Source organism: Schistocerca nitens, chromosome 4 (assembly GCF_023898315.1).
Source record: "Schistocerca nitens isolate TAMUIC-IGC-003100 chromosome 4, iqSchNite1.1, whole genome shotgun sequence".
In the NCBI taxonomy this organism is placed as follows: Eukaryota; Metazoa; Arthropoda; class Insecta; order Orthoptera; family Acrididae; genus Schistocerca; species Schistocerca nitens.
Window position 1 is genome coordinate 77,165,719 of NC_064617.1, and position 72,089 is coordinate 77,237,807.

The window sequence follows — 72,089 nt, forward strand, 5'->3', positions numbered from 1 at the left end:
TGCAATATACACTTTCATTGCTTCTGTTACAGAAGAAATGTTACAGCTTGTGTTTGGAAACATGTTTAGACGAAGTGAATTGCGTATTCAACAAAAGGGGGGACACTTTCAATATTTAATGTGAAAATTTGTAAGTAAAAATGAATATTCAATAAATTAATAACTTGTATTTCACGGAATTTCATTTTGGTAAATCACTGCGGCATACGGCACGCACGGCTAACAATCATACGGCACTGCGGAGAGACTTTTTGAACACCCCGTATTTTACAGCACAGCTGAATTTGTCTGAGGTTCTCTCGTGTGGTCTTAGCCTTAGTTAAACTGTGTTGTTTGTTCTGAATATTATTGGGATCCCTTGTTTTTTAATATGTTCCAATTCTACGTGCTATTTTATTATTGCATCCTAGTGTGTACCATCTACTTCTTTTTCCTGATGTGGTGTGGTCTGCTGTGTTACCTGAGTGACCTGCTTCTGGGTTTCCAGATACTTTGTATGTGCTCTTGAGTGGGTGGCCACGATCTTTAAGTTTCTTTTTTACCTTGTTGATGAGTTTGTTTATGGTGTCTGTTTTGTAGCCATTTTTAGTAACAACATTTGTTTGATTGTTTTTAATTCATGTGTGTAGTTTTAAGGGTTTAATAGGTGTTCTGATTATCCTGTCGTGCAAGTGTGTGAAACTGGGATATTTATACACTATCGGGTGTTTGGATGAGTTATGGATAACAGTACTTGTGGCTATGGCTTTTTTCTGTAGATGTAAAATTCATTTTGGTTGTTGTTTTTTGTGATTGTAAGACCCATGAAATGTATTTTCTAGTTTCTTTTTTCTATTTCCGTTGTGAAGTAGATTTGTGGTTGTACTGTACTGATGTTACTGTGTAGCTCTTCTATCCTATTTTGTGTTTCATCTACGAGACAGACTGTCATCAACATATTGGTACCCACATATTATTTTGTATCCTTCTTTTTTTACAATGTTGTTGAATACTGTGTTCTCTATATGATTCAAGAAAATGTTGGCTAAAGTTCCACTTATCGGGAACCCCATGGGTGGACCCTCTTGTTGCAAATAAAAGTTGTTGTTGACAGTGAAGTAATTTTGTTCTATTATTAGCACAAGAATGGATGAGATTCCATTTATTTGTAAGTCTGCGAATTTATCGCTTTTTAACGATTGTTACATAATGTTTGTAGTTTCTTCTGTGGGTATATACGTGGACGTAACGGCAAAAGATAACAGTTTTGCTGTTGAGGGATTGTTGTTGTTCTTAATTTTCTCTGTTGTCTCCTGTGTTTCTGAGGTTCCGTTGTTTGTGTATCTGTATGTTTTCTGTGTGCGTGTGCCTCCCTAGTAAATAAGAGGAGGCTTTTCTGAAGTCCAGCACTGATCTGACTGGAATAAGAGGTATGTGAATCTTTGGAAGGCTTGTTAAGAGTGGAGCTTTAAGATATTTTGTGTCATCCTTTTTTTGTGATTCTGTGTGACAGCGTGCGTGATGCTTTTGAATAGTCTTCGGGTTACTTTGGTACCTTTTTGTAGGGTCAATGGTTAGCTTGGTTATTTTGTTCTCTTCCATGAATGTTTTTGTTTTCTCGATGTATTCTGCCTCCATTATTAAGACTCCAGTTCCCTTTGTCTGCTTTGGTGATGATACTGTTTTAGTTTTTTGTGTACACTGTTTATTGTTTTCTCGTCACATGTCTTTCTATCTGTATTTATGGATGGTTTGTCCTTTCTGATCATTTGTTTCATTTCCTCTGTTACTAGTTCTCTTGTTAGACCTGGGTTGAAATCTGGTGTGTTAGTTTTTTCATGTCGCCCTATGGTGTACTCAGTCTCAGTAATACGATTTTCTATGGTCCTATGTGTTGTGTGGGTGTTCAAAGTGTATTTGGAGCGTTTCTCAAGTAACTGCTGTTCTTGTTTTGTGACTTATATCAGTAAAATTAATGAAGCGTTCATGGAATGTGTGTTGCGTGTGTGTCTTAGCTCCAGAGATGTTTTCGTTCATAAGTTTAATTTCTGTTCGTGTTTCTGCTATTTATTTCGCAATATCGACTTGTGTGGCGTGTGGTCATACAGTATTGAGGAGCTGGTGATTTGCTTTGCTAGTTCATAGTGTAATTTGTACAGCCTGACATTCAGTTCTTGTTTTTTTGAGTATAGGAAGCAAATTTCATATTTAAACCAAGCTCTTTCAGCTGTTCTTTTAGAATGTTGTGTTACAACTGACATGTTGTTTACATTAACTTTAATATAATTAGGAATGATGTTGAACGAGCAGATTTTGATGTACTTGAGTTTCCTGTATCGGGAGATGAAGAAGCTTGCACAGGATAGAGTAGCATGGAGAGCTGCATCAAACCAGTCTCAGGACTGAAGACCACAACAACAACAACAACAACAACAACAACGAGGTTCATGTCTTTTTAATGTAGTTTCAATGTCGTTTTCTTAAGATTGTTGAAAAGCTTTACCGGGAATGCCTGGTATGGCATAAAAACAATAATTTTATTTTGAAACTCTTCCATTGGTCCGTGTCAGCACAAAAACAAGAATATGGGGTTGTATGTCCGCCTTGATACAAAACGCCTTTGTTATTTATCTGTTTATTCCCAAACTAGTTTCAACTTTCAGCGACAATATCTCCATCGTCAGTGGGTTCTTTCATTCTTAAACACGTAACTTATAAAGTAAATAAGGCATTATGAAACTATCCACAGAAAACAGTATTTGTACCCAAGCAGTACATATGTAACAATATATTACAATGTTTATAAGCACGCTATTTTTGCATGTTTTATAATCATAGAACCCACTGATGATGGTGATACTCTAGCTGAAACTAGTTGGGAATAAATAAATAAATAAATTAAGTGTTTTGCGTCAAGGTGGACGCACAATCCCATATTGTTAAGTTACTTCGAAAAAACAGAATATCTGATTTTGATAATCACTAAAAGCCGAACGTGTCCAAATGGTTCATGCGAATGAGAACACATTCACATTTATAAGTACTTTCCAAAGGAATATTTTCACTGTAAACTTGATTTACAGATATGAACTGCCTTTTGCTACAAAATTGAATGTGGTTGTATTGCAAATATGAAGTCCGAAACATGTTTTATGTTAATTCTGGAAACTGCATTAAGCAGACGTGTTCGTCTTTGCATGTCATCTACTCAAATGGTCTAATAATTATCAGCATATGTGATCTGGGTAACATAATGCTATCTCCACTACAGTAATTTGTTTATTTTTGTATATTTCACGTGTTACTGTCTGTTCGTTGTTCTTCTTATGTCTGCATGGAACATAGGTGTTTAAAGCCACCCAAAACAAAATGGACGTTAGAACTCAACTACTCATATTTGTGGATGAATTGCAGACTTTAATTCTCTGTACATCCAAACCCCCACTATGGCGCTCGCCATTTTGTTCCCCCCGAGCAGCTCAATTCACCAGGGTGAGAAGAGCATTACGACGCCTCGAACTATGCTGGAGATTTTTGAGGCGGCCAGCTTAGGTGACTCAGCCTGCATAGCCGGGGGCCGGCCGGCTGCAGCGGTGGACCGCAGCCCGGAGCCCGCCGCCGCCGCCGCCCCCACCGCCGCACCCGCCGCTGACGCCAGCAGGTGTCTGGGGCCTGGCGCAGGAATGCGGCGCGGCCTTGCCTGGCGCCAGCTGCGCCTCCGCTCGTGGGAATTGTGGCCAGGTGAGCCGCCGCGGGCAGTCCGGCCTCCGCTCTGCACCAGGAATGCGGCCCTTGGACCCTTCTCCCTGCTCCCTCCGACGCCGAAAGCTTACAGGTGGCCCCCGTCTGGTTTGAGGTGCGCTGTCCTCGCACAACTATCCAGGGCTGCCAGAACGGATCTCCGGAGGTTCGTATGAGCAGTTGCCAGCGGGCTCGTGCGCATGCGCAGAGCTGAATTCGCGTATGAGCAGCACCTTCCTCCCGCTTCTGGCTACTTGGAGCGTGGCTGTTTGGTGTACGAGCAGTAGCAGCAAGTAGCCAGAAGCTACCCGGAAAAATTTTCCTGGCGCGCCCAAGCTGCCAGATTCGCGCATGCGCAGAGCAAGCTGAGTTATAGTGGGGGGGGGGTCCTTCCTCACGTGACCCGTGGCCGTGTCTTCGTTTACAGCTCCCACGTCACATGAAAACAAAACACATTTCTGTGGCCGGGAGCCATCAAGTGAATTAATATACATTCTCATAACCATGAAAGACCAAAATAAGTTAGTAGTTTCAATTTTCTGATTTTATATTATTTCCAGGTTATTAGTAATAAACCATTGATGTCTTAATGAAGCTATTTCTGTCTGTTTTATAGAGAAATTTGCTTCAGTTAATTTTTTTTCCGCTGAGGCAGTTAGTTTATTTGAAACGAAACGAAGTGTTTCATTCCGCGCTATTGGCTACTTTCAACCTCGTTCAATTTAAAGTGCAAATTTTCATTTTCTGGGACGAATGACGTTATACCATAATAAAGAACCAAATATGAGAATACAGTACTGGACCTCTAAGAAAATTTGTATCACGAGAACCACATGAAAAGCTGAATATCAGGAACTTCCGCGTGCATCTGGACATAGAAATGTGCAATTAGAGCGGAATGAAGCATTTAGTATGGTTTATGGAATTCCGATGCTGCTGGAGTAGTCTCTGATGTCCTGTTCCTTATATGACACTGTAAGATCTCTTAATGCTATATACGTACGAACATACGTAAACATTGACTTGAAGCTAAGTAGGCAAATTTGGTCAGTGGTTTTGAACTAAATATTTTGTTTCAAATATAATGACAGCTGTTGCAGAATTTTATAGATCTGCCTTCTGTGAAAGCGTTTTTCGATCACAAGGCACTTGTCTCGGACTTCCTCTGGGCCTGAAGTTATTTCTTAATTTGTGTTTACGTCTTAAATTTATAGAATGCCATTCCATGCTAAATTTTAGACTGGCAGCATACCATGTTTTATCGTTTTAACTCCCCACATGGCTTCATATTTATTCCTAGAGTAGAATATAAACTGTCAGTTGTACAGTTTCTTTGCCTCATAGACAACCATGTTAATTTTTTCACATTTTGAAATAGTCATGAAATTTATTGTCCTTCATTCCGGTGTAAGCTACACAAGAAACTCTCTTTTTTGTTGCAAGTAATTTGTATTCCATCCTAGTAGCTTTTTGCAGTGATGTGTATATGTAAATGTGTTGGAAATGCTACATAACATTGCAGAGCATGAATTTAAAAAAAATCTGTCAAAAATTTTATGGTACTTCGAGCTGTGGAGTCTAATTTTGAAATGACTCAAAAGCCAAGAACTGCTTCCTTATTTGCATCCTTTATCTGTGTGGGATATGATAAAACAATTGCTGTAAGTACAATTCAGTATATCCTCTCAACAACATGCCGCACGGGCTGCACGCCTACACATGGGTCACGTGATGCCCCACCAGAAATACGACGAAAAGCGTATGAGCAGAGCAAGCACGGGCTGTCTACGTCATCGTAGCTGCGCATGCGCAATACAGCCTGTTGTCTGGCGCATTCTGGTAACTGCTCAAACGAGCCTCTTGTCTGGAGGGCGAGCTGTTGTGGCATCACTGGTGCTTCAGGGTGCCCCACACAGTAGATGTCAGACCATTTTTTTGTAATCAACAGAACGCGGAAATACTACGTATTGCCGACAAAGGCAATGACACAACTTGAATAGAAGAAACTGAAGCCTCCACCCATAATGACTGCTCAAACGAGCCTCTTGTCTGGAGGGCGAGCTGTTGTGGCATCACTGGTGCTTCAGGGTGCCCCACACAGTAGATGTCAGACCATTTTTTTGTAATCAACAGAACGCGGAAATACTACGTATTGCCGACAAAGGCAATGACACAACTTGAATAGAAGAAACTGAAGCCTCCACCCATAATGACTGTGGTGTCACCTCCAGACACCACACTTGCTAGGTGGTAGCCTTTAAATCGGCCGCGGTCCGTTAGTATACGTCGGACCCACGTGTCGCCACTATCAGTGATTGCAGACCGAGCGCCGCCACACGGCAGGTCTAGTCTAGAGAGACTCCCTAGCACTCGCCCCAGTTGGACAGCCGACTTTGCTAGCGATGGTTCACTGTCTACATACGCTCTCATTTGTAGAGACGACAGTTTAGCATAGCCTTCAGCTACGTCATTTGCTACGACCTAGCAAGGCGCCATATTCAGTTACTTCAAGAATGTATTCTGAACAGATAATATTGTGAATCTTGTACCGTCAAGAGCGACGTTCATCATTAATGGATTAAAGTTAAGTATCAAACTAATTACATCCGCTTTCTGAATTCTAATTCCTTGTCATGTTCCAGACCTCACGTCAGTATAGTTCTTCCCTCCTCACGCCAGCCTGCGTGAGCTAAAACGCGTGCATTTCGGCCTCTACTCGTAACTCGGTTCAAATGGCTCTGAGCACTTTGGGACTTAACAGCTATGGTCATCAGTCCCCTAGAACTGAGAACTACTTAAACCTAACTAACCTAAGGACGTCACACAAAACCCAACCATCACGAGGCAGAGAAAATCCCTGACCCCGCCGGGAATCGAACCCGGGAACCCGGGCGTGGGAAGCGAGAACGCTACCGCACGACCACGAGATGCGGGCCTCGTAACTCGGTGTTGGCTCTTCTGCCAACACCACAATGACTAAGGCAGCAGCTGTGTTTGTTAGTCCCGTATGCGTTACTATGCTATTTATATAATTGCGATGAAACTTTGGTGAATGCTCGTGTGCACGCACACGAAGGCCTTCGAATTAGTAACATGATACGAGAGTGGTTTGATAAGTCTGGTAAATTGCCATGAAAGAATGGAACATTTCCGCTGCACCTTCGTGTTTGGTGAGTCTGATTATTCCAAGGACCATATAAAGAATTTTAACAATCTACAGCGTACAGTGTTCATTGTTAACAACTCTCTGAACCGCTTATTATGTCGACTGCAACTGAAAATGGTGACAACCGAGTTTCGTGCTGTTACTTAACATTCCCGTTTGAATAATTAGACTGACGCACAGATCAAAACAGAACTGGATGTAGTTCACGAGGAACCTGCACCACCGTTGAAGACCGTTTACTTTTGGATTAATGAATTTAAACGCGGTTAGACGAGCATCGAAAACGAAACGCGCTGCGGCCGTCCAGTTGAGGTCACCACAAAGGAAAGCATTGACAAAACGCGGCCTATAATAATGAAAAACAGCCGCATAAAATTTCGTGAGAGTACTGAGACTGTAGGTATCTCAACTGAGCGAGTGCGTAGTGTCCTGCACTGACAACTGGCTGTGAAGAAGCCGCGTGAGAGATGTGTGCCGCGATTGGTCACTGTCAACCAAAAGCGCATCCGGCACAACATTTCAACACAATATCTTGCGATATGTAACTGCAATCGGGAAGACTTTTGCGCCAGTTTGAGACTGCTGATGAAGTCTGGGTCCATCATTACACACCAGAGTCAAAACGGCAGTCAAACAATGGACAAAGTCTGATGACAGTGCGTCGATTAAGGCAAAGACCATTTTGTCAGCTGGTAACGTGAAGAGCACTGTTTTTTGGGATTTCGAAGACATAATCCTAATAGATTACCTCGAAAAAGTCAGGACAATGGCTGGATCCTATTGTTTTTCATTGTTGGAGCGTTTGACACTTGCGTTGGCTGAAAAAAGACGGAGGCTGGCACACAAAAATGGGCTCTTCCACCATCATAACGCACAATCTCACGCATCTACGATAACTATACCGAAAGTGGAAGAATTGGCTCCTCATCCACCATATGCATCAGACTTAGTCACAAGAGACTTCTAACCGTTCCCCAACTTGAAACTTTGGCTTGCTTGAAAGGAATTTTCATCAAATGAGAAAATGATAGTTGCAGTCAGCGATGATTTTGCAGCAAAGGAGACTATGTAGAGAACTAAGGTGAGTTATTTACGAAACAAATGTTTTTTCCTCGCTTTTTAACCTGACTTATCAAAACATATCCCCACCACAGCTAGGTGTAGGAAGGGGATGAGAAGCCATGACGAGTAAAAATATTCGACAGTGACCGATATTAGTGCCGAATCCATAATTCTCCTGGTTGCTGGGGTCATTCGTGACAGCACTACGTTTCACGCCTGAGGACGGGAAGAGGGGATGGGGCTGCAACGACACTGACATATCAGCATATCTCTTTAACGTCTGAAGGAAAATGTACCAAACTTTGCACATCACTTGCAATCTGGAAAAAATTACTGTGACAGTAAAACACACCCCGCTTCCCTATGGCTGAGGGTGACTGTGAATGGAGTCATATGAAAGATTGCACATGTATCACTTGCAATCTGGAAAAAATTACTGTGACGGTAAAACACACCCCGCTTCCCTATGGCTGAGGGTGGCGGTGAATGGAGTCATATGAAAGATTAACCCAGGAACACCTTGAGCAACTTCTATCAAATTTGGTTTACACATGACTCATTGGTTGTATAAAAATACTGTACTACGCTACAGATGCCAATGAAATAAGTGTACAAATGTACAAATACGAGTGAAATACGTTAAATATATCTGACGTGCGTACGCGGGCTAAGCCGAGGCCAAAACGCTAGTTTACTTCCCGGGTTCGATTCCCGGCGGGGTCAGGGATTTTTCTCTGTCTCGTGATGACGGGGTGTTGTGTGTTCATCATCATTTCTCGCAAGTCGCCGAAGTGGCGTTAACTCAAAAGGACTTGCAATACGGCGGCCGAACTTCCCCGCATGGGGCCTCGCGGCCAACAATGCCATACGATCATTTTCTTTTTTCTTTTTCTTTTTTAAGGAAAATCGGAGTTATCGAATGAAAGCTTCATACAGATTTGTTCAAGAAGTTTCACTTTCAACTTAATTAACCCCATCAAGAACAAACTTGCATTACACTCTGCTTTCCGTATCCCTGTTTGTCAACAAGTAGAGTGGCTAGACCGATGACCATTCTAAAAGGCAGGTAATACAGTCCACCCTAAATACATCAGCAGCGAGTGAAGTATGTCGACGTGCGGTTTTTGCGAAGTCATAACATACAACTTGATGATTCTTCTGACGTACACACGTAATTCTTAACGGTTACAGTTGCGATTTATAAGGCCATGGTTTCTTTGCATTTATGAGGAATCTGCTTTATTTATTTTTCTGTGACAATGTAAAGATTATTTGCAGAGGCCTTCGACGATGTAACGTGTGTGGAAGCTGATCAATCACTAACAAAAGAACAACGGCTCAGAGGACAGCCCACCGCCTACCAAGATTCTGTACAGAAATGTGTACAGTTCCATTGCTTTCAACACATTCCGTGTCATACGTTTGCCACTGCAAACGATAAAAATTACTTCGTACGTCAGAAAATTCCTGGGATTCCGGTAGGTAAGCGATAGTGAGAAGAAGGGCGTTGAGAGATTAGCTGTATACCGATTCTTCTAAGTGTTGTGGGCAAACATATTACAATGGAGCACTGCTGCCGCAACGCGATGCGATTTCGAGAGAATTAGCAGCGGTTTGTGACTTGGTTGGGGGTATTAGTTCTTCCTCCTCTGGCATACGCCAACTATCATGCAAGAACGTACGTAAAATAAATAAAAGACGCGAGGCTTTTGAACTGTAATTACACCCTTTAGTCCTTGACAAAAATGTGATATTGACGATGTGGCTGGAGTGTTTTGCTATTGGGAATCTATGGTAGATCGTGCATAATGACATGCATTTGGTGTGCGTACAGTCATACCATAACATTTCGGACGCTATATACCTATATATGGTAATCACGCTACTCGTCAGAAATGTTACGCTGTTGGAACGTAAAGTTACTGTGGTTAATGCCCCGTCATATCGTCAGAGGTGTGTGGGAAGTGGTCAGACCACAATTCCTATAAAATATTACGTACGTCTGACCATAAGAGGAGAATAGGATTTGACATGGGGAATTGTGGTTTCAGCACATTGACAAGTACAGCCGACCGTGAGGAGTGATAGATTCATTTCGTAAACAACTGCACAGTATAGCAATGGAAGGGTTCAACTGTATTTGCTATAGTGTGCAGACAGGACAGGCAATTTGGTTGTGACATCATGGAAGCGCAGAACGTCCTATCATCGGCTCCCCTGAGCAGATTCTCACATGCTCTTTCTCGCATTGTCTGCGATGTTTCTTACAGTACATCAACCTTTATCAGTGATGTCGTTCCAGTCCTTTCAATCGTGGGAACGCTGTTGATTATCACGTAATTCCGGATGCCCGTGCTCTACAACACTTGTTTGAGAGAGTCTTGGCGGGATGAAGCGCCTTCCAGAAGGACTTGTTGAAAATATCTGCAGTCTGTTCTCGAATCTGATTTGCTGGAAGTCCTAAATGTAAAATAATTTCCTATAACTGAGGAGAATAGAGGCACCTAGCCAATGTGAGTGTGGACATACCATAACTCTTTCGGACGCTGTACACATATAACCGATAATTGCACTGCTTGTCTGAATAGCGTGTTGTGTTTGAGTGTAAAGTAACTGTGGTTAGTATCTTGACACGTGCGACGAAATGACGTGGGAAATGAGCCTACGTATGATCATAATGGGGGTATAGATTCTCCGATTTTGACAGGGAAAATATGTTCATCTGTAGAGATATGAAGATTTTATGTGGAAAATTGTGTCCAGTCATAACAAGGATACAGATTTACGTGGAAAATTCATGTTTCCAGAGCCATTAATAGGTATTTTCGATACTTTGCTCATTATTGAATGTCATCAGATTGGAGCTGCAATCGTAATATTTAATTGTAATTACTCTGATAAACATGTGGCTTGTTTACTAGGATGATTGTTCTTGGCGTGAGAGCGCATAGCGGAGATAGCCGGTGGTCGGAACGACTGGACATTTCTGGCTTAAGGCGTGAGCCACCACTGAACCTCCCAAACCGGTTAGTTGTGGTACGAGGGTGCAGTTGACCTAACTGTGTCGCCCTGTAGTCTGGTGAATAGCGAACTAATACCCAGTATGTACTGGCCAACCTCTTCGATCATATGTGTTGCGATTATTCTCCAGTTTTTGTATGAGAATTTGCATAGATTCAATAAGGCGACTGTTTCTTCTGGACGATTATTCCCCCCCCCCTCCCCCCTCCCCCCCCTTCCAAGTAAATTGATAGGTTGACTGTTTGGTGGCCAGGCTGTCGTAGCTCCAGCCTCTGAGCAATGGCGCCAGCTCTCCCTTTGTCCCCAGCATTAGCCAATAGCAACACAGTATTCTGAGGAGGGATGAAAACCTTTGTCTGCATGTTCAATCATGTTGGTTCATGCATACGTTCACACAAATACAGAGTAGCCACTTGAGAGAGATGCCACCACCAGATGCTTTCTTTGGGGTGTTGAGGTCAAAGATGGCCGACATGTGGTCCGTGGTCGTTGGTATTTAGAACCGCCATCCGTAAGTAGGACATTGCGCCGGTTTTGACCTCCTTGGGGGCGCCAGGATGACGGACACACGTGCACGCAACTCAAAACAGTGGCTAATATACAGTACTTCATTCTATTCCTCGATGTTTATAGTTATCACATCAGGGGAAGTATCGGCAAGGGGGTGCAGACATGAGCTCTAACCAAGTGGGGGAGCTGTGTCTCCCACAAATTGATTAAATAAAGCATAAGCATCCATGTATTATTATTACTGAGAGTGATTTTAAGTTGTTGTCATGAGATCCTTCCTCTCCACCACAACTTTTTTCCCACCAATTTCCAGATGGGGTGAGGAGGGGGGAAGAGTGGGAGGGGGCTGGGGGTTTTCCCAGATGGGGATGGTTTAATTAATTGGTCATTTAAATTAATTAGTCGATTAATTAGGTATCAGAAGTGCTTTTATATCAGTGTGGGGGAGGGAGGTTGGAGATTTCCCAGGGAGTAGGAGGAGGAGGTAGGGGAAGGGAAACTCATGGGAGGTTTCTCAGAAGGATGGATTACCCCCAGGGGGCCATAAATCAACCCTCAGAGGATCATAAATCAATTAGCATAACAATGGAGGGGGGGGAGGGAAGGAGGAGGGGGATAATTTGCCCCTGAATGTATGCTTGCCCCTGAATGTATGCTTGCCCCTGAATTTATACAACCTGCACAAACGAAGTATTGTAGATCGAAGTTTATCCTGCTATTCAGTGTGTCTAGCAAGCAGACAGTCTGGTTGCAGGCCCTCAACTCAGCTCTTTCTAACTGACACATGGCCATCACTGGCACCGAGGCAGAACCAGCTTTCATCACAAAACACAAAAGAATGCCACCCTGCTCTCCAAAGAGCTCTCACTTGACACCACTGAAGTCCCAAATGGCGATGGTCTGAGGTCAGTAGAATGCATACTACAGAGTGTCTGGCCTCGGAACTGTCCCTCAAGTAATTAATTTGTAACTGTTGTGTCACTGTATGCCAACAGCAGCTCAAATTGTTCTGCAGATGCAGTACAGTGGTCCATAGCCATACGCTGAACACGATGGTCTTCCCTCTCAGTGGTAACAAGTGGTCATCCAGAACCCGGTCTTCTTGCAACTGTACTTTCTCGTGGCCATCGCTGCGAACAGTCATGTACAGTGACTAGTGTACCTACCTGCCAAATATTTCTGCATTATCGCAGAAGGGACATCCAGCCTGTCGTAGCCCTATCACACGAACTCGTTCAAACTCAGTGAGGTACTGACTATGGTGTCTTACTCGCCTTAAAAGCATTCTGGACCAACATCGACTCACTACGTCCAGTCCCAAAGATAACTAATGCTCACGACCATTAGGCCTGTATTTAAATCAAACCTGATTTCCACACTCATAGAGCGGCTGCAAGGGCCACTCTTAGGCGACTGCCGGGAAAATTTGTAAATACATTATCTTTCAGGTGTAGAAACATGCCTACCAACCTGCGTGTATGTAAGTATGCATAACACTTGTTAAAATATTAAGAGCGCCATTATTTGTGAAAAAGTAAGTATTAGGCCTAATAATGTATATGCTAATATTATGATAGTAGCTGCTGCCAAAATAAATTTCAATGAAATATGTAATATGTATGTAGATGCCAGTACAACACAAATCTACTACGTCCATCAATTTCATGGATATAATACCGGTCAAAACGAAACCACTCTACAGGCAAAACGTTTTCAAGCCGATAATATGAAACAAAATCGACTGTAACTTCCGATTTCTGTGAGCGATGACTTAATGTGTTCTAACCTTACGTGTGGAATGCTGCAATCCATGCGACAGGAAACGCGTTTACATTCCAGAAGAGTAAAATATTTAAATGAATGTGTGCATAAACACCACAATCCATGCCACTGGAAACGCTTTTACATTCCAGAAGAGTGCCGGCCGCGGTGGTCTCGCGGTTCTAGGCGCGCAGTCCGGAACTGTGCGACTGCTACGGTCGCAGGTTCGAATCCTGCCTCGGGCATGGATGTGTGTGATGTCCTTAGGTTAGTTAGGTTTAAGTAGTTCTAAGTTCTAGGGGACTGATGACCACAGCAGTTGAGTCCCATAGTGCTCAGAGCCATTTGAACCATTCCAGAAGAGTAAAGTATTCAAATGAAAGTATTCATAAACACTGCCCTAAGTCTCAAAATATAGATATTTAAATAACGCCCTATGCCATTTCGCATCGAGTGGATCCAGCTTCGGTGCTACTGTTCTAATAGAATCAGTGTATTTTTAAAAGGTTTCTTGAATAAGGGTAGCAGCGTAAACTATCTGCAGATGTATAGAATATTGTAGAACGTCTCATGCTATCATCAGTACACTCCAGGGCACTGCACAATATGAACATGACAGATTTTTTTATTGTGTAGCATCTTTAAACAAATGCTGAAAATTTATTTTAAAACGTATCTAACATCCAGTGTAACATGTGTTTTCCCTCAGATATTTTAAGTAACATCACCGTTCTAGAAATATACAGTTAGCTTTGTTTTAAACAAATAGGCACAATTTACGTTGTCCTTCTCTGTTAAGTTTAATTTTCCGTTATGTGTATGTGAGAGTGCCAGGTAATATTAGTAAAATTAGGCTTTCAACTCCAAGCTCTCCTTTGTATCTGTAGTATCCGTGTACCGCGCATTTCAATATATTTGTGGTTTCATCAGCTGGTGTGTGTGTGTGTGTGTGTGTGTGTGTGTGTGTGTGTGTGTGTGTGTGTACATCGTTTAACAGTCGGTGTGTATATACAGAAATTCTGTCCTATAGCACCGCGAAGTAAATTTTCAAGAAATTAAGTTTATGTTTTTTTTCATATGTGGTCCCGCAGGCAAGTATAACAGAACTCTAAAACTCGCACTGCACTCAAAAATGTAAAGCGGTTTGTACAATGTGGGCTGAAACACAAAGTTTTCAAAGAAAGACGCAGACACAGTGATACTGAAGTGTTCACGGGAAATCTACTGTAAGCACTGACAATAGGACATCCTGGCATGTACATGACAACAAGGTACAACTCCAGAGCGATGCAACGTCATAACAAGGTTCCAAAGAATCGGCATTGAGAATGCTTCGTAAATAAAAGGAAGAAACGGGCATATGGTATGAAAACAAAAAACTGTCATTCAGTTGCGTAGATGGACAACATCAAGAATATAATATTAATAACGTTAAAACAAGTAAGGAACGACAGGAAACAAGAAATGATTGTATTAGATTCTGGCACATTTCTCTTTTACAGAAACGCACTTTTTTTTCTATTTCCAATCTGCATTTTCTCTTTGCTTGTGACATCGTCAGTTCTGTTCGCTTTTCAGATAGCAAAAGTCGTCTACTATTTTTAGTGTCTCATTTCCTTATCTAATTTCCATGATATCATTATTTCTTTCGACTTCATTCCATTACGCCTGATTTACTTTCGTCGATGTACGTCGTACAATCTCTTTTTAAGGCACTATCCTTTTCATTCAACTTATCTGATACGTCCCTTGTTGTTTGCGACAGAACTGCCGCTTATCCGTTTATAAACTGTGCACGCTACATTCCCTGCGTCTGGTGAATCTTATCTGCCGACGATAAGACCCGTTACACCAACAGAAGCAGCCTATTCACGCACGAGCAGAAGGACTTGCGTTTTTATCCTCACGTCCTAACTGAGCAGTTTTGTTGCCTCCGGCACGAACATCTGCGACGGTAAAAAATTTCACAGCGCGCACTCGACGTGCTTGCCCAGAAGCCAGTACAAGGCTCGCTTCTGAAGCAAAGTGGTTCTGGCAAATCTGAAGGCTCGAAGACGTACACAAACGTTCCGAGATACTGAGACACGACTATGTTATCCACTTCTAAACTGTGATCGACGCAGGAAGAGGAGCTGAGTTTACTCACAACGAGCTACGAGGGGCGTTCAGTAAGTAACACAACACAACACAACAAGCCTTTCTTTCTTTTTTTTCTGAAAGCAGGTCAGTTTTATTCATGCTCTTCCCTACTCTTTCGGCTGCAAAACCTTATTTTTGAACATAATCTCTTTCAGTGCAACGGCCTCACGCCACCCTACTGGGAGGGCATGTATGCCCGCTTGGTACCACCTTCCCATCATCCGCATACTGCTTCCCAGGAGTGCATCCTTCACTGGGCCAAACATGTGGAAGTCGGACGTTGCGAGATCCGGATTGTACACTACTGGCCATTAAAATTGCTACACCAAGAAGAAATGCAGATGATAAACGGGTATTCATTGGACAAATATATTGTACTAGAACTGACATGTGATTACATTTTCACGGAATTTTGGTGCATAAATCCTGGGAAATCAGTACCCAGAACAACCACCTCTGGCCGTAATAACGGTCTTGATACGCCTGGCCATTGAGTCAAACAGAGCTTGGATGGCACGTACAGGTACAGCTGCCCATGCAGCTTCAACACGATACCACAGTTCACCAAGATTAGTGACTGGGGTATTGTGACGAGCCAGTTGTTCGACCAGCATTGACCAGAAGTTCTCAATTGGTGAGAGATCTGGAGAATGTGCTGGCCAGGGCAGCAGTCGAACATTTTCTGTGCCCAGAAAGACCCGTACAGGACCTGCAACATGCGGTCGTGCATTATCCTGCTGAAATGTAGGGTTTCGCAGGGAACGAATGAAAGGTAGAGCCACCGGTCCTAAAACATCTGAAATGTAACGTCCACTGTTCAAAGTGCCGTCAATGCGAACAAGAGGTGACCGAGACGTGTAACCAACAGCACTCCATACCGTCACGCCGGGTGATACACCAGTATGGCGATGACGAATACACGTTTCCAATGTGAATTCACCGCGATGTCGCCAAACACGGATGCGACCGTCATGATGCTGTAAACAGAACCTGGATTCATCCGGAAAAATGACGTTTTGCCATTCGTGCACCCAGGTTCGTCGTTGAGTACACCATCGCAGGCGCTCCTGACTCTGATGCAGCGTCAAGGGTAACCGCAGCCATGGTCTCCGAGCTGATAGTCCTGCTGCTGCAAACGTCGTCGAACTGTTCGTGCAGATGGTTGTTGTCTTGCAAACGTCCCCATCTGTTGACTCAGGGATCGAGACGAGGCTGCACGATCCGTTACAGCCATGCGGATAAGATGCCTGTCATCTCGACTGCTAGTGATACGAGGCCGTTGGGATTCAACACGGCGTTCCGTATTACCCTCCTGAACCCACCGATTCGATATTCTGCTAACAGTCATTGGATCTCGACCAACGCGAGCAGCAATGTCGCGATACGATAAACCGCAATCGCGATAGGCTACAATCCGACGTTTATCAAAGTCGGAAACGTGATGGTACGCATTTCTCCTCCTTACACGAGGCATCACAACATCGTTTCACCAGACAACGCCGGTAAACTGCTGTTTGTGTATGAGAAATCTGTTGGAAACTTTCCTCATGTCAGCACGTTGTAGGTGTCGCCACCGGAGCCAACCTTGTGTGAATGCTCTGAAAAGCTAATCATTTGCATCTTCTTCCTGCGGTAAAATTTCGCGTCTATTTTAATGGCCAGTAGTGCAGAACAGTGCAATGAAATTTTGTGAGCTCCTCTCGGTTGTGCCGTCTTGTGTGAGGCCTTGCGTTGTCACGGAGAAAGAGCGTTTGCATTTTTGTATGGACAAACAGGCTGAAGTAGATCGTTGTACCATGAAGGAGGACATTAAACAGAATAGCCCCTTCTAAGGTAGAAGTCCATCGCCATGACTTTACTGCCCGAGGGTGAAGCTTTGAACTTTTTCTTCGAACGAGAGGCAGTGTAGCCCCACTCCTCGGATTACCGGTTTGTTTCCGCACGTGACGATATTCGGCAAGAAATTGTCACTATCAGCCTCCCAACAAGCAAGCAATTTGACGGAGTTGGTCCTCCGTTGCTCTTTTTGGTCTTCTGTTAAGCGCCGAGGAACTGAGAGGGCACACACCTTTCATTACCCTAACTGGTGGACTAGTGTCAGCAGTACCAAAAGAGAAGTCCAATTGGGCAGCGAGATGTTTGCTGGTGATCCGTAGATCACCTCGAATGAGAGTGTCCGCACGTTCCAACGTTGCACGAGTGACAGTTGTGTGCGAACGGCCGTCACGCGGGAGATCGGATGTGTATGCGCGACCTTGTTGCGGCGATAACCGACGCCTCGCCCAACTACTCGACGTGCTTTCGTTCACTGCTAGGTCTCCGTACACATTCTGCGAGCGCCTATGAATATCTGCGATGCTCTGACTTTCCAACAAAAGAAACTCAGTTCTGCGCTTGTACTGCACTTCCATTACAGGCACCATTTTGAAGGCTACATATAGCAGCGCCACCTACCGGAATATGAAACTATAGGGGCAGAAGCGGGAATATTCCTCGATGTCCCACAGCAAATTTCGCAGTTTTCAACCGAAATTGGCCAAGAAAACAAAGTGTGTTTCACTACTTACTGAACGTCCCTCAGTACTTCCTGCAGGGGAAGGAGAGAAGGCAGGAGCAGTAAAACAGCTCTAGCAGACGTCGCCGGCCCAGAGCTGTAATTAAAAGAGTCTGCTAGCCGGTGGCCGGTCGTTGGTGGCTGGCGCCTGTGCAGCAGCCTATGTATACACACACACACACACACACACACACACACACACATATATATATATATATATATAGTCAGCGGGCGCTAATGGGCTGCTAATTGGCTTCGCCGGCGGCGCGCATCCTGCCGCAGCCACTGGTGACGGCCGCCTCTGGCCTGGCTATTTCTTCGCACTTTACAATCTACGCCTGTGGTTTACACGGCACTTCACGGTGTGCGGCAAAAGGCAATTTTGGTACACTCTCATTTCCGTCTTTTCCTGCTGCATTCGCGAATGGTTCCTGGGAATAACGCTGCCAGTAAACCGCCTTATGAGCCCAGCTTTCTCTCATTGTCCCGTCGTGCTCCTTTCGCGGGACGTTTGTAGGAGGAAGCAATACAGTCAGCACAAAGTCTTTCCTCGATTACAGTTATTTATTTCTGAGAACAATGATGTATAGTGTGCTCCAAACTTTCGTTCAAATTAATACAGGTGGTAGAGAACATCAAGACAAATATACCCTGGAACGACGAGTCGATTTTGATTCGACGAAGGTATATGCCATCTTTGGGATAGCAGATGTACTGATAATGGTTTCAACGTCGTCCGCCAACAGATAACATAGCGGCGCAACTACCAGAGCGCCATCTGTCTTCTTCTACTTCTTTATCATCGCCTTGTCCCATGTCCGTAGGGTCGGCGTTACTCTTCTGGATCCTTCTCCTCCATAGTACTCTGCCCATTGCCTCTTCCTTCTTCCATCCTTTCTCCCTTAGGTCCACGGATATCTTATCCTTCAACCTCATCTTCGGTCTTCCTCTCCTTCTCTATCCTTCAATCTTTATACAGGGTGTTTCAAAAATGACCGGTATATTTGAAACGGCAATAAACACTAAACGAGCAGCGATAGAAATACACCGTTTGTTGCAATATGCTTGGGACAACAGTACATTTTCAGGCAGACAAACTTTCGAAATTACAGTAGTTACAATTTTCAACAACAGATGGCGCTGCGGTCTGGGAAACTCTATAGTACGATATTTTCCACATATCCACCATGCGTAGCAATAATATGGCGTAGTGCCTGAATGAAATTACCCGAAACCTTTGACAACGTGTCTGGCGGAATGGCTTCACATGCAGATGAGATGTACTGCTTCAGATGTTCAATTGTTTCTGGATTCTGGCGGTACACCTGGTCTTTCAAGTGTCCCCACAGAAAGAAGTCACAGGGGTTCATGTCTGGCGAATAGGGAGGCCAATCCACGCCGCCTCCTGTATGTTTCGGATAGCCCAAAGCAATCACACGATCATCGAAATATTCATTCAGGAAATTAAAGACGTCGGCCGTGCGATGTGGCCGGGCACCATCTTGCATAAACCACGAGGTGTTCGCAGTGTCGTCTAAGGCAGTTTGTACCGCCACAAATTCACGAAGAATGTCCAGATAGCGGGATGCAGTAATCGTTTCGGATCTGAAAAATGGGCCAATGATTCCTTTGGAAGAAATGGCGGCCCAGACCAGTACTTTTTGAGGATGCAGGGACGATGGGACTGCAACATGGGGCTTTTCGGTTCCCCATATGCGCCAGTTCTGTTTATTGACGAAGCCGTCCAGGTAAAAATAAGCTTCGTCAGTAAACCAAATGCTGCCCACATGCATATCGCCGTCATCAATCCTGTGCACTATATCGTTAGCGAATGTCTCTCGTGCAGCAATGGTAGCGGCGCTGAGGGGTTGCCGCGTTTGAATTTTGTATGGATAGAGGTGTAAACTCTGGCGCATGAGACGATACGTGGACGTTGGCGTCATTTGGACCGCAGCTGCAACACGGCGAACGGAAACCCGAGGCCGCTGTTGGATCACCTACTGCACTAGCTGCGCATTGCCCCCTGTGGTTGCCGTACGCGGTCGCCCTACCTTTCCAGCACGTTCATCCGTCACGTTCCCAGTCCGTTGAAATTTCTCAAACAGATCCTTTATTGTATCGCTTTTCGGTCCTTTGGTTACATTAAACCTCCGTCTTGTTGCAACAACACTGTGTTCTAGGCGGTGGAATTCCAACACCAGAAAATTCCTCTGTTCTAAGGAATAAACCATGTTGTCTACAGCACACTTGCACGTTGTGAACAGCACACGCTTACAGCAGAAAGACGACGTACAGAATGGCGCACCCACAGACTGCGTTGTCTTCTATATCTTTCACATCACTTGCAGCGCCATCTGTTGTTGAAAATTGTAACTACTGTAATTTCGAAAGTTTGTCCGGCTGAAAATGTACTGTTGTCCCAAGCATATTGCAACAAACGGTGTATTTCTATCGCTGCTCGTTTAGTTTTTATTGCCGTTTCAAATATACCGGTCATTTTTGAAACACCCTGTATCTTCAACTCTGTTTCCGATATACTCCTCCCCTTTTCCCTGTAAGTGTCTGTAGCACCTTAGTCTGCACTCTTGTATCTTTTTCCCCTTCGGTCCCACTTTCCCAGCTCCTCTAACAAATTCATTTCTAAACCTGTCCTTCCTTGTTACCTCACATATCCACCTCAGCATCCTCATTTCCGCCACTTCCATCTTCCTTTCCTGAGCTACTGTGATTGGCCATGTCTCTGCCCCATATATCATAGCAGGCCTTACCACTGACTTGTACACTTTCTCTTTCAACCCAATGCTCACCTTCTTGTCACACAACACTTCACTTATTTTCCTCCAGTTGTTCCAACCGCAATTTATTCGGTGTTGTGTCTCGCTTTCCAGTCCTCCGTCCGTCTGTATGTACCACCCAAGGAATTTAAATTTGCAGACCGATTTCAGCTAATCATCCTGGATCTTGCAAGACCTCATCTGCACATCCTTCAGTGCTAAATATTCTGACTTTGTCCTGCTAATTTTCATCCCTCTTTCTTCTAATGCCTTCCTCCAATCCTCCGGCTTTTCCGCAAGTCTGTCGATGCTCTGCTCACAAAGAACCACATCATCCGCAAACATCATATTCCAAGGCACTTCCTTCTTCACATCTTTCACCAACACATCCATAATCATGTCAAAAAGGTAGGGACTAAGCGCAGACCCTTGATGCAACCCTACTTTTACCGGAAATCCCTTTACCAGAGCGCCATTTGTGTCTACTCTTTAATAGGGAATGCTCACAGCCAGAAGCCCCAGTGGGATGCAGACGTGTGGAGTAAGCATGCAAGCATACGACGGAGATACACTCGTGAGTCCTACAGTCAACTGATCGAGTTTGAAAGAGATCAAATTGTGGCCTTTCGAGTGATGGGATGGTGGAAGCTGGACCTGCTGTGTCAGTTCTGCAACGATCAGCGGTCACGTCAACATTCTCACACCCATTGACGAGGTTCCAGACGTCCACACATCATACACCCACCAGGATCGTCAGACTGCACGAGCAGCAGCGGCAGATTGTACAGCAACCACAGCACAGATAACAGGGCTTGTGCGCCCAGACGTGTCAACACGGCTTCAATCCAGTTATTAGCAGTGAGACCGCAGGGACCCACGCCTCTAACCCATCTTCCACTCTTGTTATCGACGTACACGGCTCGACTGGCGCTGTCAGAGGATCACTTGGATGATGGAATTGCTCGCTGTAGTCTGCAGGTGTGAAAGTAGATTCTGCCTGCACACAAGTGGTTGTCGTCTGCATGTACGACATAAACCTGCCGGCCGCTGGTGGCCGAGCGGTTCTGGCGCTACAGTCTGGAACCGCGCGACCGCTACGGTCACAGGTTCGAATCCTGCCTCGGGCATGGATGTGTGTGTTGTCCTTAGGTTAGTTAGGTTTAAGTAGTTCTAAGTTCTAGGGGACTTATGACCTCAGCAGTTGAGTCCCATAGTGCTCAGAGCCATTTGAACCATTTTTTTGACATAAACCTGGTGAGCACTGTCTCGCAGAGTGCATTCGTCGAAGACATACTGGCCCTAGCCAGGCCTTATGGTCTAGGGTGCGATAAGCTACAGCTCTTGTTTACCTTTGATGTTTCTGGTGGGGACAATTACAAGAAGAGCATTGTTAGACCAGTTTTTTTGCCATTCTTGAAACTGGAAGAAGATAATGCTCGTTCACACACTGCCTGTGAAGCACAACACGCTCTGCAAGACGTGCTGCAACTTTCGTGGTCACCATGATCTCTGGACTTCTCTCCAATCGAGCATGTGTGGGATATGAGGAATAAGAAGTGATTTCTGTGACTCATCAATCAACAACTCTTACAGGACTACGTGAACAGGTCGAGCAGGCGTGACATAACGTATCCCAGGACAGTATTCGCCATCTGCATGATTGACTGGATGTCAGAGTCAGCGCCCGCACTGCCGTCCACGAAGCCACATAGGTGTTTCAGCATGGGTCAATGTCTGGTGCCTCAGTTCCGCTTGTCCTCTTGATCTGTAAGAGTACTCCATATGCACTGTTGAATTGGAAACCTACAAAAGGGTGTACTATTTTTTTTATGGCATATGGTCTCCAACGGCAATTTCTGATGGTAGGGACGATTTACCTAGGAGTTTAGCATGCCAGTAACACTGGTGGCATTCATAATAACTGCTCGAATGCGCCACTATAGGTCTGTATTCACGCAGCACATTGCCGTCCTCGCGCTTCATATGACCTGCGTGGCCAGACTACAGGGCCACGTCGACCGATCCAGCGATTCCCGAAGATGGCTTTCAGATGATTCTTCAGAGAAATGCTGCAATGTACCGGTGCCTCACCATGCTGGAAGTACATCCTTTGTCTAACATTCAGAGGAGCATCTTCCAGGAATTCTGGCGACCCAAGTTGCACGAAGATGCGCTATCTCCATCCATTCTGGCGAAATGGAAGAATTTATGGTCAAGTTAATCTTTCACCAAGAATGCTGGCCCACACATTAACACCCAATCGCTGCTGATATGCACGAGATCGAGTACCTCATGGATTAACATTTGCTCAGACATGCCGACCGTGGACATTTGAATATCAGTAAACATTCCCAGTTAGCGACACCGACGCAACTGCTGATGTCACACCAATAACAAAATATTCCATAACATTAAAAGTTGATTTCGGAGACAATAGTTATGATACTTATCGAAATATATTTGTTTTGATGTTCGTTACCTTCTGTATTAATGTGAACGAGTAGTTTCGGAATACCCTGTACACAGCTATGCGGTTTGTCTCAAGCAGAAGTATAACTCATAAAAATTTTTATGGCTATACTTCCATGTGTCTATGTGGTATTTTTGCAAAAGGTAGATAAGACATGGAGTTTTTATGGGTATATTTTTTCATGTGCTCTGACCCCACCTGATTTCTTTTCTCCCTGTATTGTTACAAGTAACGTAACTTAGGCGTGCTGTTATCACAACTATATCTCTGTGGGAGAAAGCAAGACATGCTTTGTGCTTTCGTAAAGCATGGTCCCCTAGTACAGCCCATTGACAATTCTGAAACGTCTGAGGTCGAGATCCATCAGATGCATCAAAGAGTGTTTTAAAGGTTTAAAGAGACTGGCAGTTTTGGTCAGAAGACAAGAACCAGAGGATCTGGAGTAAGTGATGACATTGTAGATGATGTGCATACAGAAATCGATGTGTTGTGTTTCCAGAGAAGCAGGCATAGCTCAGAGCAGTGTGGTGAATATTTTACACAAAACCGTTGGATTTCCATGCATACAAAGTAGAATTTCTGCTATCTTTGCAGCCAGATGGTAGGCCCAAACACGGGGAGTTTCTTAGGAACAAGCTGTAACTAATGCCAGCTGGTTATACATCTTGTTGACATGACAAGTCGTTAAGAGTGGTGGTTTGGATCCATAGCAATTGAGTAAAATCCGTTGAAACTACGGGAAACCTGGTAAAATTACGAAAATTGATAGAAAATGCGTAAAATTGATGAGAATACGACATAAATGTAGAGGGATGAGGATAATGGGTTGGGTTGTTTGAGGGAAGAGACCAAACTGCGAGGTCATCGGTCTGAGGGTAATGAAATGGTTGCTTAGGTGTATCTAAATCATTCAGTTCCTTGAGTGTTGGGATTGACAACTACTACCCATGCTCTATGGGCTTAAGTCCTGATGAATATCCCCTTTTTTCCATATGCGATTATGCATTTTAAGTTATAAAAATGAAAGGCGTAGTGTCCACAGATTTGGGGTTCAGGTTGACAACCACCTATGTCATCAAAACAGCGATCATATACCTGGGTGCAACACGCACCACCTACATGAGGAATCAATACTCTGGTCTCTCTGAAAACAGAACACCAAGACATCTGCCACCCCATCACTGTGGAAGATGAAATGAAATGTAGAGGTCATCACCTCGGATAGCTGTTTGGAAGCCCTCCACAATGCCACATATTGAGATGTCTTCCAGGTTCAAGTCTATAAGAGACATCGCCTCTATCTTTTATTTCAACCATTCTGTGTGTTGTGGGAGCAGCTTAATTTATACCATGTAATGCTCGGCTTTCTGTGAGAGCCAATGGATCGAGAAGTGTTAATGCCAGTGCAGCACTTGACACACACTTCAAACTAATGGTACAAAAACAAAATGTATTGTGGTGCACAAAGCAGTAGTCACACTCTGCTTGGGTGCACTATAGCAGAAAAACTATGTATCAGACTGCTTATGGAAGAACAACACAGGAACCCTCTCTTGTGATGAATAGTCTGTGTGATACAGTTCTCCTACAGTACAGGCGATAAAACTTTACACAGGTCTGTGCAAGTGACTTCGATCACTGTTCACCTCTCCAAGGGACCAATAAATGCATATTTAATAGGATCACCACATATGGTCGATGTCAACACGGGACGGTATTCTCCACCAGGTGACGTTAGTGATGCTTTTATGGTTCGTAGTTTTTCTCTGCTCGATGTTACAAAAATAGAGAGGAGAAGGAGAGAGAGAGAGAGAGAGAGAGAGAGAGAGAGAGAGACAGAGAGAAAGAGAGAGAGAGAGAGAGGGAGAGAGAGAGAGAAAGAGAGAGACTGTGCTGTTAGCGAAATCTCTGACACCATTGCACAGTCATATTTTTAACGTAGTAATCATAGGAATACGATCAACATCAGGACATATAGAGATTGATATTTATAGACTATTATTCCATACCTATGAATTATAGGTGTTATGCTTCTGAATTTCGTTGTGCATACTCTACTCCTGTAAATTATAAAATGATTAATTTGATAGGGTAGTGCAAATTAACTATTTCCCCCTAGGTGCAAATGAACTATTTCCCCCTATTCAAAACTGCATCAGCTCTCCCTTTGTCCCCATTATTAGTCAAGAGGAAGACAGTATTCTAGGAAGAGATGAAATCCTCCGTCTTTGTGTTTCTAGACGTTATAATGGCTCTAAGCACTATAGTACTTAACATCTGAGGTCACCAATCCCCTAGACTTAGAACTACTTAAACCTAATTAACCTAAGGATATCACACACATCCATGCCCGAGGCAGGATTCGAACCTGTGACCGTAACAGCAGCGCGGTTCTGGACTTGGAGACGTTAGTTCACACACAAACAGGAAGTCGCCACTTGAGAGAGACCGAGTCAGGAAGCTAGCCTGGAATTTCCCGATCAAAAGAATGCTGCCATCTGATGCTTTGTTCGGTGACACGAGATCAAAGGAGGCTGGTATCTAGTCCGTGGTTAGTGGTTTTTAGTATTGTGATTTGTAATTAGGACATTGGGCGGTTTTTAGCCTCCATAATGGTGCCCAGACAACAGACACACCCGCAGTCGACCCCACACAGTGGCTACTACATCGAACTTCATGCCATCCCTCGGTGCTTACGATTATTACATCGATTATTACATCGTGGGAAGCGGAGAAGGGGAGTGCAGATGCGAGCTCTAACCAAGTGGGGGAGCCCTGTCACCTGCAAACCGATTAAATAAAGAATATGCACCAATATATTATTGGCATTGATTTAGACTCATGTCGTGAGATCCTTCCTTTTCAGCACAGACTTAAGTCGTTCTACCACAATTTTTTTCCTGGGAGGGGTAGGGGGGAGGGGGCGATAGGTTGGGATGGTGAGACACACTCTGCTGATGGCATTTTGCACTAGCTCAGTCGATCCCTGCACATCAAGGTGAGTACACACTCGAAAATTGTCCAACAAGACAAACGTCCAATCTGCAGCAGCGTAATTACATAATTAGGACATGTACTTTTTGGATATGAGCCTTTCCCGCCAAATAGAGATCCAAGTCATGTGAATTGCATTTTATAAATAAACAGTGTGTCCTCTGCTATATAATTAACATTGATTTCAATTTCGTATTGTGAGATTCTTCGTCTCCAGCACAGATTGAGTCTTTTTCCCGCTAATTGCCAGATAGGAGGCGGGAGGGGCCATGGGGGATGGGAAGGGAGTTCTGGGGATTTCCAAGAGGGGAGTAACTAATTAATTGATCGATTTCATTAATTAGTTAATTAATTTGATATCAAAAGTGTGCCTTATCGGCGAGGGGGAGGGTTGGGGATTTCCCAGAGGGTTGGGGAGGAAGAGGGGGAGGGGGTGAAGGGTTTCTTAGAAGAATGGATTATCCCCAGGGGGGTCATAAATCAATTCTCAAGGTGTCATAAACCACTTAGTATAACAATAAGTTTTGGCCTGAATGTATGCTTCCCCCTCAATGTATGCAAACACAAACACTTTCTCCTATCAAGATCATTTAAGGTCACATTTTATCCAGAATGCCCATCATATTCCTACTATTGCTTACAAGTATGCCTGAAGAGGTGGCGAAAGCAGTTTGTAGCAACAATGAGGTTAACCCACTTAGTATTTTAAACAGAGGGTCGCGAAATAACAGTCGAATGTTGGGTGAGATAGATTGATTCACAAAAAAAGTGAAGCAGCCAGAAGACATGACTGGATGTCAGTGTAAGTTGGTACAGACACACTGTACTTGAGTATGTAAATGAGAGTGATCTCTGTGAAAGTCATAGCCGACAAAGTAGGAAGGATCACTGTATTGTGCACCAATCATGTCGTAACCCACCCACATCTGCATCTTCTGTCAAAGAACAAATAATTGGGTTCCTGCAACGGTCTGTGACATCCTGAACTTGTGTCAGATACTAGCAACAGCCAGACTGGGCAATCACTGTCCCATGCACAAGGCGCCGGTAACACCACGACATAAATGACTGCGTTCGGAGTGCTACCGTCATCAGGAAGTGTGGACTACTGACGAATAGAGTCACACTGTATTCAGCGATGAATCGAGGTTCTGCATTCCCCTGGTGGCCTTCGTCGAGAATATGGTGGCGACCTGAAGAGAGGTCTCGTTTTTCCAATGTTTTGGAGGGGCACAGCAGTGCTACTCATAGCGTCATGATGTTGACAACCGTTGGGTACGACTTAAGTGACTGGGAGAACTATTACAGCACAACTGTAGGTATCAGAATCCTGCGTCCTCATGTGTCTCATCTCCAGTGACAATATCGGAATGTCATTTTTCAATAGGACAGTGTTCGTCTATATGACACGTATCTCTGTGAGCTGTCTCTGCCACGTTAAGGTACTTGTGCGGCCAGAAAGATCCTCAGATACATCCCCGATAGAGCGTATGTGGCACCAGCTCTGATGTCAAACCTGACCCAGTCCCATAATCCAGGACATCAAGGGTCAGTTACAACAGATGTGGACCAGCTTGCTTCAGGAGAGTATACAACAGCTATATGACACCCTTCACCACCAAATCAGGGCACGCTGATAAGTGGGCTCACACTGCCAAGTTCTTTGTAAATTTGACTCGATTTTGCAGTCAATGACATTGCGTCACGTACCCTCTAAATCCGTGAAGTTTCATATCCTTCTCTCCCGCCCTTTTGAGTGCTTCACTTTTTTTTCTGTTTTCTTCAGGCAGCGTATTTTCCCAGTGATACACCTGTCTCGCTACACGTACAGATCCTCGGCCAGAACCCAGATGACGAGCCATAGCAGAGTGCCTGCTGTAGGCTCCAGCTGCAGCGCCCTTGAGCTCGCCCCGGCGGCCCCTGAAGGTCGCGCCTCGCAGCTGGCGCCAGTGCGGTGCTGGCGCGACGATCTTGCGCCAGCGACGCCGACGGTAATTGGCTGGCGTGCCCCGCGGCGCCCAGCTGCGCCTGCCGCCTCATTGCTATTCAAGGTGCGCCCTGCGGTCGCGGACGCGTCGTTAGCATGCGGGATGCCTCGGCGGTCCGCAAACATTCTCAGAGGAACGGCGCCTTATTACCTGCGGCCAGTTCACGGAATCGCCGACTTCTTCTGCGCAATTAACGTCTGCTGTGTAAGGCAGTGCAGGGGCGGACGTGTTAGATTTTGGTCAGTGCAGAAGAAGTAGCCAGTGGGACACTCTCATGTCAGTGCGAGGCACCGGCCGAAGTTTCATGCCAGAAAGATCCTCAGATACATCCCCGATAGGGCGTATGTGGCACCAGCTCTGATGTCAAACCCGACCCAGTCCCATAATCCAGGACATCAAGGATCAAAAAATGGTTCAAATGGCTCTGAGCACTATGGGACTCAACATCTTAGGCCATAAGTCCCCTAGAACTTAGAACTACTTAAACCTAACTAACCTAAGGACATCACACACACCCATGCCCGAGGCAGGATTCGAACCTGCGACCGTAGCAGTCCCGCGGTTCCGGACTGCAGCGCCAGAACCGCTAGACCACCGCGACCGGCCATCAAGGATCAGTTACAACAGTTGTGGACCAGCTTGCTTCAGGAGAGTATACAACAGCTATATGACACCCTTCACCACCAAATCAGGGCACGCTGATAAGTGGGCTCACACTGCCAAGTTCTTTGTAAATTTGACTCGATTTTGCAATCAATGACATTGAGTCACGTACCCTCTAAATCTGTGTGCCGTCTCAACGCGCCAGACGGTTTATGACTTTTTAGGTTTCCGTAACTCCTTATAGAATGACTGTTAAGATCCCTCCTTCTCAGGGACGGGTAGAGGTATCAAGTTTATATTCATGTCACATACTTCCTACAGTCGCAGGTTCGGATCCTGCCTCGGGCATGGATGTGTTAGATCTCCTTAGGTTTCAGCAGTTCTAAGACTAGGGGGCTAATGACCTAAGATGTTAAGTCCCGTAGCGCTCAGAACCATCTGAACCATTTGAACGTCACATAGTAAGGTTACGGTCCATTGGTTGAGTAAAAGAGTTAAGCTTCGAAGGTAACGCAATAAAAAACTACGGCCATTTCTGTCACATACACTCTTAGATAAAAAAAAAATAACGACGCACCACGAAGGAACTATCCGAATCTGGCGGGAGTGGGTGGATGTGATGTACTTGTGCAAACAAATAAACGATTACAATTTCAGGAAAATTTGATGATTTATTCAAGAGAAGCAGCTTGACAAACTGAGCAAGTTAATATCGCACTGATCCACCTCTAGCGGTTATTCACCTTGGCACTGATTGACAGTCGGTTACCCTCCTGTAGGGACTGATGACCTTAGCAGTTAAGTCCCATAAGATTTCACACACATTTGAACATTTGATTTTGTTAATTTTGTTACCCGCCTGAGAGACATCGCGCCAAATTCTGTCCAATCGGCGGGTTACATCGTCAAAATTCCGAGATGGTTGGGGGGCCCTGTCCATAATGTTCCAAACGCTCTCAATTGGGCGGAGAACCGGCGACCTTCCTGGCCCAGGTAGAGTTTGGCAAGCAGGAAGACAAGCAATAGAAACTTTCGCCGTGTGTGCACTTGCATTATCTTGCTGAAATGAAGTGTGGGGTGGCTTGCCATGAGGGGCAACAAAACGTGGCATATAATTTCGACGAGCGTTGTGCAGTAACAACGCCGAGGATGACAATCAAACGGGTCCTGCTATGAAATGAAACACCACCCCGGTCCATTACGCCTGGTTGTTGGACAAAATGGCAGACGACAATTACTCTGGTATCCGACTACTGCCTGGGTCGTCTCCGTACACGTATTCGATGTGCAGCCTGATTGGCTGGAGTACAACTGTCTTCAGTGATGAGTCTCGTTTCAAAATGAGCCCTGATGACTAGCGATGACGTTTCTGGCGACGCCCTGGACAGTGATGGGATACCAAGCTGTCTGTCGCCCATCGTAGTGCCGTACAACAAGGGGTGATGCACAGAATCAGAGCTTGCAATTTCTTGCTGCAAACATTTAGGACAACAAGTGCCCATTAAATACCAGTACAGTAACGCGTGTGATTTTTGTGTCAAGTCTACATTACTTTCACAGTGCATCTATCTTTTCTTGATCCAGGCACTCCAGGGGTAAGGATGATGATGATGATGATGATGTCTGGTTTGTGGGGCGCTCAACTGCGCGGTTATCAACGCCTGTACAAATTCCCAAACTTTGCTGAGTCCAATCTCGCCACTTTCAGGAATGATGATGAAATGATGAGGGCAACACAAACATCCAGTCATCTCGAGGCAGGTGAAAAATCCCTGACCCCGCCAGGGAATCGAACCCGGGACCCCGTGCTCGGGAAGCGAGAACGCGACCGCGAGACCACGAGCTGCGGACGGGGGTACCGAGAGTGCACATTCTATCTCGTAGCAGTGAGTAGTAAATTCCACCATTCCCGTGTGCGTTTTCCACCTCATACCTATAATTTGCAATGATTGAACTGACACGCGGAAGTAACGAGCTTTGTGAATATGAAGTATATGTATTCAAGCCCAAATCTGGTACTGAATACGAAATTAAAGTAAGCCCATCGTAAAACATTTACTGTCAGACTGCAAAGATTGGTAGTAGCTGGAATGGGCAAGAAATCTGCCGATGAGAACTGTAGTGCCCATCAGTCGCGAAAAGACATACAATAAAAAATATCGCTTTCGGTATCCCTGTTTAATATCGACTAAAAATAATGTCGATAATTTGTTTTCGGATCAGCTATCGACGTTTCGCAAATATCGATATAATTCTATATATCGATGTAATTTGGTCATCCCTAGTTAGGGACACTCAAGTCGCCGAAGTGGCGTCGACTTAAATGACTTGCACCAGGTCTTTGAGCCTGCATTACTATTAACAAATGTACATAATTATGTTTGTACGGAACTAAAGAAAAGTCAAGGATTTGTCGACCTGAAAAAATCGTTCGTAAATCCAAAATGATGCAAGATGTTCGAAATTCTGAGAAAAATAGGGGTAAGCTATAAGAGGAGACGGTTAATATACAATACGTACAAGAGTCAAGTGGGAATAATAAGAGTGGACGACCAAGAAAGTAGTGCTCAGATTAAAAAAGGGTGTAAAACAGGGATGTAGTCTTCTTTTGCCCCTACTGTTCAATCTGTACATCGAAAAGCAATGATGGAAATACAAGAAAGACTGAGGAGTGGAATTAAAATTCAAGGTGAAAGCTGAAAGGATTCGCTGATGACATTGCTATCCTCAGTGAAAATGATCAAGAATTACATGACCTGCTGAATGGAATGAACAATCTAATGAGTACAAAATATGGATTGAGAGTAAATCGAAGAAAGTAATGAGAAGTAGCTGAAATGAGAACAGCGAGAAACTTAACATCAGGATTGATGGTCACGAAGTAGGTGAAGTTAAGGCATTCAGCTACCTAGGCAGCAAACTAACCACTGACGGACAGAGGAAAGAGGACATCAAAGCAGACTAGCACTGGCTAAAACGGCGTTCCTGGGTAAGTCAAGTCTACTTGTATCAAATATAGGCCTTAAATTGAGGAAGAAATTTCTGAGAATGTACGTCTGGAGTACAAATAGTTCAAATGGCTCTAAGGGCTATGGGACTTAACATCTGAGGTCATCAGTCCCCTAGACTTAGAACTACTTAAACCTAACTAACCTAAGGATCTCAGACACATCCATGCCCGAGGCAGGATTCGAACCTGCGACCATAGCAGCAGCGCGGTTCGTGACTGAGGCGCCTAGAACCGCTCGGCCACAATGGCCGGCTCTGGAGTACAGTATTGTACGGTAGTGAAACGTGGAATGTGAGAAGAGCAGAACAGAAGAGAATCGAAGCATTTGAGATTTGGTGCTACAGACGACTATTGAAAATTAGATTGACTTTTATGGTAAGGAATGAGGAGGTTTTGCTCCGGAGGGATAGGAAAGGAGTGTGTGGAAAACACTGACAAGGAGAACGGACAGAATGATAGGACATCTGTTAAGACATCAGGGAATGACTTCCATGGTACCAGAGGGAGCTGTAGAGGGCAAAAACTGTAGGGGAAGACAGAGACTGGAATACGTCCAGCAAATAACTGAGGACGTAGGCTACATGTGCTGGTCTGAGATGAAGAGGCTGACACAAGAGAGGAATTCGTGGCGGGCCGCATCAAACCAGTCAGATGACTGATGACATAAAAAGAACTCAAAGCGCGAGTCCTTTCTGGCCTTTTTTTACGCGATGTATATCTGAATATGAATGAGCTTGAATTACCACGTGATCTGAGATTCATAGATTTTGAAAAAGCTTTGGACTCAGTTTAAGAGTTGGTATGCCGAAGAATACACTGGCGATTCAAAACGCCTGGTTAATAATGTGTCGTTACACCTTTGGATTTCCGTACGACAGCGATTGTGCGCACGGATTTGAGTGGCACCACATCTCCACGACAAGCTCACACCCAGGCTTCCTGCTGCCCCAAGGGTTTGAAGACCGCTCATCCTGTGTGACTGACACATCTCGCACACAGCGGAAGCCCGGCTTAGCGGTCGCCTGTGGACGAGGTGCGTACCTTGCTTTCTAGGTGTCCCTCCCAGACCAGCAACCGCTTGCGAAGCGCGCGCCACACCTGTGCTAATTTGCCCGTGGCGTGAGAGTCGCTCCTGAGTCAACTCGCTCTTAGTCACGGCCGCCTTCGAAGGTACGTGCCGACTACCTCATATTCAAACGCTTGCTGTATGCACTGTGTGAGACGACGATGAGACTGCTCTCGAACTTTGCCCAAATGCCTGCCTAGTGACGCTTGAAAGGAGGTAAGAGACCTCGTACCTCTGTTCTGCCCAGTTCTGCCCGATATCGCACCGGCCAGGTGGCGAAAGCATTGCTACCAAACAGGAGTCCGTCCTTCCAAGAGACTACTGAGCATATGCATCGGTGTGGTAACTTTTCACAACACCTCATATATATTCAGTACGGCACAAATTAGGTTCCGTTTTCCACTTCTTCCTGTTCCTTTTTGTTCTCATGAAATTTCTCCACTGGATACAATGCGGTACAGAGCAGAGCGCTCTCACATTGCAGCAGTGGTGATACGGTTTACTCGCATTCGGGAGAACTGTGGTTTTTTTAAACCCCGTCCGGCCAAATTCCGGGATGGTTCCTTTAGAAAGGACACGACCGATTTCCTTTCATAATCCGAGATTGTGCTCCGTCTCGCAGTGAATAGGACGGTAAACATTAATCTTCATTTCTTCACTTTACATCGTTGTTCGCAAGGTACTCTTTCAAGCATATAATTTTCTGCTGAAGGCGACAAATAGGTCTGACACTTGGATCATTACCACCAGAAATTAGTCCGCTTCGCATGTGGGATGTCCCAGGATAAATGGTCAGCGTTCAGAGGTACGACACGGAGGATCATCCGAAGCAAAAAATATTGCAAAGAACAAGAGCTGTAAGCCCGTGTAATGCTCATCATCATTTGACAGATATTTTGCGAACAATTTGATGTATGAACCACACCTTTTGGTATGTATTCTTCGTTGCCAGTGAAATAAAGCATGTTAATTATTTATATACAGCATAGGTACACATACTCAAAAACAAAATAGAAACTTTACTTTTTATGGGAGTTATTCACACTTTTAAATTTAAAGTAGACTTTTAAAAAGATGTTGCTGTCATAAATTATGGTTCAAAAAGTTCTTGATAATGATTGTTGAAAATTCCAGTAATTAACTCATACTTTTTCTTTAAAAAAGTCATTAATTTTCAAATTTTAGTCATAAGAACAGTTACTTTTTAGTTAAGTGTGTTTTAAGGAGGTATACAAAATTTTAGCCCACTATCTTTAATAGATTTTATCCTATGTATTCCAGAACACCACAAAAGTGAATTCTGGGAAACTCAAAGTTAAATCTTGTTTCTCTACTTACCCTGCATAACACTAATGCATCGCAGGTTCACTTTCATCTTGTTTATGGTGTTTTTCTCTCTTCCTTTTTTTTTCAGCCTTCCTGTTCTTTAAATTAGAGCTTGTTTCTCTATCCTGCATAACACTAATCCATCTCAGGGTAATTTTCATCTCGTTCCTTTTGTTGTTCTCCCTTCCTTTTCTTTTACAGACTTCTTCTTATTCTCGCTTCTTTGGTGGCTTCCAATACTCATTCCTCTGCTTCGAAGAGTCTTCTGCAGTCAGTGGCATCTGATGTTCTTTGAATATAAATACCTCGGACACTCCCATCAATTCCATAACCTTAAACCTTGACACTGTACTATCACTGAAACATTGCGGAGCTTCCAGCACTCTTATTTTCAAAGTATTTAGTTTTTGCAGAACAGTTTTTGCTAATCTTTCCCATATACTGTTGTTAAAACTTTCATTTCGGCTTTGAGTCCTACCGTATAATTACTTCTGTAGTAATCTTGTGTCACTAAGATATTACAGATTAAAAATTTCTAAAAAAAACAAACAAGTGAGAACCAAATTCTGTTTTAACAGAACTGTGCGCGTGACATGGAGGTGTCGTCGTGTGTTTCTCTAATTTTCGAATTTTCTTCGGTAAAATTTCCTATAAGTAAAAGTTTTCTTGTTCAGAAAATAACACAGAATTGTTTAAGACAAAGATTTAAAACTCGATGTTCTGACACTTTTTCATGCACAGGTCCCCTTAAGAACTATAAGAATTTGTTCAGTAGGACAGATATGTTTTACAGAAGCGAAGATGAAAAGTGCTCATAGTTCTTAATGTATGCACTTTGGTACACATTTTAATAGATATGAGAAGAAATTTGTTTCTGAGTATCAAACATGAACAAGTGTTCATAACTCTTGAGGTACGCATTTTAATACTCATGTTTACTAGACTTCTATGTGTCGAGCGATCATTCCTGTCGTATTCTTGAATATTGACCATTCCTCCTGCGACACCCTGTATAAAACGCTGGAAAACTTCATAGTTGGCGATGAGCAAAAATACGGACTTCTCCAAAGATGCGCACTTAAAAAACTATTCGTTTTTTTAGTTTCCACAGCTAAATATTAACTAAAATTTTCCGTCTATTTATCCATCACTTGCAAGTATAGGCTTAGCAAACTTTTAAATACATTCCTACGTCTTTCAAACTGTAAAAAAAGCGCCGTAGTAGCGAACTGTTTACGTGCAAGGTGGACTGTAACGTATTTCATATGTGGCATTTGAATAACTAGTTGGTAGAATTATTACATGATTGACAACAGTGTATCTCGTTCCATTGCCGTCTTGATCATCAGCATTCTCTTTTCTTCCTCTGTGATGAGACCGTTAGTTGGTTTGCAGTAGCCATTTTCTAACGTGTCCATCTGTAGGACACGTTCCATCATGACGCGACATTTTGAGGATCTTCGATGTAGTGGGCTCTCGTTATCTTTCTGCATCCTACGCTGTTGACCAGCCAGTGATTATTCCGCTCTTAGGTACTGTTCACGCCCCTCCCCACCCCCCTCCACCACTCCCTAAGCGCACGATGATGCCCCTCTCAAACTTAGTGCATTCAGTATAACGAGAAGTTGCTCACTTTCCACTGCTTAGAGGTATGGGTTATTCGCCAACCGTGGGCATTGCGACCATGTCTCACAGTTCCCAAGTTCTTGGACAGCCGTTACATTACATCGTACCAAACTTCGAAAAATATATGCAGTGAGTGGACAAAAATGTGGGATCGCCAGAAACACAACCCATTACCACACCTAACACGGGCAGGAAACCGGTTGGCATTTTGAACGCTCCCAGTCGTCTCGGAATGGATAAATATGGGATATGTATGATTTTCAAGGGAATCCTGCAACATTCTTCCTGCAAAATACAGGTAGGCTCTGGTAACTATGGCGGAAGTGGGTAGCGACCAGGTGCCCTTCTCTCCAAAGTAGACCACATAGGCTCAATACTATTGAGATCTGGTGACTGTGCCGGCCAGGGCAGGTGCGACCGCTCGTCCTGGTGCTCACAAAACCAGTCGCGGACGATGCGAGCTGTGGGAACACGGATCCTGCCGTCTTCGAACACACCATCATCACTGAGAAACTAATATTGTACCATGAGAGGGGCCTGATCAGCCAAAATGCTCACACAGCTCCTGGCACTAATTCGAGCTTGCCGAGTAACCATAGAATACCATGATACGGCTGTCGAAATCATCATCGAAAGCCCGCCATGTTTCAATCGTGACGGGAAGCAGTCTGCACTGTAGGGTTGTCACGGCGTGCGCCACACGTAAACTCTTTCAGAAGCTGGAAACAGTATGAAACGAGACTCAATCGGACCAAATTACTTTCTTGCACAGATCCGTAGTTCAGGTTTCCCTGTTACGTGCATTTGAATCACTGGGGTGTGGTTTTGCTAACGCAGCTCGTCCTGCAATTCTCTGCTTATGGATCTTCCTTCGCGCTGGTTTACTGGTGACAGGGTTCGCTAGTGCAACGTTCGTTGTGCAGTGATTTTTTCAGCTCTGGTCCTGTTATTTTTCGTCACAGTCCTCTCCAATGGCTGACTGTCACGAACACTCAACACACTCTTTCGTCAGCATTGACTTAGCAGATCACGTTTTTCCTCTTTCCCTGTATGCTGTATAAATCTTCGATACGGTAACGCCTGAAACAGCAAACACTTCGGCTACCATGGTTGCGGAAGTACCCGTACGAGCACCAACATTTTATCCAACTGTTAATTGACTTAGCCCAGACATAACGCACTCACAGCTGCAATGGACTCCGTTCTGATCACGAGCGACTCTTGCAATGTACAGAGACCACTGCACTGGTGGTCAAACATAACAGCGGCAACTTAACAGACTTCACTGGCATCTGCATGCACGTTCAAGCATACATTTCTCGCGACGTTCCCATATTTTTGTCCGACCCCTGTAATGCAAGACTACGTATAGACGCCTGTGAGGGTGCAGGTATCGGCGGGTATTCGTGGGTATAGTTGTGCATTTTTACAATTTATTATTTGCGGATAAGTCCGTTAGGACTATGCCCAGTGCATAAAGGTATCCATTCGCCTTCCTTTGCCACCATGTGTCTGTTATTCTCGTCCTGTGATCTTCCTTTCTCTCTTCAGACCATGTTACTCCTTTTTTCTTCTTTAGTGTTTCGTCTTGGTCGTTGCCATTTATGAGTTCTTGGTCGGAAGATTTCGCCGTTTTGGACATGTTTGAGTCCTGCCAATTTCAGATCAGTTTTGAGCTCTCCAGTCCCATCCGTCGTCTCCGTTTTTGCTATACTGCTTTTGTCAAAGAAATCGACTCTTTGTTTTGCTAGTCTGTCTGGATTCATTCTTTTAATGTGTCCATAGAATCTTAACCTGAGTTTTCTAATGCCACTGTGGATATATGTACACTACTGGCCATTAAAATTGCTACACCACGAAGATGACGTGCTACAGGCACGAAATTTAACCGACAGGTAGAAGATATTGTGATATGCAAATGATTAGCTTTCCACAGCATTCACACAAGGTTGGCGCCGGTGACGACACCTACAACGTGCTGACATGAAGAAAGTTTCCAACCGATTTCTCATACACAAACAGCAGTTGACCGGCGTTGCCTGGTGAAACGTTGTTGTGATGCCTTGTGTAAGGAGGAGAAATGCGTTGCATCACGTTTCCGACTTTGATAAAGGTTAGATTGTAGCCTATTGCTATTGCGGTTTATCGTATCGCGACATTGCTGCTCGCATTGGTCGAGATCCAATGACCGTTAGCAGAATATGGAATCGGTGGATTCAGGAGGGTAAACGAAACACCGTGCTGGATCCCAACGGCCTCGTATCACTAGCAGTCGAGATGACAGGCATCTTATCCGCATGACTGTAACGGATCGTGCAGCCACGTCACGATCCCTGAGTCAGCAGATGGGAACGTTTGCAAGACAACAACCATCTGCACGAACAGTTCGACGACGTTTGCAGCAGCATGGACTATCAGCTCGGAGACCATGGCTGCAGTTACCCTTGATGCTGCATCACAGACAGGAGCGCCTGCGATGGTTTACTCAACGACGAACCTGAGTGCACGAATGGCAAAACGTCATTTTTTCCGATGAATCCAGGTTCTGTTTACAGCATTATGATGGTCGCATCCGTGTTTGGTGACAACGGGGTGAACGCACGTTGGAAGCATGTATTCGTCATCGCCATACTGGCGTATCACCCGGCGTGATGGTATGGGGTGCGGCGTGATGGTATGGGGTGCCATTGGTTACTCGTCTCGATCACCTTTTGTTCGCATTGACGGCAATTTGAACAGTGGACGTCACATTTCAAATGTGTTACGACCCGTGGCTCTACCCCTCATTCGATCCCTGCGAATCAATTTTAATGGCCAGTAGTGTACATTTTTTGATTTTCTGTGTGTGTGTGTGTGTAAGACTCATTGATTCAGGGATGTGTTCACAGTTTTGCTATGCATGAGCACTCTACAAATATCGCAAAAGAGACAGTAAGCCCTAGATTTTACTGTGTAGACAGTTTCCTTGCCACTGTTTCCGAGGCGCCAGTATTTGTCACGACAGGGGTATTGCGTCCCAGACGCCAGCCATTCCCACGCGCTGCAGCTCGGCGGTGCGGGCGTCGGTTACAGCGGAAACCTTCCAACTGACTCGAAACACGAGAGGGTTTCGTTCCAAAGGGCGACCGCTACTCTCACGAGCACTGCAGGGTACAGGGGAATGAGATACGACGCAGCACTTGCCTTTCTCTGGGCCGCTTCTCTTCAAGATACTCGGCAGAGAAACGTTTATAAAGCTACACGGGAATATTCATTCAGTTTAATAACAGTGCCATCAGACTTGGCGCCAGTGTCCTGGATTAAATCCCAAATATCTCCGCAGCGTCTCACGAAGTGTAGGCATGCAGCACTGGTGGTAGTGATCCGTTTCTCGGATGGAGACGTTGTGCTAGGCGGTTCTTTGGAGCTACTCGAGAGGAGCAGAATGTGTGCCTGCAGATATCCCTGAGATACATCTCTCTCACAGTGCAGCGAAAGGAGTCAGAGGTGCTCCAGCTGTGACGCACATCTCTTTTTGCTCTACAATAAATGTGTCCCACACTCACGCAGGAGGTAGTACTGGTCTAATCTAGAAAAAAAATTCTAAGGTGGCTATAATTTCGTAACTTACAAGAACTCATCCACATACTTTGCACTGATCTACAACCACATTAGGTATTATTTGATAGATAGTGCATCGTATATATGAACATTTAAAGGAGACTGACATTGTCACGTACGCCGTATGCTTATTGCATGTCGTTGGCAAACCTCAAAGTTTTATTTCTTTTTCCTGAAGTTAAATTCCTTCAGTACTTTCTCTTTGGATTCGTTTACTACTTTCTCGTTGCCGCGACTGAATAACACGAAGTATACGCTAAACCACTGTCTCACACCCTTGTCAACTTTTGCCTGCCATTCGCTCCCTGTATTTTATGCCTGCGTTTTCCGGAAGTGTAAAGAAGGCATCCGAGTCGACATTTTCAACTGTATTTTCTCTGGCTACCAACGCTACACCTGTGGCTGCTCCTTTCATTTAAGATATGTCTACATCTACAACGGCGTACATACTCTGCAAACCACTGTAAATGCATACCAGAGGGTACTTCACACTATGCCAGTTGTTAGTGCTTCTTCCAGTTCCATTCACGAACAAGGATGATTGCTTGAACATCTCTTTGCGTGCTGTAATTAAACTAATTTTGTCTTCAGTGGAGCATAGTTGTTAGTTACCGTAGTTAGATAGTTACTCGTTCCATTGATAAAATTTGGGATAAACGTTATGACTGGAACTTGGCGACAGAACAAACACGATGCACTTACGCACAGCTAAATAAAAAACAGTATTTATTTGGCTCCATGGCCATTTACTGTTTTTTATGACTGTTTGCTTCTACTCACAAATTCCTCTGTGGTATAGGAGGAGTTGCTAAAGAGGAAGCTTAATTACATTTGAAAATATTTCTGTTATGCCAAATATTTTGTTTCCATGGGTAGACTGTCAGAGTTTTGTACCTGGATATTTGACCTCTTTCTGTGCCCAATTTAAATTCATTATTAAAGGGCAGTGCAGATTATTTGTCCTTCTAATGTTGTACTTGTATATATCCCTGATACTTTCAGACTTAAATGGAGTACTTAAATGTATAGTGGATAAGAAATTTCCTAAGTGAATCAGTGTACTGTGAGACTGTGGCTAATATTTGCAGCTGCTTAAGGAGATTCCAGCAAGCTATTATTTTCTATTGTGCAAAGAATACTTTTTGCCTAAATGAGGAGTTGCCTCAGAATATTACCCCCTAATATATCACTGACTGAAAATAAGCACAATATGTTAACTTACTGATATCTATATCCCCAAAGTTGGGAATTTTTCTTACGGCAAAGGTAGCCCGTGCCGAAAGAAATAGCAGGTCTGTTATACAGTATTTTCAGTTAAAGTTTTCTTCAGTGTGTGCACCTAAGACGATACAATATGCTATACGATATGCGAGGCAACTCACGATACGACGCAGAAGCCGTGTTTATTCTTTCCTGCTAGTACACTGGGTTAATAGGAGGTGGGATATTGCTGGCAGTAAAAAACTGGTTGAATTGTGTGTTTTAGTCAATTTGTGCAAAACTATTAAGTAATTTTCACAAAAGTATCAGTTGGTAATTTCTCTGTTGATGCTTCTTTGTTTTCCTTCATAATAATTCTTTTATCATCTGCAAACAGGACTAGTTCTGCCTCCTTCTTCAAATAAAATAACAGATCATTTACATCAAGCAAGAATGATCCAACCCTGTGGGACACCCATTGTAATTTCTCCCCACACAGATGATGTGGCATCCCTTTTTGTATTAGTGGAACAGATTAAAATAACTATCTGCACTCTGTTCCTCAAATAAAAACTCATATATCTGTCCCATAAAAAATTAAATCCTCTAATAGATTGTGACTGGCACAATACCTTCAATAAGCCACAGAAGGTCCAAAATGGTAATGTTTTAGCATTTTAAGATTTTAATATGTGGTCAGTAAGGTGCGATTTACACTAAGGCGATACAATATGCTATACGATATGCGAGGCAACTCACGATACGACGCAGAAGCAATCCGCATGGAAGGAGCGCCTCCTCTACTGGTTCACACTGGGACGGCACAACACGGAGTGCTGGAGGCTGTGTATTAGGTCATATGTTGCTGCGGCGTACGAAATGTAGCTAATATATCGAAATTGCTTTTAACGGTGGAAGGAGAGCAATACTCTTTCCACTCTAAAGAAAATACGTGAGATATATTAGAGTTTTCCGAGATGAGGTTCAAAGCTACGTACCGCGGCGAGAGTATTGCTTCAGTGAGAATTGCGCCACGGAATTGTCTGCGACAGGTTCACTATCTCCTCGTCCGATCTCAACTTTCCCGGCAGGTAGAAGAGCCGAAGGATGTTACGGCGCTTTGACACAGGCATTATTTTACCGCAATGTGTGGTCGCAGGAGTGTGCTTACATTTACGTGATGTGCTGATAAAAAGAAGTGCAGAGGCTGAAACTAGAACTGCAATGCCAAAATTGTTATAATCGGTCGTGATAACTTTTTTTCTTTCAGATTTTTATTTATGAGCGTATCTTCAGGAACTACAACAAAAAACATAAACTACTCCTACTTGACTAAGCGTACTTTAAAATTTAAAAAAATAAATATAGTTTACACGCAGCACATAGGTCAGCTTATGGTACATGTTGCCATGCTGTCTAATGTCTTTGATAACTTTTTTTCTATTAGACTTTTATTTATGAGCGTATCTTCAGGAACTACAACAAAAAACATAAACTACTCCTACTTGACTAAGCGTACTTTAAAATTTAAAAAAATAAATATAGTTTACACGCAGCACATAGATCAGCTTATGGTACATGTTGCCATGCTGTCTAATGTCTTTGATAACTTTTTTTCTTTTAGACTTTTATTTATGAGCGTATCTTCAGGAACTACAACAAAAAACAAAAACTACTCCTACTTGACTAAGCGTACTTTAAAATTTAAAAAAATAAATATAGTTTACACGCAGCACATAGATCAGCTTATGGTACATGTAATATAGACTCGTTGCCATGCTGTCTAATGTCTTTGATAACTTTTTTTCTTTTAGACTTTTATTTATGAGCATATCTTCAGGAACTACAACAAAAAACATAAACTACTCCTACTTGACTAAGCATACTTTAAAATTTAAAAAAATAAATATAGTTTACACGCAGCACATAGATCAGCTTATGGTACATGTAATATAGACTCGTTGCCATGCTGTCTAATGTCTTTGATAACTTTTTTTCTTTCAGACTTTTATTTATGAGCGTATCTTCAGGAACTACTACAAAAAACATAAACTACTCCTACTTGACTAAGCGTACTTTAAAATTTAAAAAATTAAATATATTTAACACACACCACATAGATCAGCTTATGGTACATGTAATATAGACTCGTTGCCATGCTGTCTAATGTCTAGGAGCACATACACTGTCCTACTGTCGATATAAACCCGTCCAGGCTATACAGCAGCATCACCTGGCGAGGAATAATTGATAGTCAGACACACGCACGGTGCATCCAGTTTCAGTGAGCGGCCGTGTGTGGAACGGGGAAGGCGCGCGATCTATCAGAGTTGGACCGAGGGCAGGGGCCCTATTCTGTATCGTTAATACCGATCGGTGTAGAAGGTTAGTCTCGGTAGTGACGTCATTTTCGGTTCTTTGTCGAAATATCTTATTCAGTAAGCTTCTGAGACCTGTTACCGAACCGTCCTCCCACCGATTTTACAATTGTACCGAGAGGTTTTGGATTTCAGTGTTTCCCTGTCTATCGGTGAGCTGTAGTTTATGTACACCTATAATTTGTTATTTTAAACATATTTAGCGGTTTTAGCGTTGGATTTAGTGATTGTATTACTAAAGAATCACTAGAGGACGCATCGGGTTGGAAAGTGATTTCATAATAGACTATTTTCCTTTGTTAGAAATATGGTTAGGTTAGGTTGTTACTATAAATGCTTACATCCATAAAAACGTTTTCGGTCAATTTCTCTCAAAATATGTGTTATTTTTTATGCAAATAAGAGTTTAAAGATCATTAAATATCAAGACAACTGCTCTGCGAGCAGGGATAGGGTACAAAATTTTTTTTCCTCTTCATACATGTGTGTGAACTGACATTACTGGTGACTTTGTGTACTTTTTCCAACAAATGGTTTGGTTAGTAATTATCTAAACGTGTTTACAACTTTGAAGTGACAATGGAAAACAATTATATGAAGCCTGGTATTGGAAACCTTCCAAACTGTCACGCATTTATGACTTACGCAGCACAGTATGGCAACGAAGTGAGCCTACGTTCCTCTCCAGAATAGTACAAGAATTGAACGTTGTGTTAGTGGGGTTTGGCGTGGCTAAGTGGTTAGCGCGCGTGTATGTGATAGGAAAAGACACGGGTTCGAGGATGGATGGGGAACAAAATTTTTTTCCTCTTCATATATGCAACACGTTCTAAGACAATGTTATTCGTGAAGTGAAGATTTTTGTGCAATATTTGTTATTACTTACATGTAAGAGCGCATTTCCTCGGTAATGATTTCGTGATTTCTGTGTGTTTAAAAATCGAAATATGAAATTGCTGTGAGTGAAACAATCGACAGTGACCTTTATATATTTTTTCTTGTCAGAAATAATTCACCATTTTTTCGGAATATGTAGCGATTTCCGAGTATGCGGTTGGACAGGAATCTATGAGCACAACTTAAAATACTGGGAATGTAACTAACAGCAGTCATCTTCATAATATTGCTTGTCACAAGTATTTATCTGCAATCGAACCCTCAACAACAGTAGACAGAGATGAAAAATCTACGCCGTAATATTTTTAGACTGTAGCGCACCATAGGAAACATTTTCATTCATGAAATGCATCTTATGAACTTCGACAAACCGCAGGAGCTCTCGGAAATGCGTTTTTTCAATTTTGTTTTTAATACCCAAATCGTTGATGTATCTTATAGGGAAGTAGGCTACTTAATCATTTGGATCTCGTGGAACTGTTTATCTTCTTATTTGTTGAAACTCTCAGAAACAATTTTCGGGTGGTTTTATAGATGTATTAGTACAATGTGGTACTAAACACTATTCCTAACTCATTTTCCGAAACGTAAAATCCAAAACACGATGTCAGTGTGAATGAGAATAAGATGACATAATGCGGCATTTACGACAAACTGCAGAATACAGTCAAATAGGCTTTTTTTTCGGTATTTGGAAGAATAGCGCGCCTGTGTCGTCTGCTAGCCGCTTTGTGTTCTTGGCGCTGTGCGCGCTGCAGTGCGCATGCGCGGATCTGCGGCCGCTTGCTTTTGATTGGCTTGCGCGACGCGAGCTGACAACAGCGCTTCAGTTCTCTAGATCCGAACGGTATCGCTTCCGAAATGCATACTGAATAACGCAGGGGCTCTAACTCGAGTACTAGCCCGTTCGGTGCTCTTGAGTACCGAAACGATCGGCTCAGTAGCGGAAAGATACAGAATAGGCACCCAGACTGTTATGGCCCGTAGGGTCAGCACGAGCATTTCGGAAACTGTACGACGTGTCTGGTGTTCGAGGAATGCTGTGGTGAGTGTCTTCAACACGTGGCGAAACCAGGGTGAAACTACGTGTCGATGAACTGTGGCGGAACTAACATCAGACTTTAATGCTGAACAGCGTACAAGTGTGCCTGGACACACAGTGCACCGAAGACTCCTAACGATGGATCTTCGCAGCCGTCGGCCCATGCATGTGCCAAGGTTAAAACCACGACATCGACAACTACCCCTGAAATGGGCACGTGACCATGGGCACTGGATGTTCGCGCAGTGGCAGAGCGTTGCATGGTCTGATGAATCCCGATACGTTCTTCAACAAACCTATGGAAGGGCACGAAGCTGTCATCTTCCAGGGGAACAGCTCCTTGGTACCTCTATGCAGGATGGAGACAGGCTGGCGGTGGCTTCACTATGCTCTGAGAACTTTTACGTGGGCACCTATGGATCCAGTAGTGCTCGGCACCATGATGGCCAAGGAATATCGTACACTGGTTGCAGACCACGTACACCATTTCATGATGATCATGTTTCCCGACAGCAGTGGCATTTTCAACAAGATAATGCGCTATGTCACAAGGCCAGGAGTGGAATGGCGTGGTTAGAGGTACACAGTGGCGTGTTGTAGTTGTGTTAGCCCCCAGATCGCCATATCTGAACCCTATCGAGCACATCTGGAATGTGATTGAACGTGATGTCATAGCCCATCGGCCCAGTCCCCGGAATTTGCGGGAGACAGGTCACTGGTGTTTGCAGATGTGAAACCAACTCCATCCAGCGACCTATCAAGACCTCGTTGCTTCCATGCCACGACCCGTCACTGCTGTTACCTGTGCCAAAGGTGAACACACTGACTATTAGACAGGTGGTCATAATGTTCTGGCTGATTAGTGTATATACTGATGAAATAAGCTATACGTAGCTTGTCCTCTCACTCTTAGTGCTACATGCACGTGCCCCCTAAATACGACTTCAAAACAGAAAAACAGTTTTACTTGTAATTTCAATATTGTATATCATTGTCAGTATTGTCAAATGGACGGTATATGAGCGTAAGAAAATTCTGTTAAGCAAGGTATACTTGAACAGAATACGCGGCGTAAAATAAGTTATGCAATAACAAAGTTTTTTAATATGACAATTTGTGACATGATTTTTCACATTAGCTTTTACCACAGAAGAAGGAAAAACAGCACACCCTGCTTCTGCCTTCATATGCTGGATTCTGTTTCCCGAAAAAATTATTAATTTTTTGTACCGCCTTCTACAGCGTTGGTGGTACGATGGCGCCACTTGCAGCAGCTTCAAAGACTGATCGGAATTTCGCTATTTTCCAACCATCTACAACATAGCTGGAAAACCGAGAAAGCTTGGCGATATCCTGTGCTTGTGAATGTATCTCGAGCCAGCCTGACATATTCAGCACATTTGCGAATCAGCAGCCTTACTTCATCACTCTCTCTCTCTATTCGCAAGTAAGTTCCAGGTCTTGCACTTTCCTCCAGAGATTTCTTCATGTGGAAATGGCAGCCATGCAGTTCGATCAATAGGAGCGGAACGTTTAGCGCAGAAATCACAGCTGATTGGAAATGAATGGTGACATTTTTTAGGATTCCATTCTGGTACAGTATCGATAACGCTGCGGAAAAAATGGATGTATATCTCTTTACTGTCGTGTAATAAGAATTCAATGGCCAACGGATAGAAGTTTGTTTCACACTGTGAAATTCCACAACCTGTATGAATATTATATATTTGATGAAACTGCCTCCTACTGCATAAAGTTACTCTTTGAAACTTCTGTTCTTCCTTTTCCACAAAAAACTACGATCCTGTTTCAAAAGTTGTCGCCACTTAAAAACAAACTCCTACCGTCATTCATGTCCTTTTTGTTACTTGCTTGTATGGTGTTTCAGTAACAAAATCACAATTTCGCTTCCACGCGACAGCTACGGTCGCAGGTTCGAATCCTGCCTCGGGGCCGGCCGCGGTGGTCTCGCGGTTCTAGGCGCGCAGTCTGGAACCGTGCGACTGCTACGGTCGCAGTTTCGAATCCTGCCTCGGGCATGGATGTGTGTGATGTCCTTAGGTTAGTTAGGTTTAAGTAGTTGTAAGTTCTAGGGGACTGATGACCTCAGATGTTATGTTAAGTCCCATAGTGCTCAGAGCCAGCCACACCTTCGCTTGAAAAGGTCATCAGAGTTTTCGGCATACATTTTAAAAACAGAAGTCTTTCTCGTGATCTCTTCTTCACCTGACTGACAGCCTTTTGTGCTTCTAAAACAGCGTCGTCCAGTGCTCCACATTGACGTTCGTTCGTACTAAGCAGCTTACACTCTTTTGCCTTTATCATTTCTCTGCAATACGTTGATGTATGTTTTGAGCAACCCCAAAACACAGTCTCCTCTGCTTTGGTTCTCTTTGTTATATACGAGTAACCTTCATAGTGACCACATGGTTTATCGCGGATGGTCATTGGCACTTCCATATCGAACTTATAAACACACAAACACACAAGGCATTCATGAACGAATTGTTTCCGTTGGACGAGGACTCCCGAGGTCAAGGCAGGGCGTGCCCTTGAGCCCGCAGCTCCCAGGAATACTGGGTCCAATTACACAGACTTCTGTTTGGGTGCAAATTTCACTGCGTCGGTTTTGATATGTCCACTGCCGCCTGCTATGCGGAGTGCGAAGCTGCCCGTGTTTCTCTTTTTTGTTTGCTACTGATACAAGCCGAAACTAGAAATGAAAAACACTCTAAAATGAAAATACGCCAGGACTCAGCATCTGATGATATTGACTGAATTTTTCTTTTTTTTTTTTTTTAGCCCATGCCACCTGATTTCAAGAAACTTAGTGACAGGTGTAAAATAGAACTGAAAGCTAAATTCCTGTTACTTCTGAATGGACAGCTGTATGAAGCCAAGGAGGACACTTCGGATTTTCCCTGTCATCATGGGCTTCTTCCATTTCTTCAGAAAGATTGAACTCTACAAAGAGTTCACCACCAATCGCTACACCATTCATGGTGACTGATCTCACTTCAAATCTAGCAACGTTTCTTCTTAATACTCCTCAGACTCTACCACATACTGCTCTGTGTAACTGAAAGGTTGTAGAAAAACTATCCTAACTTTATCAGTTTGTAAGTATTGTTTATGTACTTATGTATGTACGTATGCACGTACCACAATGATTAAAGTACCATACCACGTATTCTTATAAAAAATGAACTTCCTTGATCGTATCTGTATTTTTAGCATCATTCGTCACCTTCACCAGTTTACGTCTCTGTGATGAGTAGCTTCTCAGTAGGAGAAAGAGCATGTAGAAAATTTATGTCTTGCTTTGTCAGAGTGCGAAACGACAGCATTGTATAGGTGCACGCAGCTTTAAATAATGATAAGCCACAATAACGTTCTCCTCAGAAGAGCTCAGGTTTGCTAATGATACAAAAACAGAAACGTGATTCGTGCAGTGTTGTTGGATGTCGAATGACGAGTCGCATCGCGTATCGCATCGCATATCGTACCACGAGTGTCGCACGGATAAGCGCAGCGTCACGCGACCTCCATTGCAACGTGCCGTATCGCATATTGTATCGTCCCAGTGCAAACTGCGCCTAAAAATAGAAAGAGCTGACTCTATAAGACGGCTATTCTGAAGCCAAACTGTGATTGGCCAAGTATCCCATTGCCAGACAGCTATGTGACGACTTTCTCCAGAATTTTTGAAAATGATGGGAGAATTAAGACAGTGGACGGTAGTTATTGACATCTGTGAAGTCACCGTTTTTATAGAGGGCCTAACAATGGCGTATTTTAGAGAACACAGACCCTTGATGGAAATTTTTGGTCTCTCTTAAATGGATTACGAAACATGGTCGATTCAAAACTCGAATCCACATTCGTAGTAAAGAGAGCCCGGGTTCTATGTAATATCAAATTAAGAAATATGTACATAGCTATGAAACCAAAATTGGAGACATACGTAAATAAGTTAGTAATAAAGCAATCACATGTAAAATCCAAAATTTTATTTTCTTGCTAGAAAATATAAGTTCATAGGTAGCATTCGTGAAGTCTCCAGTTCCTTGATACTCTCGGGAAGCCAGCTGAAGTAACTTGCGATGTATGAAACTGAACTGAGCACTTTAGAACAGTTGAATGCTGACAAGAATTTACACACAGACATTGTAGGATCAAAAAAACCTTCTCCCTTACTGTCTTCACAGCTTCAGAGTGCTTGCTGTAAAAAAAAAACATCTTCTATCCATGTTGCTCACGTTGTTATCATGGCTCGAGGCAGGGGTGCGTCAGGTAGCTGGTGTTTGTAGAACGTACATGAGAAGGACATTTCAATAAAACCTTCTTCTTTGACGATATCAATGTATTTACTTCTGGAAACTGATGTCTGTCCCCGCCATTCGCTGCAATGCATCAGCCGTTTATGTAAGATGCGCCAAACTTGGATAAAATACATTACCGGCCGCTGTGGACGAGCGGTTCTAGGCGCTTCAGTCCGGAACCGCGCTGCTGCTACGGTCGCAGGTTCGAATCCTGCCTCGGGCATGGCTGTGTGGTGTGATGTCCTTAGGCTACTTAGGTTTAAGTAGTTCTACGTCTAGGGGACTGATGTTAAGTCCCATAGTGCTTATAGCCATTTGAACCATTTTGAACATTAAGCGATTTCCCCGCTTTCAACATATACGGAGTTGCATCTACGTACATCAGTAGGACATCTCTTTTTTTTCACTATGTGGCCATAGTACCTTAATTGTTGAACAATTTGTCGCCTCCAAAGCTTTAAAATAAATTAAATAGGTTGTTTGAGACTTTCCCGACGTAATAACTGCTTCAATGATTGACGGGCGTCGGATAACGTTGTGGAAACTGCACAATATTTCAACGATACAGCTGCTCGTCATCTTCAGGTACTTAATGACATGTTGCTGCAGTGGTTCGCCAATATATACGATGGCTCGCTAGAAAAGGGCAGGCGCCAAGGGGTGGAGCTATAGCGTCATCGTAGGCGAATCATAGAGCACGACGACATCCAGTGCCCCCTGCCACAGTCTTCACACGCGCGACGCGGGAAATACACAACAGCAAATCGAGGCCCAGGGTGCGCGCAGGAAGAATGTTGGCGCCCAGTTTTAAGTGTGCAGACTTCGATTTCCCGTCTGTGTCGTCTCGGATTCGTTCGTGTGCGGCGGACGATGCCTTAGCACCACCAGTGCTGGTTCCCATGCCTTGCTGAGTTGAAATCCCGTATCTCTATTAATCAAGTCGTTACTTGCCCCCCATGAACCATGGACCTTGCCGTTGGTGGGGAGGCTTGCGTGCCTCAGCGATACAGATGGCCGTACCGTAGGTGCAACCACAACGGAGGGGTATCTGTTGAGAGGCCAGACAAACATGTGGTTCCTGAAGAGGGGCAGTAGCCTTTTCAGTAGTTGCGGGGGCAACAGTCTGGATGATTGACTGATCTGGCCTTGTAACATTAACCAAAACGGCCTTGCTGTGCTGGTACTGCGAATGGCTGAAAGCAAGGGGAAACTACAGCCGTAATTTTTCCCGAGGACATGCAGCTTTACTGTATGATTAAATGATGATGGCGTCATCTTGGGTAAAATATTCCGGAGGTAAAATAGTCCCCCATTCGGATCTCCGGGTGGGGACTACTCAAGAGGACGTCGTTATCAGGAGAAAGAAAACTGGCATTCTACGGATCGGAGCGTGGAATGTCAGATCCCTTAATCGGGCAGGTAGGTTAGAAAATTTAAAAAGGGAAATGGATAGGTTAAAGTTAGATATAGTGGGAATTAGTGAAGTTCGGTGGCAGGAGGAACAAGATTTTTGGTCAGGTGATTACAGGGTTATAAATACAAAATCAAATAGGGGTAATGCAGGAGTAGGTTTAATAATGAATAAAAAAATAGGAGTGCGGGTTAGCTACTACAAACAGCATAGTGAACGCATTATTGTGGCCAAGATAGACACAAAGCCCATGCCTACTACAGTAGTACAAGTTTATATGCCAACTAGCTCTGCAGATAATGAAGAAATTGATGAAATGTGTGACGAGATAAAAGAAATTATTTAGGTAGTGAAGGGAGACGAAAATTTAATAGTCATGGGTGACTGGAATTCGTCAGTAGGAAAAGGGAGAGAAGGAAACATAGTAGGTGAATATGGATTGGGGAGAAGAAATGAAAGAGGAAGCCGCCTTGTAGAATTTTGCACACTTGGTTCAAGAATCATAAAAGAAGGTTGTATACCTGGAAGAATCCTGGAGATACTAATAGGTATCAGATAGATTATATAATGGTAAGACAGAGATTTAGGAACCAGGTTTTAAATTGTAAGACATTTCCAGGGGCAGATGTGGATTCTGACCACAATCTATTGGTTATGAACTGCAGATTGAAACTGAAGAAACTGCAAAAAGGTGGGAATTTAAGGAGATGGGACCTGGATAAACTGAAAGAACCAGAGGTTGTACAGAGTTTCAGGGAGAGCATAAGGGAACAATTGACAGGAATGGGGGAAAGAAATACAGTAGAAGAAGAATGGGTAGCTCTGAGGGATGAAGTAGTGAAAGCAGCAGAGGATCAAGTAGGTAAAAAGACGAGGGCTAATAGAAATCCTTGGGTAACAGAAGAAATATTGAATTTAATTGATGAAAGGAGAAAATATAAAAATGCAGTAAATGAAGCAGGCAAAAGGGAATACAAACGTCTCAAAAATGAGATCGACAGAAAGTGCAAAATGGCTAAGCAGCGATGGCTATAGGACAAATGTAAGGATGTAGAGGCTTGTCTCACTAGGGGTAAGATAGATACTGCCTACAGGAAAATTAAAGAGACCTTTGGAGAGAAGAGAACCACTTGTATGAATATCAGGAGCTCAGATGGCAACCCAGTTCTAAGCAAAGAAGGGAAGGCAGAAAGGTGGAAGGAGTATATAGAGGGTTTATACAAGGGCGATGTACTTGAGGACAATATTATGGAAATGGAAGAGGATGTAGATGAAGATGAAATGGGAGATACGATACTGCGTGAAGAGTTTGACAGAGCACTGAAAGACCTGAGTCGAAACAAGGCCCCGGGAGTAGACAACATTCCATTAGAACTACTGATGGCCTTGGGAGAGCCAGTCATGACAAAACTCTACCATCTGGTGAGCAAGATGTATGAGACAGGCGGAATACCCACAGACTTCAAGAAGAATATAATAATTCCAATACCAAAGAAAGCAGGTGTTGACAGATGTGAGAATTACCGAACTATCAGTTTAATAAGCCACAGCTGCAAAATACTAACACGAATTCTTTACAGACGAATGGAAAAACTGGTAGAAGCGGACCTCGGGGAAGATCAGTTTGGATTCCGTAGAAATGTTGGAACACGTGAGGCAATACTAACCTTACGACTTATCTTAGAAGAAAGATTAAGAAAAGGCAAACCTACGTTTCTAGCATTTGTAGACTTAGAGAAAGCTTTTGACAATGTTAACTGGAATACTCTCTTTCAAATTCTGAAGGTGGTAGGGGTAAAATACAGGGAGCGAAAGGCTATTTACAATTTGTACAGAAACCAGATGGCAGTTATAAGAGTCGAGGGGCATGAAAGGGAAGCAGTGGTTGGGAAAGGAGTAAGACAGGGTTGTAGCCTCTCCCCGATGTTATTCAATCTGTATATTGAGCAAGCAGTAAAGGAAACACAAGAAAAATTCGGAGTAGGTATTAAAATTCATGGAGAAGAAGTAAAAACTTTGAGGTTCGCCGATGACATTATAATTCTGTCAGAGACAGCAAAGGACTTGGAAGAACAGTTGAACGGAATGGATAGTGTCTTGAAGGGAGGATATAAAATGAACATCAACAAAAGCAAAACGAGGATAATGGAATGTAGTCAAATTAAATAGGGTGATGCTGAGGGAATTAGATTAGGAAATGAGACACTTAAAGTAGTAAAGGAGTTTTGCTATTTAGGGAGTAAAATAACTGATGATGGTCGAAGTAGAGAGGATATAAAATGTAGACTGGCAATGGCAAGGAAAGCGTTTCTGAAGAAGAGAAATTTGTTAACATCGAGTATAGACTTAAGTGTCAGGAAGTCGTTTCTGAAAGTATTTGTATGGAGTGAGCCATGTATGGAAGTGAAAAATGGACGATAACTAGTTTGGACAAGAAGAGAATAGAAGCTTTCGAAATGTGGTGCTACAGAAGAATGCTGAAGATTACATGGGTAGATCACATAACTAATGAGGAGGTGTTGAATAGAATTGGGGAGAAGGGAAGTTTGTGGCACAACTTGACTAGAAGAAGGGATCGGTTGGTAGGACATGTTTTGATGCATCAAGGGATCACAAATTTAGCATTGGAGGGCAGCGTGGAGGGTAAAAATCGTAGAGGGAGACCAAGAGATGAATGCACTAAGCAGATTCAGAAGGATGTAGGTTGCAGTAGGTACTGGGAGATGAAGAAGCTGCACAGGATAGAGTAGCATGGAGAGCTGCATCAAACCAGTCTCAGGACTGAAGACCACAACAACATCAACAACAGCTTATAGGTATTTCGACTGCTTTTTTATGATGGCCTCCCAGTACGTGGAGGCGGAGGAATGGATCTTTTTCTCACTGTAATTCATTCTGTGTCCCGTGTCAGGACTGTGCTCAGCAAAAGCAGACCTTTCTAGCTGAATCAGTCTGGCGTGACGTCTGTGTTCAGCGCATCTATCCTTAACAGTGCGACGTGTCTGGCCAATGTATGATTTCCCACACTGGCGCGGTATTTTATATATACCTGGTCTCCTGAGACCTAGGCTGTCTTTAACAAAACCCAGCATCATTTGTACTCGTGCTGGAGGACTGAAGACACATTTTAATTGATATTTCGTGAACAGCCTGCCAATCTTAAGGGAAGCCACCAACATTGGCTAGAAAAACCATGCTCGTGTAGTTCTCCTTTTCTTCTGGCTGTTCTCTCATCTTTAGCACGTGCAGGTTGAAATGCATTACGAATCTGTTTATCAGAGTACCTGTTTTTCACAAACAGAGAGTGAAAATGGCTAAGCTCTGCTGTCAAGCTTCTTGCAGCTGAGATAACTCTCTGAGATAACCAGAGTCCGTAACAAGCCAACGCTTTGAGATGGGTGATGGCAGCTCGTAGTTCGCAGGTACGGTCAGTATGAGTTGGTTTACGGGTACACTGTGACCCAGCGAACCGTTTTCTTTCCTGCGGTCCAAGACATCTAAGAACGCGAGGTGTCCATTTTTTTCCAATTCCATGGTGAAGCGAACGCTCTAATGGATGGAGTTCCAGAAATGCCATGTGGCCAAACTACGAAAGTGTCGCCCACTTATCTCCAGAAACATTTAGGTTTCAACACAGCTGATAGAAGCGCATTTTCCTCATATCTCTTCGCGTCCGTCAGCGGAATCTTAGGAGTGGGTGGACAGTGCTACGTGCTCGCTTTCGAAATGGACATGGCAGCGTTACACGCCAATCATTGCAAGAACATAAACCATGCAGACGTGGTGGCGGTAAGTTCCTATGGGACCAAACTGCTGAGGTCATCGGTCCCTAGGCTTACACACTACTTAACCTAACTTAAACTGACTTACGCTAAGGACAACACACACACACACACACACACATGCCCGAAGGAGGACTCAAGCCTCCGACGAGGGAACCCGCCCGAACCGTGTCAAGGCGCCCAGACAACGCGGCTACCCCGCCATGTAGACGTACTGTGTTTAATTTCACAGATAAACAACTAAGATACGTTGCGATATCAGTGTCGGAAAAGGGACAAAATTCTTAGCTCACGCCCAAGACCTTGCCTATGAAGGATTTCTTTAGTGCCGTTGAGCAAGTTGTCTTGGAACTTCCCAGTTAGACTGCTGAAGAAATAAGGCGAGAATCTTGCAGGGACATAACTAGGATGCCCGCACCCAAGCAGAACGTCAACACTGAAGAAAAAATGGTTCAAATGGCTCTGAGCACTATGGGACTCAACTTCTGAGGTCATCAGTCCCCTAGAACTTAGAACTACTTAAACCTAACTAACCTAAGGACATCACACACATCCATGCCCGAGGCAGGATTCGAACCTGCGACCGTAGCGGTCGCGCGGTTCCAGACTGCAGCGCCTAGAACCGCTCGGCCGGCTGAACACTGAAGAAAGAGAAGCTCTTTGTTTCGTAAGAAAAGGTCACCGAAATAATCATTCTACCTGCCGACAGGGGAAACGATACTGTTCTTTTGCCTTCAATATCTTGCCTCTGCAAGATGACGCATTTACTGCAGGACTCAGCGTATCGTCGTCTCCAGAAGGATCGAATTGGTGCAGTACAAAGGAAGACACCCGCACTCCTCAAATCCAGCCAATTTTCTGAACGTGCTGAAAAGGAGCTTGAGAGTACAACACCAGTTCCACCAAGACTTTATGGGCTGCCTAAGATCCGCAACGAATGGATTTCGCTTCTCCCCATTGTGAGCAATATAGGAGCCCGAGCATATCACCTCGCAAAGCATTTGCCTTCTCTTCTGAGGCCTTTGGCAGGAAAATGTGAATATCATACTCGAAACTCAGAAGATTTTATACAACGACTGCGTCTCGAAACACCTGACGTATTAGTGAGTTTCGATGTGGTCTCATTGTTCACACGAGTGCCTCTGGTGGATGTATTGCAACTTACAGGTGCTAAGTTGGAGGAAGATATCTTACGTCTATTCAAACATGTGCTTACCTCGACTTACTTTTTATTTAATGAACAATATTTTGAGCAAACTGGCAGCGTTGTTATGAACAGGCTTTGTCTCCGATGGAAGACTTCGAGGAAAAAGCACTTCAGTCAGCTGTGTTGAAACCTAAATGTTTCTGCTGATGCGCGGACAACACCTTTGTAGTTTGGCTACAGGGGCAGCATCGTTCCTGCATGTCTGTAACACCCTAATACCCTCCATAAGAGCATTTGCTTCGCCATGGAAGTGGACTAAAATGGAGACCTCCCGTTATTAGATGTCTTGGTCCGCAGAAAAGAAGGAGGTTTACTGGGTCACAGTATGTTTCGTACACCAACTCATAATGACCTATATCTACGAGCTACGAGCTGCCATCACCCATCTCAAGACAATGGCGTGTTACGGACCTCGTTCGTAGGGCTAGAGTTATCTCAGATGCAGGGAACCTAGCAGCAAGCTTATCCGTCTTCACTCTGTGTTTGTACAGAACGGGTACTCTAATGAACAGATTCGTAATGCATTTCAACCTGCACGTACTTAAAGTCAAAAACAGTCAGAAGAAACGAAGAACTACACGGAAAAGGTTTTTCTACTCTATGTTGATGGCGTGTCCTCTAAGATTGGCAGGTTGGTCATGAAACGTCTAATAAAATGTGTCTTCCACCCTCCAGCGCGAGTACAAATGATGCTGAGTTCTGTTGACGACAAACTAGGTCTAAGGAGACCAGGGACATCAAAATTCCTGTGCCAGTGTGGGAAATCATACGTCGGTCAGACGTGTCGTACTGTTGAGGACAGACGCACTGAACATAGACATCACACCAGACTGGATCAGCGAGAAAAGTCGGCTGCGGCTGAACACTGTCTCGGTACGGGACTTTGCATGAACTATGGAGAGACAAAGATCCTTTCGTCGGCTTCCACGCGCTGGGACTCCTTCATTAAAGAAACAGTCGAAATACGTATCACTAACGACCTGCTTAATAGAGACACGGGTTTTAGGACAGCATGGGAACTAGCACTGGGGGAACTAAGGCATCGTCGGCCGCAGACGAATGAATCCGAGTCGAAACAGACGGAGAGGCAGAGTCCGCACACTTAACTGGGCGCTGTTTGCCGCCGCGCTTTTCCCGCGTCGCACATCTGAAGCCCGTGGCCAGTTTCTCAGACAGGCGCACTGGATGTCGCTGTGCTCTATGACTTGTCTACGATGGCGTTATAGTCCTACCACTTGGCGTTTGTCCTTTTCTAGCGAGACACAGTATACAGGGTGGTCCATTGATAGTAGCTGCGCCAAATATCTCACGAAATAAGCATCAAACGAAAAAACTACAAAGAATGAAACTCGTCTAGCTTGAAGGGGGAAATCAGATGGCGCTATCGTTGGCCCGCTAGATGCCGCTGCCATGGGTCAAACGAATATCAACTGCGTTTTTTAAAATAGGAACCCAGATTTTTTTATTACATACTCGTGTAGGACGTAAAGAAATATGAATGTTTTAGTTGGCCCACTTTTTTCGCTTTGTGATGGATGGCGCTGTAATAGTCACAAACGTATAAGTACGTGGTATCACGTAACATTCCGCCAGTGCGGAAAAGGTCGATATCGTGTTGATCTATGACTATCGTGATAAAAATGCTATGTATGCTGCTCGGTAATCTGGATGACATCATCCAAGTGTCCGGCCGTTCGCCGGATAGTTACGTTATTTAAAGAAACAGGAACTGTTCAGCCACATCTGAAACGTCAACCACGACCTGCAACAAATGATGATGCCCAAGTAGGTGTTTTAGCTGCTGTCGCGGCTAATCCGCACATCGGTAGCAGACAAATTGCGCGAGAATCGGGAATCTCAAAAAACGACGGTGTTGAGAATGCTACATCAACATCGATTGCACCCGTACGATATTTCTATGCACCAGGAATTGCATGGCGAAGACTTTGAACGTCGTGTACATTTCTGCCACTGGGCGCAAGAGAAATTACGGGACGATGACAGATTTTTTGCACGCGTTCTATTTAGCGACGAAGCGTCATTCACCAACAGCGGTAACGTAAACCGGCATAATATGCACTATTGGGCAACGGAAAATCCTCGATTGCTGCGACAAGCCGAACATCAGCGACCTTGGCGGCTTAATGTATGGTGCGGCATTATGGGAGGAAGGATAATTGGCCCCCATTTTATCGATGGCAATCTAAATGGTGCAATGTATGCTGATTTCCTACGTAATGTTGTACCGATGTCACTACAAGATGTTTCACTGCATGACAGAATGGCGATGTACTTCCAACATGATGGATGTCCGGCACATAGCTCGCGTGCGGTTGAAGCGGTATTGAATAGCATATTTCATGATAGGTGGATTGGTCGTCGAAGCACCATACCATGGTCCGCACGTTCACCAGATCTGACGTTCCCGGATTTCTTTCTGTGAGGAAAGTTTTTCGTGCGCCACCAAGTAGTTTTTCTTACAGCTGCATGTAAATGGACAAAGTACGTAATGACATAATATCCGGACTCTAGTAATTAAACGGACGTACGGCGACAGTACGTGTTAACGGCCGACAACTGGTGCGCCCGCCGACGGCGCGGTAGCGGAGCTGCCTGCTCGCCGGCCGGTGTTTTGTGCGGCGCTGCGCGGCTGTTTTTGTCCGCCGGCGGGCCTCAGGTGTGCGGCGCAGGTGTTGCCCAGACTGGCTGGCGCCGCCGCTCGCCCACCACAGACGCCGGCCGCGCCGTGCCGCGCCTCGCCTCGCATTCCTACACAGGCCGGGCCTGCCTGCCTGCCGGCTCAGTCACGCCGCGCCTGTCGCCGCGCTGCACGACCAACACGACCTCTCCACCCCCCACTCTCCCCCCTCCAGCCTATGCACGTAAAACAACGCGCTCCGCTCGAGGTCGTTATACATCGCAGCTCAACTAAGACAAACGCCAGGCGCTGTTCACGTGGCGCTACTGCACCGTGCAAATCCACCTCCCTCCACTCTCACGAGTGTACTAAACACCTGTGGCAACTTTACCTCATAACGGCTTTCCCTCTGAGGTAGGGGGACCGCCATTGAATATCAGAACGGGAAACTTGCGAACAAGTTCATGTTAGGACTGTCGTTATTTTTAAATATTGGGAATCCGGTATATCGATATTTGAAAGAGTATCGCTATCGACTCGCGATACACCACGAAAGAATATCGATGTATCGACGTAGAAGTTATCGACATACCTGCCCACAAAAATATCAGCTGCACATATTAAGTATATTGCCGGTTTTAGAGCTACATATTTAAGTATTGCTTTAGTATTAGTTTTCTGTACATCAACAAGCTAGCAGCCAGCCTATCCCCCTTGGAAGAAGAACTGAAAGGAAAACAAACCGTTTTCTCGATAACCACATGTAAGCAGCACAGTATGAGGTGTCCGATGAATCCGTCCGTAAGTCGGATTTTCCCGGAACACTTCATGTCGACTTCCCTGTTTTTTTTTTTCATTTCTGCAAACGACAGCGACCTAGCAGTTGCAGTGTAGAAATTGCGTACTGGAGCTAAACGTTGCAAAAAATGGTTCAAATGGCTCTGAGCACTATGGGACTTAACTTCTGAGGTCATCAGTCTCCTAGAGCTTGTTGTTGTTGTTGTGGTCTTCAGTCCTGAGACTGGTTTGATGCAGCTCTCCATGCTACTCTATCCTGTGCAAGCTTCTTCATCTCCCAGTACCTACTGCAACCTACATCCTTCTTAGTGTATGCATCTCTTGGTCTCCCCCTACGATTTTTACCCTCCACGCTGCCCTCCAATACTAAATTTGTGATCCCTTGATGCCTCAGAACATGTCCTACCAACCGATCCCTTCTTCTGGTCAAGTTGTGCCACAAACTCCTCTTCTCCCCAATCCTATTCAGTACCTCCTCATTAGTTATGTGATCTACCCATGTAATCTTCAGCATTCTTCTGTACCACCACATTTCGAAAGCTTCTATTCTCTTCTTGTCCAAACTATTTATCGTCCATGTTTCACTTCCATACATGGCTACACTCCATACAAATACTTTCAGAAAAGACTTCCTGACACTTAAATCTATACTCGATGTTAACAAATTTCTCTTCTTCAGAAACGCTTTCCTTGCCATTGCCAGTCTACATTTTATATCCTCTCTACTTCGACCATCATCAGTTATTTTGCTCCCCAAATAGCAAAACTCCTTTACTACTTTAAGTGCCTCATTTCCTAATCTAATACCCTCAACATCACCCGACTCAATTCGACTACATTCCACTATCCTCGTTTTGCTTTTGTTGATGTTCATCTTATATGCTCCCTTCAAGACACCATCCATCCCGTTCAACTGCTCTTCCAAGTCCTTTGCTGTCTCTGACAGAATTACAATGTCATCGGCGAACCTCAAAGTTTTTATTTCTTCTCCATGGATTTTAATACCTACTCCGAATTTTTCTTGTGTTTCCTTTACTGCTTGCTCAATATACAGATTGAATAACATCGGGGAGAGGCTACAACCCTGTCTTACTCCCTTCCCAACCACTGCTTCCCTTTCATGTCCGTCGACTCTTATAACTGCCATCTGGTTTCTGTACAAATTGTAAATAGCCTTTCGCTCCCTGTATTTTACCCCTGCCACCTTTAGAATTTGAAAGAGAGTATTCCAGTCAACATTGTCAAAAGCTTTCTATAAGTCTATAAATGCTAGAAAAGTAGGTTTGCCTTTCCTTAATCTTTCTTCTAAGATAAGTCGTAAGGTCAGTATTGCCTCACGTGTTCCAGTATTTCTACGGAATCCAAACTGATCTTCCCCGAGGTCGGCTTCTACTAGTTTTTCCATTCGTCTGTAAAGAATTCGCGTTAGTATTTTGCAGCTGTGGCTTATTAAACTGATTGTTCGGTAATTCTCACATCTGTCAACACCTGCTTTCTTTGCGATTGGAATTATTATATTCTTCTTGAAGTCTGAGGGTATTTCGCCTGTCTCATACATCTTGCTCACCAGATGGTAGAGTTTTGTCATGACTGGCTCTCCCAAGGCCGTCAGTAGTTCCAATGGAATGTTGTCTACTCCGGGGGCCTTGTTTCGACTCAGGTCTTTCAGTGCTCTGTCAAACTCTTCACGCAGTATCGTATCTCCCATTTCATCTTCATCTACATCCTCTTCCATTTCCATAATATTGTCCTCAAGTACATCGCCCTTGTATAGACCCTCTATATACTCCTTCCATCTTTCTGCTTTCCCTTCTTTGCTTAGAACTGGGTTTCCATCTGAGCTCTTGATGTTCATACAAGTGGTTCTCTTATCTCCAAAGGTCTCTTTAATTTTCCTGTAGGCAGTATCTATCTTACCCCTAGTGAGATAAGCCTCTACATCCTTACATTTGTCCTCTAGCCGTCCCTGCTTAGCCATTTTGCACTTCCTGTGGATCTCATTTTTGAGACATTTGTATTCCTTTTTGCCTGCTTCATTTACTTCATTTTTATATTTTCTCCTTTCATCAATTAAATTCAATATTTCTTCTGTTACCGAAGGATTTCTACTAGCCCTCGTCTTTTTATCTACTTGATCCTCTGCTGGCCTCACTACTGCATCCCTCAAAGCTACCCATTCTTCTTCTACTGTATTTCTTTCCCCCATTCCTGTCAATTGTTCCCTTATGCTCTCCCTGAAACTCTGTACAACCTCTGGTTCTTTCAGTTTATCCAGGTCCCATCTCCTTAAATTCCCACCTTTTTGCAGTTTCTTCAGTTTCAATCTGCAGTTCATAACCAATAGATTGTGGTCAGAATCCACATCTGCCCCTGGAAATGTCTTACAATTTAAAACCTGGTTCCTAAATCTCTGTCTTACCATTATATAATCTATCTGATACCTTTTAGTATCTCCAGGGTTCTTCCATGTATACAACCTTCTTTTATGATTCTTAAACCAAGTGTTAGCTATGATTAAGTTGTGCTCTGTGCAAAATTCTACCAGGCGGCTTCCTCTTTCATTTCTTAGCCCCAATCCATATTCACCTACTATGTTTCCTTCTCTCCCTTTTCCTACACTCGAATTCCAGTCACCCATGACTATTAAATTTTCATCTCCCTTCACTATCTAAATAATTTCTTTTATTTCATCATACATTTCTTCAATTTCTTCGTCATCTGCAGAGCTAGTTGGCATATAAACTTGTACTACTGTAGTAGGTGTGGGCTTCGTATCTATCTTGGCCACAATAATGTGTTTGTAGTAGCTTACCCGCGTTCCTATTTTCCTATTCATTATTAAACCTACTCCTGCATTACCCCTATTTGACTTTGTGTTTATAACCCTGTAGTCATCTGACCAGAAGTCTTGTTCCTCCTGCCACCGAACTTCACTAATTCCCACTATATCTAACTTTAACCTATCCATTTCCGTTTTCAAATTTTCTAACCTACCTGCCCGATTAAGGGACCTGAAATTCCACGCTCCGATCCGTAGAACGCCAGTTTTCTTTCTCCTGATAACGACGTCCTCTTTAGTAGTCCCCGCCCGGAGATCCGAATGGGGGACTATTTTACCTCCGGAATATTTTACCCAAGAGGACGCCATCATCATTTAATCATACAGTAAAGCTGCATGTCCTCGGGAAAAATTACGGCCGTAGTTTCCCCTTGCTTTCAGCCGTTCGCAGTAGCAGCACAGCAAGGCCGTTTTGGTTATTGTTACAAGGCCAGATCAGTCAATCATCCAGACTGTTGCCCCTGCAACTACTGAAAAGGCTGCTGCCCCTCTTCAGGAACCACACGTTTGTCTGGCCTTTCAACAGATACCCCTCCGTTGTGGTTGTACCTACGGTATCGCTGAGGCACGCAAGCCTCCCCACCAACGGCAAGGTCCATGGTTCATTGGGGGGGGGGGGGGGGGTCCTAGAGCTTAGAACTACTTAAACGTAACTAACCTAAGGACATCACACACATCCATACCCGAGGCAGGATTCGAAGCTGCGACCGTAGCGGTCGCGCGGTTCCAGACTGTAGCGCCTAGAACAGCTCGACCACCTCGGTCGGCTAAACGTTGCAGTTTCTGTTGGTAGCGCCGGCTACGTCAGTCAGCACGTCCCCTCACACATCTCCACCCACCGTAGAGACCAGTCTTGTCACTTAGATTTTTGTTCATCATTTTCAGCAACTGTTTTTGAAGAACACCGATTGGAAGAAACAGCTCTCTAGTTGCGTTCACGTAGCTGGTGTGCTATTTCTTCACATCGGTAATTTTGTTATAGCATCAATCCCCCGCCAAATGCAATCGGATTTCTTCTTTTGTGCCACATATACTTGCTTGACTCCGTCAAAAGAGAAAGATTCGACGTGATGAAAGCTCAAAAAGTAATAAAACTCATTCACGCAGTGAAAGTAAAATTAGTTCTAGTACAACTTCCAAAAAACAACTTGAAATTTTACCAAAAATATAATATAAAATAAATGTAAATGTCGTGTGACTAAGGCCTCCCGTCGGGCAGACCGTTCGCCAGGTGCAAGTCTTTCGATTTGACGCCACTTCGGCGACTTGCGCGTCGATTGGGATGAAATGATGACCCAGCCGGGAATCGAACCCGGGCCCTTGGGAGTGAGATTTTGTCGTGCTGACCACTTTTTTTTTGTATTTTTCGTTGCGTTTCGTCTGGGCGGACGTCACAAGACATCCGTTCAAGTTGAACGTTGATTCTTTTACTCAGTTTTTTTATTACAGAGGGGGAGCAGCCCTCTGACATCGAACACGCTGAGCTACCGCGCCGGCGACCACTCAGCTACCGGGGGCAGACAATATAAAATAAAAATATTGGCACTTGATATTGCCATTTTGGTATCGATATATAGGTGGGAAAAAAACCTGATGTATATCGATATTTTACGGAAAAGGTATCGATATTTTATCAACAGCCCTTGTTTATGTTGAAACGAATCTCGCTAACAGTGCACCACTTAACTAGCAATCGCTCGCGCTTGAGGTTAAATCTAACATTCATGACTTACTAAAATATTTCAATTAGGTTGGTGCATAAGACCATAGCGATTTTCCTTAAGTTCAATAAACGCAAGACATACACATAAGAGAGGTTTCAGTCATCAATAATATATTCTCCTTCAGTATTTACAATAGTCTGCCAACGTTGGGGTAACTTTTCGATTCCCCGACCGTGGTTTTGCGGTGAAGAACTCATAGAGCGATATTCGAAGTGAATTTTCATCCGGAAAGGAAATTCCTCTGAAGTTTGTTCGATAAACAATGGGAAAGGTGACAATCTGAGGAAGCAATATTGGGTGAATAGGAAGTCGCTGCGGAATGACTTGCCAACCAAGCTCGTGTTGTTTCTTTTTCTTTTTTTTTTTTTTTTTTTGTCAGTCCACCACAATTTGGGCGGTCGTTATCGTGGAGTAGCACACCTTTTCACGCAGTCTTCCTTGTCGTTGTTCTTGGACAGCGTCTGCAAGGAGTCTCAGTTGTTGCCAAAAAATGTCCGCAGTGATGGTTCCACCTCAAGGGAAGCAATTCGAAGTGCGCCACACCGTCACTGCTCTAACGGGTGCATAACATCTCTTGTGGATCCGAGCATGTTGTTGTACAGCGAGTTGCTGCTTCGTTTGCGCTCAACCATTCCTTTCTTCTCCTTATGTAAGTATAAAAACACCATTTCTCGTCACCGATAACGGAACAGGATCGGTATGGCCGGTGTTGTTCAAGCACTAATAGGTGACGAGCAAGCACAGATGCGCAAATGGCCACATACCGACTTTTGTGACTTTGGCTTACAACAGCCGGCCGCGGTGGTCGTGCGGTTCCGGCGCTGCAGTCCGGAACCGCGGGACTGCTACGGTCGCAGGTTCGAATCCTGCCTCGGGCATGGGTGTGTGTGATGTCCTTAGGTTAGTTAGGTTTAAGTAGTTCTAAGTTCTAGGGGACTTATGACCTAAGATGTTGAGTCACACAGTGCTCAGAGCCATTTGAACCATTTTTGCTTACAGCATGCGGTACCCTTACATTCAATTTTTGAAACTGCCCCATCGCATGAAAATGTCGCACGATGGTGGAATGATCATAGTTCATCACATTTGCCAGTTCTCCAGTATACTGACGTCGATTACTGTGTATTAATGCGTTTAAATGATCTTTATCAAATCCCGAAAGTCTTCCTGAACGTGGAGAATTACGAATGTCAAATGGAACCTCCTTCAGACGGGAAACCCATTTTCTTGCTGTGCTCTGTCCAATGCCATTATCCCCACATAGGCTGCTGACAGCTCTCTATTGAAAGAGCTGTTGATGTAGATACAGGAGACGATCTGCATAGAGGACTTGTCTTCACATACCGAGAATAAAGATATCGACACAGCAACAGAGCAGTCTCCCATCCGTTATGAAACTGCACCTAGCAGTCCAAACTTCTGCAAATCGTGATATACTCAGGGTACAGATGGAAGCTTCGGTCGCAGGTTCGAATCCTGCCTCGGGCATGGATGTTTGTGATGTCCTTAGGTTAGTTAGGTTTAAGTAGTTCTAAGTTCTAGGGGACTGATGACCACAGATGTTAAGTCCCATAGTGCTCAGAGCCATTTGAACCATTTTGGAAATACAGAATGTTTTAAGTATAAAGTCCCTCCACAAAAAGTGCTCTTCAGAATACTGCGACACAGCTTCCAGCAAGTAAAGAATGCGAATTCGTTCTGGATTGCTGCAAACTCTTTTTCCAGGCAGAATTGCCTGCATTAAAAAAAAAAAAAAAACAAGAACTACACAGAATAGCCTCTGTGTATTCGCTGACTGCTCGAGGCTGCCCACAGACAGATTCTGAAAAATTATCTGCTTACTTCGATGTCTTCCCTCATAGGTTGGTAATCGGAGTCAGATAAGTAAAATGGGAGTGAAACTAACATTAGTTGTTCGCTTGCAATGATTATTTCGAAGTTCTGTTGGGGGAGATGCTGTGAATGTAATGATAAACTGTGTGTAAGCATTGCATTTTCAAATATTTTCGGGTTGAGCAATTTACAGAGTGAGTCAAAAGGTACTTTACAACTTTGGAACGATAGAGAAATTTATTGAGATAATTTACAGAAACGGCAGATGTGTCATTTTGTGACAAACAGCCTCAAGTTTCACATAAAAGTGTCAAGTGTCATTCTGGTTCGATGTGACTACTATTTGTGATGAGACAAACATCCCCCCGGTAAAAATTTCATTCCACACCTCGTTGCAGCAAATCGGCTGTAACTTGTGCAACAGCAGCGTAGATTCGATTTTTGAAATCGGCTAAATTGCTTAGTAGGGGAGGAAGATACACATGATCTTACGCCGAACAGTTGTTGCAGAGTTCGTTTCATGAAATCTAAACATACAGCTAATACGCTCCGCACCAGTGAAAGTGGTCATTTAACTATGGACTATGCTGACGATGCCGATACCGGAATGGGATACTGTCGCGTGAATCAAAAAAATGTTGAAATGTGTGTGAAATCTTATGGCACTTAACTGCTAAGGTCCCCAGTCCCTAAGCTTACACACTACTTAACCTAAAGTATCCTAAGGACAAACACACACACCCATGCCCGAGGGAGGACTCGAACCTCCGCCGGGTCCAGCCGCACAGTCCATGACTGCAGCGCCTAAGACCGCTCGGCTAATCCCGCGCGGCGTGAATCAAACTTGAGGTTGTTTGCTACAAAATGACAGTCGTACCGATTCTGTAAGTTTTCTCAATAAATTTCTGTATCATTCCAAAGTTGTAAAGTCCTTTTTGACTCACTCTGTAGATGTGTTTAAACTTTTTTTTTTTTTCACTGCAAATAGGCCACGTGAGGACCACGTTCCAATTTCAGTTATTCATTCTTTGTTCTTTTCTTATTCGTAGTTATAATGTGTTAATAATAGTCATAAACACGTAATTTACTTAATAATATTTTGTCATTAGGAACTCACAGCTAAAAAAAGTAAAACTTATCTTCGTTAACAAATGTCTAACGCGAGAGTTATCGCGTGACAACAATGGTTAGAGCAATCGTGGGTTAGCTAACAGATTAATGAAATATTGGTCAGACAACTACAAATGTAACTGTTTCACTCGATGTGGAAGAAAGCAAGGATTGTGAAATATCATGAATGGTGGACTTTTTACGAAAATACAATACCAGAATTTCTAGTCCCATTCAGCTACCAACATGAAAACTTAACCAGTGTTGGATAATATTGTGCAATATAAAGATTCTCTAAACTTCCAGACTGAAGTCAATATTTTGCTAGTGGAATGACCACATAAAACGAACAGTAAGAAAAGCAGATGCCAGTCTTCCGATCCAAACATCCACGCTGTTCGAGAGCTCGAATGACGTGGTTGCGCAAAAGACACTCATAGCAACTTACTAGTGACGGTACGCCGGCCGAGGTGGCCGAGCGGTTTTAGGCGCTACAGTCTGGAACCGCGTGACCACTACAGTCGCAGGTTCGAATCCTGCCTCGGGCATGGCTGTGTGTGATGTCCTTAGGTTAGTTAGGTTTAAGTAGTTCTAAGTTCTAGGGGACTGATGACCGTAGATGTTAAGTCCCATAGTGCTCAGAGCCATTTGAACCATTTAGTGACGGTACAGGTAACAGGATCGGAATGATGCCATAAACCTGCACCACACAGCCTTTTCAGTATGCATTGGTACTGGTTGATTTGCTTGTGGATTTTCCGTTGCCCATACTCGACAATTCTGTGTGTTTACATATCCTGTCACATGGAAACGGGTTTCGTCTGTCCACAGAATCTTCCACGACCCATTATTGTCCACTTCCATGCGAACAATATATTCTAAAGCAAAGTTCTCTTTTGCTGGCAGGTCAACAGGAAGTAACTCATGCACGTGGGTAATTTTGAATGGATAGCAAAGAAGGATGTGACCACGGCTTCCACTGACGTCCAGTCATTTTGTTTCCTCCCTCTACCAGGTTGCACACCAAAATAACCTGTCTTTTCGAATTTCCGAATCAGCCGGCCGAAGTGGCCGTGCGGTTAAAGGCGCTGCAGTCTGGAACCGCAAGACCGCTACGGTCGCAGGTTCGAATCCTGCCTAGGGCATGGATGTTTGTGCTGTCCTTAGGTTAGTTAGGTTTAACTAGTTCTAAGTTCTAGGGGACTAATGACCTTAGCAGTTGAGTCCCATAGTGCTCAGAGCCATTTGAACCATTTTTTTTCCGAATCATTTTCTCCAGACCCACGGCAGTCATAGGACCAACGCCTTTTTTCAAACCCTTCAGTGTCCGGACCTTCTGCAAAGCGACGTGTGCACAGTCATCATTCTTTTAATACAGCTTTACAAGAAGAGCGCGATCAGCACTGAGACAGCCATGGCGATCGCAGACGCGAAAAGAGGAAAAACCGTGTACCCGGCGTGTTTATACCAACTTCAGTGCGTTGTGCGCATGACAGGAGTTTTCATTTACATATTCTGACACATATAGCGCCATCTATTGACCAATTTTCACACAACTTTTTTTTTCCTCTGCCATACGTTTTCCCCCTTCTCCGATACTATTTCTCTCCAATTTGATGTCATTCTGACCAGTGGTATTATTTCCACAGCATTTTGGAAGTTTTTCAATTATAATCAGCTTGTATTAACAGCCGTCAACGTTTTTCTTAATTTATATTTCAAAAATCGTGTACATCCGCAGCCTCTGTAAAAGCTAGTTGCTCTCAGACTGTTACGCCGTTAACAATGTACTGCGTATTTTGAAAATGCCTGACGCTGTTTGCTGCTTCGTAGTGAAACACGCACGCGGAACACCGTTTAGAAATGCGAGAAACATGTTCTTCTTATCTTTTTCACGAGATTACAGAGAAAATCGGCTTTGAAGTTTTTTGAGAAAGTGTATTTTTTTCGTTCAGTTCCAATACTTAGATCATTTAGGAAGGAAATCTATGAAATGTACGCTAATTAACACACACTTAACCATCATTTTTATGAAAAATGCACGTTCTCTTATTTCCAGTTACATATCGCATGCAAAATACCAGTTTCATTGCAAATATAAATTCTAAATTATCTATATTTTGTAAAAGATTCTTAATGAAGATTGCTGAAGTTAAGTAAACATTACACAGTTAAATTTTTGGGAGAAGAATGAAAAATCAAATACTCTTTATCTGAAGTATGTCCATTTTACGTATCCTTATTATCGTACTTGACAGTACTCGAGGGATATTGGCTTCCACTCCATGTGAAACGAAATCCAATGACAAATTTCTTGTGTATTCTAGGGTACATTGGTATCTTTCATAACGAAACAGCAGACGGCTCATCGAAATGAGGAATTAATTTAAGCTGTATCCTAAATAATAGAGCTCCTTACCTAGAAATGCTAAGCTGAACCAACGAAATAGCGAGAAACGAATGGCAGACGCAACAGGATTGGACCAAGATTTCAAAACGAGTGCACCTAAAAATAGGGTAATCTCCTTGCTTTATCGAATGGCGTAGAAGCAGACGATTCGTAACAGCGATAGTGGCTGCTTTTAAATCATGGCAAATTTCCAACCCGTCTCTTCCGAATAGGATTGAAGGACACCGTTATACGGTTTATGGAACCAATAAGGTGACTAGAACCATCTGCTATTCTCTCGTAGCAGACACAAGACCCAACAAAAATCTTTTACCCGAGCATTGTTTAAAGCAAATATCGGCTGCGGTGTTGCTGCCAACCGAAAACAGTGAACTAGCATTAAATGTGAGGTTCAACCACTTAAATATATGTGTTCTAACAATGAAAATATAAAGTGCACAAGCAGTATGGATATTTTGTATGGTGCTACGATTTTTTTAAATTGTAGTATAATTACTTTATGCATAGTTGCTAATTGTGTCATGTTTCAAGCATTTATTCATCCCTATTTTTTTTAAACTGCCATTTACGAAGTGCACAATACAATAACCATTAAGAATGTGACTCTGTAAATGTAATGGATGGCTATATGAACAATTCCAATAGACAAAAGAAAGAGCTTTTCCTACTTTGTTCCCTTGTTCTACCGGGTGGCTAGAATTAAAGCGTAGCTGATCAGAGAGGTCCAGTGTAGCCTGCATTTATGGTACGGCAGTGAAACTTGGCAGAGAGCTAATGCGTTAATGCATTAGTTAACGCTGGAAAAAAATGAGTTCCAGTTTTGGCTACCAGGTACAAATCTGGCGCTGTACCGCATCTCGTCGACCTCTCCGGTGCTTACATTATTGAACAAATTGTGTATGCGGAGGTTAATAATAACACAGAAATCGACATTATGCCTTTCTCACGTTTCTGACGTTTTCTGTCCACATCCTGTTCTTAATTGATTACATATCGACACGTTTATATGCGTCTTTCTTGCATTCACAGCGCAAGATTTACACCTGGTGGCGAAAACCAGAACTAATTTTTTCCAGCATAGATCGGTTCAACATTGACGTGTTAAAATACCCACCAAGTTTCGCTGCCATACGATAATTACAGCTCGCACAGGGCCTCTTAATTATGACCAACCGGTACAACCACGGCGAGCGAGGTGCTGCAGCGTAGAGGCAATGGACGCGCATTCTCAGGGAGCAGGGGTTCAAATCCCGGTCCAACCATTCAGATTTAATTTCTCAATGTTTTTAACGTGCGCCTAATACTGGGACAGAAGCAGTCGTCTGTAATGGATGACTTATCAAGGACTGCGACTGATGAGAGAATGTACTAAGAAATTATTGATACGTTTCTTCAATCAGTTTCGTCCTTCATTTTGTGCTGGCCATCTCCAGGCCACGCTGTTTCAACTTTACGCTTCGTTTCCCTTGCGGCTGGGCCTTAACTTTACCTTAGTATTCCTGCATTCGCTTCCAGTGCTCGTCCTTCCTCTCTTCAATCGACATTTTGACGGTTTTTAGTCTCGGATTTTCTTAGATATCAAGATTAGGTGTTTCTTCTTGAGCGGAATCCTCCAATGTTATTCCCACTTCTTACAGATCTTTCTCTACCTAGACAAACGATGAAAATCGTGTATTACAATAAAGGAGGACTGCAGTTCAACGTCTCATCGACGAACATGTCACTAAAGGTGGTAATATCGGAAAAGTCGGTCGAGTGAAAACTTTTAAATAAAATTCTCTACGAAAGAGTAAAACATGTCTGCAGTCCTGACAGCAAACGTTTTTCGTAGCTGCATTTCCCGCTGCTGTGGTTCTCGCTCGGAGGTCATACGGTATGCGACGCATACTCTTCCAGCGTGTGTAATGACGCGGAAACTGCTGATATCCTCCGCGCTTTCATTCCACTCGAGCACACGTGCCGAGCACACAGACCGAGGAATTGCAGTTGAGATTAACGACGGGACGTTGGAGGTCTTCGACGTTAATACGTTTCGTGCAGTTCTTCAAAATGAGATCGCCGGCGTCTAGCCAGCCGTCACCGGCCTTCCCTTGAACGGTGAGGAAACGAGGTCGTGTCACTCCACGCACCTGCATAAGTCAGCGTGACATTTCCATCCTCTCAGAGGCCTTCCTGTGTGGTAGCCGTGGCGAAAAAACGTCTGAAGCGCCACTTGGCTTGTCGCCAAGCACTGCTCGATACAACCAGCAGCTTATCATCTGTCCTTCTCAGACTCGCAGCTTCTGCCCTTTCGTCCGTATTTGTAGAGTAGGAAGTAATTTGCGTAAGTTTGCCTTGACGCAAATCACAGTTTTTTCCCTCGTCTCGGTCGTGAGTAAGCAGCTTCATACCGTCATACTCAAGTTCATACATTTCTTTTATTATAGTTTTTATTTGCGTGTGGCCGCAGATGGATCACGCACGGCTTTTAGATTCGTTTTCCTGACCTTCCACGTGCCTCTCATTCTCTCTCCGTGCGCGATTTTCGATTTTTGAGTCCACTTGTTTCCCATTTCTTTGGAACCGTGTTCTATGGCTGTACTACACGACAGTTAACAGTTCACCTTTTGGCTGAACAATTTCCTGCCTACTACTCCCAGTGCTTCTATCTGGGCTCCCTCGAGGTCTTTTTAAATTGGTGGGTTCGTAGTATATTCTTTCATTTCCCTGCATATGTCTTAATTTTGTGTGTAGCCTCATTATTGGGTGTCTTTGGACAGGCCCACAAATTTCAGTTTTCGCTTACTAATGCCTGCTGCCAGGTTTAATAAATTCTCTTTTGATCTACGTGATTGAAATCTATGTCAGTCGTCCATTTTATCTATGCCAAGAATTTTCCTCGTGATCTTTCGTCCTTTCTTAAGAATGTTTTCCGTACCGTGATTTCTGCTAAGAATTGATGCTTTGAGGACTTCTATTTGCTTGGTTGCTGTGATTTCACTGTTCAGCAGCATTGCTAAATTATCTACGAAAGCTAAGTAACGGATCTTAATGTCATCTTCAGTTCGTCCAAATTGAATAGGCTTGCAGAAATTTTGATTCCTTGTTTTCGCTGTTACATACTGCCTT